Below are 72089 nucleotides of genomic sequence, written 5' to 3' on the forward strand. Positions count from 1 at the left end.
CTTACTAAAATGGTGGACGTTACGCTCCTTTGCGTACTACACCAATTCACAGCTTTCTGGGTGAAAGAGCTTGTTCTCGTCTCAGTTTTAAATGGCCTCCCCTTTATTCTTAGACTGTGGCCCCTGGTTCTGGACTCGCCCAACATTGGGAACATTTTTCCTGTATCTAGCTTGTCCAGTCCTTTTATAATTGTATACGTTTCTATAAGATCCCCTCTCATCCATCTAAACTCCAGTGAATACGAGTGCAGTCTTTCCAATCTTTCCTCATATGACAGTCCCGCCATCCCGGGGATTAAACTCGCGAACCTACGCTGCACTGCCTCAAGAGCAAGGATGTCCTTCCTCAAATTTGGTCAGGAAAAAGGGCCATACTTCACTGACAACTTTGGACGGACGCCACGGCTTTGAACCGTGTTCTGTAACATCAAACAGCGAGGGAAGTCTTTGCTGGAAAACGCTGGGCAGATCAGGCTGCCTGAGTGGGGGTGGCACGTTGACACTGACTCTCCCCCCCCTCAGGTCCTGCCCGACCTGCAGAGTGTTTCAAGCCTCTGCACTGGTCCACCTTTGCGATAAAGCTGCACGTGGCTTCAATGGGATGAAGGAGGCACCACTGGAAGATTTGAGAAAGCAGTGTAAAGACCACACATTCAGCATCATGTGAGAAGGTCCTGCTTTTGTCGGCAGCGGCTGTACAATGGAGTGGACTTCCCGCCGTGACGGGGAGCATTCTGTTCAAGGAAAGAACCGCGGTGGCGTCTCCCGTGGCCCAAGTTTGGACCAGAGGTTGAGGTAGATCTTCCCCGCTCCACTTACATCCTCTCAAGTCACTCTTAACATACTCTTAACATAACATTGATACGTTCAGAATTAAACCTCAACCACCCCACCCCCCCACACCCTCCCCACCAGGACACCACCACTTCATTAAACAAGAGGCAATTTCAGATCATTCCACATCATTGGAGTACAATTTGTCGGAGAGCACGAAGGTGATCCCAGGACGGCGGTCAACCAAAGAGGGCATCGTAGTCAATGTACCACACCAGCTCACCGTTGGAGAGCTGGACACCCGTAACGGGCCATCGCTGAGGGCTCTCCTCTGCCTTGCTCATTTCGCTGACGATTGGGTGCTTGCCCTTGCCAGTTATCAAGATGGACACGTGTTTGGACCTGTTGATGGCGCCCAGGGACAGGGTCATCCTCTGGTGGGGCTTCAGGGGGCTCTCCGACAGCACCACCAGCCCCCTGCCCTCGCCCAACGCCGGGCTGTTGGGAAACAAGGAGGCGGTGTGCCCGTCCGAGCCCACCCCCAGCAGAACAAAGTCAAAGCTGGAGCCGTTGACCAGGCCCTTGATCTCGTTGGCGTAGAGCTCTGCCCCGTGGTCCTCCTCCACGCAGAGCCGGCGGTTCATGTGGACGGGCATGGGGTGGATGTTGAGGTAGGGGATCTTGAAGTGGTGCAGGAGGTGGTCGTGGAGGCTCCCGAAGTTGGACTTGGCGTCGTGCAGTGGGACGCAGCGCTCGTCCACCATCCAGAAGTGGGTCTGGCGCCAGGGGAAGGTGCAGTGGTGGGCGGCCAGCCTCTGGAACAGGCGGACCGGGCTGGAGCCCCCCGGCAGGGCCAGGTGGAAGGAGCCGCTCCGCCTCACTGCCTCCTCTGCGGCCCGCTGGAGGTCGGTGGCCAGCCGGGCCACCAGGTCCTCGGTGCTGGCCGACACCAGCCTGTGGCCGCGGTAGCTCGACCTCACCGCCTTGTAGTCGCTGGGCGCCTGAGGGCGGAGGTCGGGCGAGATGACCACCAGGGGCTCGGGCTCGTTGAAGGACACCGCCGCCCCCGCCACCGTGAAGTCCAGCAGGGCGGCGTTGTGAAGCCCCCCGGGGTAAATGCGTGGGGGGTCCCGGGACACCTCCCTCAGCAGCGGGCTCCACAGTCTCCAGGACGCCAGCAGATCCTCGGTGTTGATGAAGGAGTCTCGTCTCGCCCGCAGTATCTGCGGGATCAGTACCGCGTACGCGTCCTTCTGCATCACCGGCGTGTACACGTAGTAGTCGGACAAGGGAAGCCCAAAGACCTGGAGTTCCGGGAGCTCGATCATCTGCTTCCATTCCGCCGTGTTCATCACCGGCTTGAAGAGGTTCCTGCTGACCAGGATCGCTGGAAAGTTCAAGTCCCCGTGGCCCACGTAGAAGACAATCTGCTTCGGCTTGCACTGGCTGGACTCCGCCTTCCTCGTCCACTCGCTCTGCAGGCAGAAGGCTTTGTTCCGGAACAGGATGCGTGTGTACCCCACTCGCTCATCCAGGGCCTTTCCAGCGGACAGGATGAAGGGCACCCCGTCCCATCGCGGCCCGTCCAGGAAGATCCCCACCCCTGAAACACAGGCAAAGGCATCACACAGTGACACCATTCCCAAAAGGCTCACGTGCAAAACCCGTGTCGGGAGCACGGGAGGCGAATGCAGTGCCAGCAGTTATTCCGTGAGGACTGGAATACAAAAACAAGGGGATTGCAATGCTGAGGCTCCATAAGGCACTGGTCTGACCGCATCTGGGGCACTGCAAGCAGTTTTGGGTCCCATACCTGAGGAAGGATGTGCTGGCTCTGGAGAGGGTCCAGAGGAGGATCACGAGAACGATCCCAGGGATATTGGGTGAAGGAATGATGAGCATTTGGCGACACTGGGCCTGTACTCGCTGGAGTTTGGCAGGATGAGGGGGACCACTCGAAGGGCCGAATGGCCTACTCCTGCACCTATTGTCTATTGAAATTTATCGAATAGTGAAAGGTCTGGATAGAGTGGAGGTGGAGACATTTTCACTCCCCCTCCCACTCCCACACTGACCTTTCTGTCCTGGGCCTCCTCCATTGTCAGAGTGAGGCCCAGCGCAAATTGGAGGAGCAGCACCTCATATTTTGCTTGGGCAGCTGACACCCCAGCGGTATGAACATTGACTTCTCTAACTTCAAGTAACCCTTGCTTTCCCTCTCTCCCCATCCCTTCCCATTCCCAGTGCTCCCACCAGTCTTACTGTCTCCGACTACATTTTATCTGTTTGTTTTGTTGTTACCTTCTCCCAACTAACGACGATCTATTCTACATTTTCCTTGGTAGAATCCCCATCCCCATCCCCTTTTCCCTGTTTTCACGCCTTCACGCTTCCTTATCTATCAATCTCCCTCCCCCCCTGACGTCAGCCTGAAGAAGGGTGTCGACCCGAAGTCACCCAATCCTTCTCTCCAGTGATGCTGCCTGTCCAACTGTGTTACTCCAGCATTTTGTGTCTATCTTTGATGTGGAGAGGGGATGGATCTCAGGGTGATCAGCTGTGCATTCCCATCGCCTGGTTGCGACCGCCCATCTCCACACCAGCTGCAACCTACAGAGGTCAATTTACCCACCGAACCGCACCTCATTTGGGATGTGGGAGGAAACCAGAGCGCCCAGAGGAAACCCACGGGGTCACAGGGAGAACGTCCAAACTCTACACAAATGGCACTGGAGGTCGGGTTTGAGCTCGATCTCCCGGCTGCCAAAACACTTTAACCCCTGCTCCCATTCGCACAGTGACCTTTCTGCCCTGGGCCTCCTCCACTGTCAGAATGAAGCCAAACGCAAATTGGAGGAACAGCACCTCATATTTTGCTTTATTTTATGTCTATTACGGGGTGGCACAGCGGTAGAGTTGCTGCCTTACAGTGCCAGAGGCCCGGGTTTGGTCCTGACTATGAGTTTGTTCGTTCTCCCCCTGACCTGCGTCGGTTTTCTCGGGGATCTCCGGTTTCCTTTCTCAGTCCAAACAAGTGCAGGTTTGTAGGCTAATTGGCCTGGTATAATTGTAAATTATCCCTTGTGTGTGTAAGATAGCATTAGTGTGCGGGGATCGCTGGCCGGCCCGGACTCGGTGGGCTGAAGGGCCTGTTTCCGCACTGAATCTCTAAAACTAAGCTACTCTAAACTTTGGTGCAATCATAAGGTCATAAGTGATAGGAGCAGACTGAGGCCATTTGGCCCATCAAGTCTACTCCGCCATTCAATCATGGCTGATCTTTCTCTCCCTCCTAACCCCATTCTCCTGCCTTCTCACCATAACCCTTGACACCCGTACTAATCAAGAATCTATCTATCTCTGCCTTAAAAATATCCACTGACTTGGCCTCCACAGCCTTCCGTGGCAAAGAAATCCACAGATTCAACACCCTCTGACTAAAGAAATTCCTCCACATCTCCTTACTAAAGGAACGTCCTTTAATTCTGAGACTTTGACCTGCGGCCCTAGACTCTCCCACTAGTGGAAACATCTACTCTAACCAAGCATTTCACTAATCGGTAAATTTCAATGAGGTCCCCCCTCATCCTTCTAAACTCCAGCGAGTACAGGCCCATGGCGGGCAAACGCTCAATCCAGCATCAGCACCTCCCTGCACAGGTTAAAGTAGGGTTTAGATTGGTTCTTACCCAGTACCATCGACAAATCACATGACCAGGGGCAGCAGGAGTATCACCACCTGCAGGTTCACCCCCCACCCACCCCTAACCCCCCCACTCATCCACCGCCACCCCCCACCCACCCCTAACCCCCTCACTCACCCACCGCCACCCCCCACCCACCCCTAACCCCCCCCACTCATCCACCGCCACCCCCCACCCACCCCTAACCCCCCCCACTCACCCACCGCCACCCCCCACCCACCCCTAACCCCCCCACTCATCCACCGCCACCCCCCACCCACCCCTAACCCCCCCCACTCACCCACCGCCACCCCCCACCCACCCCTAACCCCCCCCACTCATCCACCGCCACCCCCCACCCACCCCTAACCCCCCCCACTCACCCACCGCCACCCCCCACCCACCCCTAACCCCCCCACTCATCCACCGCCACCCCCCACCCACCCCTAACCCCCCCCTCACCCACCGCCACCCCCCACCCACCCCTAACCCCCCCACTCACCCACCGCCACCCCCCACCCACCCCTAACCCCCCCTACTCATCCACCGCCACCCCCCACCCACCCCTAACCCCCCCTACTCATCCACCGCCACCCCCCCCTGAAGTTAAACACAAGCAACTTGGAAATATATATTCGTTCCCCATCATTGCTGGGTTTAAATCCTAGAATTCCCCACCTTCTCAATGGTGGCACCATGGCAGAGCCAGCAGAGATCCTCAAGGTAACCCACGCGGTCACAGGGAGAACGTGCAGACTCCACACGGGCAGCTCAAACCCCACCTCCAGTGCAGTTTGCGTGTAGTTTGAACGATCTCCCTGTGACCGCGTGGGTTTCCTCTGGGTGCTCTGGTTTTTTACCACAAGACGTGTGGATAGGTGGGCACCTTGACCTTTGTACGTTGCTGCTGCTGTGTAGGTGGGTAGATTGGCCTCCGTAAGTCGCACCTAACTCACACGTAGGTGCAAGTTGCATCTGTGTAGGTGGGCGGTCACATCTAGATGATGGGTACGTGGAGCTGAAGGGAAAACTGATTGCCTCTGTGAGCCAGAATTGGTTCAAAGGTCCGAATGGCTGCCATCGACTCCATCGGGTGGCGCCGTCAGTGATGGCAGCCGCCTTTAGTCTGTCCTTTTTGTCTTATTTTATTATTATTAGTATGTTTTAAAAGTTTGTGTTAATGTTCTCTGGTTTGTTTTGGGGGGTGGGGGAGGGGGGAGGGGAAAACTTTTTTTCAATCTCTTACCTTGCCGGAGATGCGATTGTTTTCCGGATCGTATCTCCGGTCGCTCTGCGGCCTAACATCGTGGAGCTGGAGGCCTTGCCTGGGACTGACTTTGAGCCCCACCGCGGGGCGTGGACTTGCCACCTGAGCGTGCGATCCCTTGCCTGGGATCGACGCTCCAACCGCGGACTGCGAACTTTAACATCAAGGAGCTCGCAGTCACGGATTGAGACCGAGGTCGGGAAGCTCCAAAGGCCGCACAACGTTCGACTAGCCCCGAACCGGGTCAGATCGCCCGGCGCGGGGGAGCTGAGATTCCCCCCAATGCAGGAGCTTGATCGCCCTGACGAGGAAGGCCTGCCGCTGGCTAGGGGAGTCAAGGTCGTCCCGTCAACGGAAGGTTAGAGGCCCCCGACCGCTGGAGGACAAAGAAGGGAGAGATGGAACTTTTTTTCGCCTTCCATCACAGTGAGGAATGTGGAGGAGTCACTGTTGTGGATGTGTTGTGTTTATGTTAAGATGAATTTTGTGTGTTCCTTTGCTTTTTATTGGTAAGACTGTGTGGCAAAATAAAATTCCTCGTATGTTGCAAAACCTACTTGGCTAATAAAGTATGATTATGATTATTATGATGTAAGAAAATAACTGCAGATGCTGGTACAGATCGAAGGTATTTATTCACAAAATGCTGGAGTAACTCAGCAGGTCAGGCAGCATCTCAGGAGAGAAGGAATGGGTGACGTTTCGGGTCGAGACCCTTCTTCAGACTGAAACATCACCCATTCCTTCTCTCCTGAGATGCTGCCTGACCTGCTGTGTTACTCCAGCATTTTGTGAATGATTATTATGATCATCAGGAAGTGTGCACATTAGGAATGCAGTAAAGCTTTGGCAGCTTTTGTGAAGTTATAAAAAAAGGAACGAGGAGAGGATGACATGACGCTGAGGGCAGTGTGGTGGAGGGGATGCGTACCGGCAAACGTCGGCACGTTGCTTCTGTAGTCGGCCGGCTTCTGCAACTCATGAACCACCTCGCTGTTGTAGGCTTGGTATTGGCCGAACACCGCGCTCCACTTGCTCAGCCGCTGCGTGCTGCCGTACACCTTCATTTTGTTCCTGTGGATCTCTTCGGCGTCGCTGATGTTGGCCGGCGTCTCCATGGCCACGAAGGTCAGTATCTCCGTCAGGTGGTTCTGGACCACGTCGCAGATGACGCCATACTGCTCGTAGAAGCTGGTGCGACCTGCAAGGGGAGCGACGCTGGACATTACTGACCCCGCGACAGACAGACAGACAGCCGGCCGTTTAAAAATAACCCCTTCCCAGCCCGGGCCGTCTGCTTTGCCACGTGGGGCTGGAACGTGCAGTAACAGGCCTGGGCCCAAGTTAGAATCGTTGGATACTGACGGGGGGAACATTTGGTTCAATGGGCCCGGGCCAACTCTTTAAATAGCTGACACACACAAAATGCTGGAGTAACTCAGCCAGACAGGCAGCATCTCTGGAGAGGAAGAACGGGTGATGCTTCAGGTCGAGACCCTTCTGAGGGGGCGCTGAGGGAGCTTCGGGTCAAGGCCCTCTGAGGGGGCGCTCGATACTGTTTATGTCTGTGTTGTTAGGTCTGTGTGCTATTGTATTTAGATTTTTAGATTTAGAGATACAGCGCGGAAACAGGCCCTTCGGCTCACCGAGTCCGCGCCGCCCAGCGATCCCCGCACATTGACACTATCCTACACACACTAGGGACAATTTTTACATTTACCCAGTCAATTAACCTACATACCTGCACGTCTTTGGAGTGTGGGAGGAAACCGAAGATCTCGGAGAAAACCCACGCAGGTCACGGGGAGAACGTACAAACTCCGCACAGACGGCGCCCGTAGTCAGGATTGAACCTGAGTCTCCGACGCTGCATTCACTGTAAGGTAGCAACTCTACCGCTGCGCCACCGTGCCGCCGTCTATGTTCTTTTTTAGTACCTGCACTGATGTACAGCACTTTGGTCAATGTGGGTTGTGTTTAAATGTGCTAATACAAATAAATTTGACTTGACTTGACTTCTGCATGGGAAGGCACTTCGTTTAATTCGGCATCATGTTTGGCACGGACATTGTGGGCCGAAGGGCCTGTTCCTGCGCTGTCGTGTTCTGTGTACTAGTTCATGTTTCACCCTCAAACAACATCACAGAAGCAGATATTGCAAGTTATTTACCACATTGGGTTTGCTGTGTGCATGTTGACATGGAGTTTCATACATTACAACTGTGACAAGGCTCCAAAGTGCAAAAGCTGCAAAGCCTGTTTTGTGTCCTTGGAAAAAAGAAATGCAGAGGTCTCTAAATGGTGCAGCTATGTGAACCTCAGCAGCTAATTTGAGTTTAGTTTAGAGACAGAGCGTGGAAACAGGCTCTTCGGTCCCACCGAGTCCGCGCCAACCAAACGATCGCCGTAAACTAGTTCTGTGTTATCCCAGTTTTGCATCCGACACACTCATCGCACTTTATGGAAGCCAATTAAACTCCAAATCCGCACGGTTTTCGAATGTGGGAGGAAACCGTCACACCTAGATGAAACCCACGTGGTCACAGGGAGAACGTACAAACTCCGTACAGACAGCAATCAGAGTCAAGATCCCACCCGGGTCTGTAAGGCAGCAACTCTACCGCTGAGCCCAGTGAGTGGCACAGCAAATAGTTCATTTGAGTTTGTGTTCAACAAATAGATTGGAATAGATACATACGGTGAACACAGGAGTAGAAAGGGTGAATGCACAGAGTCGTTTGCCCAGATTAGGGGAAATCAAGAACCAGAGGACATTGGTTTAAGGTGAGAGGGGAAAGATTTAATAAGAACCCGAGGGGCAACTTTTTCACAAAGAGAGTGGTGGGCACATGGAATGAGCTGCTGGCAGAGGTAGTTGAGGCAGGTACTCCATCCTCCTCACCCGACTTGAAACCACCTTTAACATCACCGGCACAGCCCTATCCTGGATCAAATCATACCTCTCCGACAGGCACCAGTTCATCTCCATTAATAACTGCAAATCCCCCACCGCTCCCCTCCCCCAAGGTGTTCCCCAAGGTTCAGTTCTTGGCCCCCTCCTCTTTATCCTGTACCTGTTCCCCCTTGGTCAATTAATCCGCCGTCATGGTCTCAAGTTCCACTGCTATGCCGATGATATCCAGCTCCTCATCTCCACCAAGTCAATCTCCACCACTACGCACTCTACCCTGACAAACTGCATCACTGAAATAAAATCTTGGCTTCAATTCAATTTTCTCAAACTCAAGTGCAACAAATCTGAAATCATCATCATTGGTCCAAAAACCCTCACCAAATCCACCCACAACTTCACCCTCAATATTGATGGTTTCCCAGTATCCACCTCACCTCACATCCGGAATCTTGGAATCATCCTTGATCAAACCCTCTCCTTCGACAAACACATCAAACACATCACCAAGACAGCCTTCTTCCACCTCAAAAACATCGCCCGTCTCCGTCCATCCCTCTCCTCCACAGCTGCTGAAACCCTCATCCACGCCTTCATCACCTCCCGTCTTGACTACTGCAACAGCCTCCTCTATGGTTCACCCTAAAAAATCATCAACAAACTCCAACACATCCAGAACTCCGCTGCCCGTCTACTCACCCACTCCCCGATCCGTGACCATATCACCCCCGTCCTTTACAAGCTCCACTGGCTCCCCATCCCCCAGAGAATCCAGTACAAAACCCTCCTCATGACCTACAAAGCCCTCCATAACCTGGCCCCATCCTACCTGACTGACCTCCTCCACAGACACACTCCAACCCGTAACCTCCGCTCTGCTGCTGCCAACCTCCTGTCCCCCTCCATCCGGACCAAACTCAGATCCTGGGGGGACAGGGCTTTCTCCATCGCTGCTCCCACCCTATGGAACTCACTACCCCAAACCGTCAGAGACTCCTCCTCACTCACCACATTCAAAACATCACTGAAGTCTCACCTGTTCAGCACTGCCTTCAACCACTGACCGTCACCTCACCTTCTTTCTCCTTTTCTCTTCGTTTACTTATTTATCTATTTATTTTATTTTATGTTTTAGTAAACCTTGTAAAGCGTCTTTGAGTGTTTAGAAAAGCGCTATATAAATGTAATGCATTATTATTATTATTATTATTACTTTAGTTTAGTATACTTTAGAGATACCGTGTGGAAACAGGCCCTTCGGCCACCGAGTCCGCACCATCCAGCCATCACCCCACACACTAGCACTATCCCACATACCAGGGACAATTTATCATTTTACCGAAGCCAATCAACCAACAAACCTGAAAGTCTTTGGAATGTGGGAGGAAACCAGAGCACCTGGAGAAAACCCACGTGGTCCCAGGGAGAACGTACAAACTCTGTGCAGGCAGCACCCGTGGTCAATATCGAACCCAGGTCTCTCAGTTCAGTTCAGTTTTGTTTATTGTCACGTGTACCGAGGTACAGTGAAAAGCTTTTGTTGCGTGCTAACCAGTCAGCAGAAAGACAACGCATGATTACAATCGAGCCATTAGCGTGTATAGATATACGTGATAAGGGAATAATGTTTAGTGCAAAGTAAAGCCGGCAAAGTCTGATGAAGAAAGCTGTGAAGGTTTGCAGGTTAATTGTCCTCTGCAAATTGTCCCTAGTGTGTGGGATAGAACTCGTGCACGGGGTGATTGCTGGATGGGCTCGGTGGGCCGAAGGGCCTGTTTCCACTCGACATCTCTAAAACCAAACTCAGAGAACTCTGCATCCAGCCTCATGGAACGTTAAACCACCGCAAAAATGAATGAAAGGGTTAAAGCAGCGGGAGACGGAACGTTCCCCAAGCTCTAAATTGCTCCTAAATTCAATGTGATTGGACCAGAAGTTAGGCCATTCGGCCCATCAAGTCTCCTCCGCCATTCAATCATGGCCGATCTATCTCTCCCTCCCAACCCCACTCTCCTGCCTTCTCCCCATAACCCCTGACACCCGCACTAATTAAGGCGGCAGGCTCTTCATTTCAAGCCCTGCTGAAAGACGGGGTATGCGGCAAGGTGGATTAAACAGTAATGCAGCAAGGCAGTAAACTCCTCAGGGCAAGGCACACTCCCCCAAGGGCCAGTGCAGAAACGGCAGCGTTTGCTGAATGACCAGTAGACTGCTGCAGTAACCTGGACCTCTGCCCTGCAGAACGCTCCACTAAGCTGCTCTGTGTCACGAAGCACACAGCTGCCTCGTGACTGAACGACTCCAGTGACACCTCCTGTGGTTTACAGCTTCTTCCACACTCAGTTTGAGGGGCGGGGGGGGGGGGGGGGGTGGGGGTTAGGCGTAGAGAGGATGGGTGGAAATAAAAGCAGCAGATATTTCCCGAGAACACGGGTGGAATATTGGGCCGCGCTACGCTGACTGCCAGCAGCCTCGTCAGGAGACATCAGCTGCCCTCTCGTGTTCTGAATCTGTGACGTGCTCTGAATCTGTGACGTACAGACTGATAGACCTGCCTTACATTACACATGGAGTATGACCCCTTCCCCAATCCGAGGCCAGGCTCTCTGACAGGACATCTGAGACCACATTCATTAGAATGCCAATTCCTGGCCATAACACTACAAGACACGGGAGCAGAATAAGCCCATTCAGCCCATTGAGTCTAGACTTTAGACTTTACTTTAGAGATATAGCATGAAAACAGGCACTTCTGCCCTCCGTGTCCGTGTCTTTTTCTTTTCACTTTTAATTTCACTTTTAGTTTTTGTGTACCTTGTGAGTTGTGACGGTCGACAGACCAATCTCCCTCCGGGGATGAATAAAGTTTTATCGTATCGTATCTTATCTTATGAGGGGGCAATGTTAATTTGCTGAGGAGATTCACTGGAATCATTCAAGAAAATAAATTGGGTTTTGTTAATGGTTTGAAGGTGCGACAAAGTAATTTCTTGGTGTTTTGTGACTCACAATTATTTCTGAAATGATTTGTTTTGCAGCACAACACTGAGGTAGGAATATTTATTGAGCCAAGACCAAAGCCATTAACCTTTGGGGGTCCTGTTATGTATGTCCACTTCTTGCAAAAGCACAAGCAAATTATTTATTGGGAGGGGGGGGAAAGGTTGAGTGAATTATTTCACTGTTCATGGGAGAACACGAGACCAAGATAGACTCAAAAAGCTGGAGTAACTCAGCGGGTCAGGCAGCATCTTTGGAGAAAAGGAATAGGTGAAGTTTCGGGGTCGAGACCCTTCTTCAGAGCAGGATATTGGGCCCAGTACCAGATTGATGCGTAACCAGCAGCCTTTGCTCACGAGGGATAAGTCTCGCTTAGTTTCGTTTTTAGTTTAGAGATACAGCATGGAAACAGGCCCTTCGGTCCAACTAGCCCACGCCGACCAGCGATCCTACACACTAGGGACAATTTATCATTCCACCTGCCAATTAACCCACAAACATGCCCGTCTTTGGAATGTGCGAGGAAATCGGAGCATCCGGAGAAAACCTACGCAGTCACAGGGAGAACGTACAAACTTCGTACAGACAGCACCCGAGGTCAGGATCGAACTCGGGACCCTGGCGTTGTGAGGCAGCAACTCCACTCATGCTTTATAAATGAGATGAAGAGGAATTTATTTAGTCAGAGGGCGGTGAATCTGTGCAATTCTTTGCCACAGAAGGCTGTGGAGGCCTAATCATTGGATGGTTTTAAGGCAGAGATTGATAGATTCTTGGTTAATACGGGTGTCAGAGATAATGAGAAGGCAGGGGAATGGAGTTGAGAGGGATAGATAGGATCGGCCATGATTGAAAGACGGAGTAGACTTGATGGGCCGAATAGCCTAATTCTGCTCCTATAACCTATGAGCTGCTGTTGCCATCATGTTCAGCAGAGACATTGTGGGCCGAAGGGCCTGCTCCTGTGCTGTACTGTTGAATATCCTGTGTGTTCTATGTGGGACATGCTGGAGAGCTCCAGGCTGCCGTTGATTGTGGAGATCAGGAGGGACAGGAACAAGAGGGATTCAGAAACTGGGGGAGTTTTAAAATTAGGCTTTGCTCAACCAGGAATCAGCGTCTGCCAGCAAGCAAACCTATTTCCCGCAGGCATGCATTCCTTATCAAGGTTGCGGAGATGAGTGCTATCAGCAAACTTGTTAAGTTGTGTCTTGTAATGGGAACATTTACTGGAAAGTTAAACACTTCAGTGCCGTTAACATGAAAGCTCACGCTGGGAAATAACAGAGAGGACAGGTGTTTCTGGGCTCCAAACTCAGTAATAGATGCAATCGAGGCAAGGGGGGTCCACTTCACCGGATCAACCAGCCAATATCATTCACTTCATTAGTTCATATGTTGCAGCAGCAGAATTAGGCTGTGCTCCCCAGAGCTGGTGACTCTGTGTGAGGTAGGAACACTGCTGTGCCCGCTCCAAATTCAGTCAGCAATCACCCAGTTACTTGACACAACCCAGGAAGTCGCACTGGAAAATCTAATCCACGAACGATGCTCGTGTGCAGTTTATTTTTAGAGATACAGCACGGAAACAGGCCCTTCGGCCCACCGAGTCAGTGCCAACCAGCGATCCCCGCACACTAGCACTATCCTACAGAGTGGTGCAGGGGAGAGGGGGGCTGGGGGGAGAGAGAGAGGGGGGCTGGGGGGAGAAGGGGGCTGGGGGAAGAGGGGGGCTGGGGGAGAGCGGTGCCGGGGTGTAGATGGGTAGGGTGGGAGCGTGGGGGCAGAAAGGGAGGGGGGCATTGGCGGGTGGGGGGGCAGGGTGAGAGAGGGGCGCTGGGGAGAGAGGGGCGCGGTGGAGAGGGGCCGCGGGGGAGAGAGGGGCGCGGGGGAGAGAGAGGGAGCTGGGGGGAAGGGAGGCTGGGTGTGAGGGAGGCTGGGTGTGAGGGAGGATGGGGGAGAGGGGGCGTGGTGGAGAGAGGGGGCTGGGGGAGAGCAGGGAGGGCATGTAGAAGGGCAGGGGGAGAGCATGGGGTCGGAAAGGGAGGGGGCATTGGTGGGTGGGGGGGGCAGGGTGAGAGAGGGGCGCTGGGGAGAGAGGGGCGCTGGGGAGAGAGGGGCAGGGTGAGAGAGGGGCGCGGGGGAGAGAAGGGCGCAGGGAGAGAGGGGCGCGGGGGAGAGAGGGGCAGGGTGAGAGAGGGGCAGGGTGAGAGAGGGGCGCGGGGGAGAGAGGGGCGCGGGGGAGAGAGGGGCGCGGGGGAGAGAGGGGTGAAGGTTTGTAGGTTAATTGGCTTGGTGTAAATGTAAATTGTCCCTTGTGTGTGTAGGATGGTGTTGACGAGTGGGGACCGCAGAGCCTGTTTCCACACTGTATCTCTGAACTAAACTAAACTGAAGCAAGCAACTCCCCTCCCAACTCCCCAAAACCTGTCTCCCACCGACAAAGCTCTAGACAGCAGCGTGATGGAATACTCTCCATTTGTCCAGATGTTCAACAATATTCAAGAGCCTTGATTACCAAACAGGACACAGTGGTTCTCTTAATTGGTACCCATTCACATTCATCCACTCACCCCACCCCTTACACAGTGTGGCAGCAGTTTGCACCGTCTACAGGATGCCCTGGAGCAAGGCATTGAAACTCTTGAGAAGGCACCTTCCAAATCCGTAAGAAGGACTAGGGCAGTCAGAGCACGGGGGCCCTGCGGGCCAGACACCATCCCCACTTAGAAACGTGTCGCTGTTCCTTCACTGTTGATGGGGCAAAGTCCTGGAACTCACTCACTCCTAGTGAGACCGCACCTGGAGTACTGTGTGCAGTTGTACAGGGCCCTAGTGAGACCGCACCTGGAGTACTGTGTGCAGTTTTGGTCTCCAAATTTGAGGAAGGATATTCTTGCTATTGAGGGCGTGCAGTGTAGGTTAACTAGGTTAATTCCCGGAATGGCGGGACTAGCATATGTTGAATGACTGGAGCGACTAGGCTTGTATACACTGGAATTTAGAAGGATGAGAGGAGATCTTATTGAAACGTACAAGATTATTAAGGGGTTGGACACGTTAGAGGCAGGAATCATGTTCCCAATGTTGGGGGAGTCCAGAACCAGGGGCCACAGTTTAAGAATAAGGGGTAGGCCATTTAGAACTGAGATGAGGAAAAACTTTTTCAGTCAGAGAGTTGTGAATCTGTGGAATTCTCTGCCTCAGAAGGCAGTGGAGGCCAATTCTCTGAATGCATTCAAGAGAGAGCTGGATAGAGCTCTTAAGGATAGCGGAGTCAGGGGGTATGGGAAGAAGGCAGGAACAGGGTACTGATTGAGAATGATCAGCCAAGATCCCATTGAATGGCGGTGCTGGCTTGAAGGGCCGAATGGCCTCCTCCTGCACCTATTGTCTATTGTCACTCACAAACAACACAAGGATTGCAGCGATTCAAGAAGGCAGCTCACCTGCACCTTCTCAAGACCATCTGGGGATGAGTAACTCAATGCTGGCACAGCCTGCGATGCTCATACCCCTTGAATGAACGTTTTAAATAAAGAGTGCATTCACCGATACCACAATTTAAGCACGCAAATTCACAGATGAAGACGTTCTCTGGCCAGTTTAGTTTTTACATCAACACAAACAGAGTACCTCTGCAGTAAATCCTGGCAAAGCTCCGCAGTGCGGGTTCAGAATTCTCTCTCTGAGCTCCCATGAAAGCCGCAGAGCAGTCCGGACCGGAGCAGGCCTGAGTGGGGTCTCGCGGATCGACAGAGCCCGCGGCTGACTTCTTCTAATTAGCTTAATTAATCAGTGTGCAACTTTTTGCACTGACGAGTTATGAATTCCTTCTCAATGATTTTTAATCTAAATCTGTGCCAAATTTCAAGTAGGTATCAGAGATGGGTCACGAAAGTTAAATCTAGATGTTCGGCCTACAAAGATCTTGGAGAAAACCTACGCAGGTCACGGGGAAAACGTACAGACCCTGTACAGTTCCCGGAGGGGGGAGGAGGGAGAATAAGGGGGGTTGAGGGGGATGGAGGTGGGGGAAGGGAAGGGGGGGGATGGGGGGATGGAGGGTGGGGGGAGGGGAGGGGGGAGGAGAGGGTGCTGCACCAATGCAGGAGAGGTTTGGGCCCAACTTGTCCACTTGGTCTAGTATGTTATAAATACTGGTAGATATGGGATGTGGGTCACAACATGAAACAAAAAGGCACCTCGGCTCATGGTCTATCTGGGCAACAGAACCAGGGGGAAAACCAGCCTTGTTTGTCGGGGGAACATATTTCACCATCCCCTGCCAGAAATCCCACTGCAATCACCGGCACTGCGGAGCAAGGATATGCGGTCGGTGTTAATTACAATCTGTGCCGCAGAGAGGAAATCAGCACAGAAAGAATTCTCACAGAACTTTCAGATGAACTAATTCTCAAAAGCCCCGATGCAATCCCAGCCTTCAAAGGAGTGCGATCGTTGAATGAATTGAACAACCAGACATCCACAGCACTTAATTCAAGTCCCTGGGAGCTGTTGTGCAACGTTCATTTCCAGGATTCAGGTCGGATTTAAAAGCAGTTTCCTTGTCTGAATGTGATGGCAGATGAACCACGCAATGTTCAATCAAACCTCCACATTCAATCCACGGACAACCCATTTAACTCACCAGCAGAAAATTAACTGGTGCTTCAGATAATCTTCACATCATCCCATCAGACCCTCGGTGCATCCAGACACTTTATTCTTCGCAGGATAGGGGTCTCGACCCAAAACATTAACACTACCCTACACACACAAAGGTAATGTGCGGGGATCGCTGATCGGTGCCGACTCGATGGGCCGAAGGGCCTGTTTTAGCGTTGTGTCTCCAAAAAAAAAAAAATTTAAAACTATCCATGTTCTCCAGAGATGCTGCCTGACCGACCCGCTGAGTTACTCCAGCACTTTGTGCCTTTCTTTGCTCCAGGGTAACAATGGGAGACTGAATGTGAAACAAGTGTGCTCAGCACAAACAGGGCCTTAAACATCCGAATCATTTCCACTTCATGCCTCTAACGTTTGATGTGCTTTGCCTCTGTGCTGCAAGTCTCCCGACCTCTATCCAGGTCAGAGAGTCAGAGTCGCAGAGTCACACAGCGTGGAAACAGGCCCTTCCGCCCAGCTTGCACACGCCGACCAACACGTCCCGTGCACACTGGTCCCACCTGCCTGCGTCTGAAGAAGGGTCTCGACCCGAAACGTCACCCATTCCTTCTCTCCCGAGATGCTGCCTGACCTGCTGAGTTACTCCAGCATTTTGTGAATAAATCGATTTGCACCAGCATCTGCAGTTATTTTCTTATGCGTTTGGCCCATGTCCCTCTAAACCTATCCTGTCCATGTACCTGTCTAAATGGTTCTTCAATGTTGCGATAGTCCCTGCCAGGCACTTCAAAGAGACGATCAAAGAGAAAAATCAAACAAAAATCTCAAAATGCAAGGTTTGGATGTTTGAGGTGACAAGGCCAAGAAGGGAAGCGTGCAATGAAGGGAGATTGCCTGTGGTTATCGTTTTGCCGACTACTGTCTGGACAGACATTTGGTGTGTGGCACGGTGGCGCCGCTGGTGGAGTCGCTGTCTCACGGCGCCAGAGACCCGGGTTCGATCCTCACTTTGGGTGCTGTCTGTGTGGAGTTTGTACGTCCTCCCTGAGACCGGGCTGGGTTTCCTACAAGTGCTCTGGTTTCCTCCCACGTCCCAAGACCTGTGGGTTTGCAGGTTAATGAGCACCTGCAGGTAACCTGCAGGTAACCTGCATGCAGTAAATTGCCCCCAAGGGTGCAGGGAGTGGATGTGAAAGTTGAATAACAAAGAACTAGTGTGAACGATGAATAGTGTGGACTTTGTTCCATTCTGTATCTCTAATCGAAACCAAAGGTACATGGATAGGAAGGGGTTTGAGGTTTAAGGGCCAAACAAAGGCAAATGGGACGCGTGTAGATGGGACATCTTGGTCGGCGTGGGCGACGTGGGCCAAAGGGCCTGTTTCCTTGCTGGACGTCTCCATCTGTCACCACCCCTCATGGAAGGGCCACTAACCAGGAAACAAATGAACACTGGGGCGATTTACCCCACCAGCTGCCCCCAATCATGAAGTCATGCAGCATGGAAGCAGGCCCTTCCACCCAAAGGCCATCTGTGAGGCAGCAACACTACCTGCTGCGCCACTGTGCCGCTCCGACCCCCCCCCAATTCCGAACCATCGTACTCGGGTGTCTGTGGTGGGACTTGAGCCTGCAACCATCAGCTCAGAGGTAAACAAGTGGGCATCACCAAAGATACTAGAGGAGCAAGATGAACCACTCCGTTGAAACCGCCTATACTGAAGTGTAGTACGCAAAGGAGCGTAATGTCCGCCATTTTAGTAAGCAAAACCCGCCTCTCGCAGTGTAATCACTATGCCTCTCGAAGTGTAATCAGTGTTTTGGGGGAACGGTATGTGTGATGAAACCATAAAAATGCACCATATATCTCATCTATCAATTCACAGATTTTTGTTATTTTTCTTTTTAAATGTTTCTGCAAGTTTCTGCCTACTAAAATGGCGCCGTGACATATTAGGGTTTTTAGGGCCGAGTGGTCTATCTTGCTCTGCTCTGTCATCTTTGGGCATCGCCGAGCCGTGGAGCCGGGCACGAGTCTGGCGGTGGAGGCATCCACACTGGCAGCGGCTCGGCTGATGGGAGCAGTGCTGATGCTGCTCGCTGGGCACTGATGTTCCACACTCCTCCACTGGGGTTGTGCCATTCCAGTCAGCAGTCTGCACTCCTTCCCTATTGCCAATGTATGAAAGATTAATTAAGTTAATCAATACTGCGGATCCACCACTGCTCGGTGATTAAAGGCAGAAAGCAAGACTCAGCTCCTCGAACCAGCCAGGCTGAACTACAGACATAAAAAGCTGGAGTAACAGGCACCAGCTCCGGACAGAAGGAATGGGTGACGTTTCTGAAGAAGGGTCTCGTCCCGAAACGTCACCCATTCGTTCTCTCCAGAGATGCTGGCTGTCCCGCTGAGTTACTCCAGCATTTTGTGTCTACCTTCGGTTTAAACCAGCATCTGCAGTTCCGTCTTACACAAGCTAAACGATGACAGAATGCGCCCAGTAATGGGAACTCTGAGAGACTCCACCAGCTCTGCTGCTTCAGCAGGAAGCACGGCTGGCCTGGATTTCAAGGGCACAACAGATAAAAAATGTTCCGAGCAGATTTTGCACTGGAGCAGACACGAAAAATGTACAAACACTGGCCCCGACCTGAAACGCCATCGATCCGTGTTCTCCAGAGATGTTGCCTGACCCACCGAATTATTCCAGCACTTTATGTCTTTTCTTGTAAACCAGCACCTGCAGTTCCTTGCTTCCACAATAAAATGCTTTCCTCCATTCGGAAAGCCCGTAGCTTTACGGACACACAATGTTTTTCAATGATATCCTGACTCATTAGACTTGCCAGTACCAGGCTTGCGTTTAAACGAACGTTTAAACCCAAGCTGGTAACATTTAACATTTAAACCCTCGAACATCATCGCAAGTCGACCTCTACAGGGGCGGCACGGTGGGCGCAGCGGTAGTGTTGCTGCCTCCCAGCGCCAGAGACCCGGCTTCAATCCCGACTACGGGTGCTGTCTGTACGGATTTTGTACGTTCCCTCCGTGACCGCGTTGGTTTTCTCCGGGATCTCCGGTTTCCTCCCACACTCCAACAACGTACGGGTTTGTAGGTTAATCAGCTTCTGTAAATTGTAAATTGTCCCTAGTGTGTAGGATAGTGTTAGTGCATGGGGCGAGTCTTGGTCGGCACGGACTCAGTGGGCCAAAGGGCCTGTTTCCGCGCTGCATCTCTTAAGTCTAAAGTAAAGATAGATGGTTGGCACATTCCCAAACAGTGCACCATCTCTCAACAAAGAGCTGGTCATAGGAAGTGCACAGTTGATCAGTTTAAACACCGTGTTTAAGCTGATCGGCCGTGCACCTCCTGTAATCATTCCCATGACTTACTCTGGTACTGTGTGCGGCTCTCAATTTTCCTAACACCGGTGTCATGCTCCGAAACATTACGGGGTGGTATTTCAGTCGCCTTGTGTGTCCCGTGACCGCAAACTGCTGTCAGTTACAGGACTCCGCCTGCCCATTTGTGTTCAGACTCCGCCTAAACTGTGTTTAGTTTTCGAGACACAGCGTGGAAACAGGCCCTTCGGCCCATCGAGTCTACACCAACCATGCGATCTCCGCACATTAATGCTATCCTGCACACTAGGGACAAATTTACATTTATACCAAGCCAATTAACCTAAAAATCTGTGTCTCTTTTGGAGTGTGGGAGGAAACAGCAGATTGACAGGAAACTGGAGCTCATTCCTACACACACTAATAAGAGGTTTGTGGGTGGTTTAGGTGGACTTAGAGGCAGAATAGTAATGGACCGATAACACTTCACCACATGCATGTCAGACATGAACCCACAATACAGTCCAGCTGCTGTTAGTAATAAGCCAAACCCTACAACTCCTGTGTAATTAAAGGAAAGTTGGAAGAATAGGCTCTACAACACTGATGGGTTTTGTTATCAGCGCATGTATGAAACACACAACTTTGTTTTTGTATTAAAAGAACAATTTCCTTAAACATTTCACACACTGACATCAAAAATTATATAATGCCAAGGCAAAAACAAAAACAGGAGGTGCTTAATCCAATCTTCTCACCTCACCCATGCCTCCCTCCCCCCAATGAAACAGAAGTGTGAAGACGCATACCTCTAGAATAAATCGGCATCTGCAGTTCCTTCCCACCCGAAATAAACCTCATTCCTTCTCTCCAGAGATCCTGCCTGTCCCGCTGAGTTACTCCGGCTTTTTGTGTCTATCTTCGGTTTAAATCAGCATCTGAAGTTCCTTCCTACACGTGGCCGATCTACCTTTCCCTCCAAACCCCATTCTCCTCATAACCCCTGACACCCGTACCACTCAAGAATCTATCCATCGCTGCCTTAAAAAATACCCACTGACTTGGCCTCCACAGCCTCCTGTGATGTTTCGGGTCGAGGCCCTTCTTCAGTGTGACCCACTGAGTTACTCCAGCACTTTGCGTCCATCTTTGGAATAAGCCAGCATCTGCAGGTCCTTGTTTGTACATGGTGAATTAAAAGGATGACTAACGGATGTCCAGTTAAGTGCCTGATAACTCCCCGGAACCATCCAACCGATTACAATTTGACAGGTTTAAACACCAAACTGCAGATGTCTATTGTATGAGTGAATCTGCACCATACAACCACTAAATCACACAAACTACCTCCAACCCTGTTTATTTATGGCCTGATTTGTTGTTAAAGCACCTTGCACATTTGTTGACTGGGACGTTACAAGGACAGCAAAAATAATTTCCTCAGGACCTGCCTGTCGTCTGAACACAGAGGACACAAAGGCAAACCATTAAAGCAGTGAAATGCTCTGCAGTGCAATGTCGCTGAAGCAGAGCTCATTATATGCACTGTGAAAATAATGACACGGTTATTCACCAATTTAGAATAATACGGCAAATAGGAAAAAAAACGCCAATTGCAACGATTTATTCTGATGCACCAATTTAACTCCTGTTCATTTATCAATAATGGTATTGACTAATCTAGTTACACTCTCGCAAGACAGGAAAAAGAAAAGACCATCCAGCCCCTCAAGCTCGCTCCACCATACAAGACGACAGCTAGTCTGAGATCGTATTCTATGTCTCTCCCCCCTTATTATCATATTATATCATATCATATATATACAGCCGGAAACAGGCCTTTTCGGCCCTCCAAGTCCGTGCCGCCCAGTGATCCCCGTACATTAACACTATCCTACACCCACTAGGGAAAATTTTTACATTTACCCAGCCAATTAACCTACATACCTGTACGTCTTTGGAGTGTGGGAGGAAACCGAAGATCTCGGAGAAAACCCACGCAGGTCACGGGGAGAACGTACAAACTCCTTACAGTGCAGCACCCGTAGTCAGGATCAAACCTGAGTCTCCGGCGCTGCATTCGCTGTAAAGCAGCAACTCTACCGCTGCGCTACCGTGCCGCCCGTCTACAGTCATTAGTAATCTCCCTACCTCAAGTTTAGAATTGACAAATGGCCTGACATTAGGACAGCACAGTGATGGAGCTGGTGCCTCTCGGCGCCAGAATCTCAAGTTCAAACCCAATCTCGGGTGCTGTGTGTGCGGAGTTAAGTCCGTTCTCTCTGTGACCTTGTGGGTTTCCTTCGGGTTTAGATTTTAGATTTAGAGATACAGCGCGGAAACAGGCCCTTCGGCCCACCGGGTCCGCGCCGACCAGCGATCCCCGCACATTAACACTATCCTACACACACTAGGGACATTTTTTTAAATTTTCTTTACATTTGCCAATTAACCTACGAACCTGTACGTCTTTGGAGTGTGGGAGGAAACCGAAGATCTCGGAGAAAACCCACGCAGGTCACGGGGAGAACGTACAAACTCCGTACAGACGGCGCCCGTAGTCAGGGTCGAACCTGAGTCTCCAGGGGGCTGCATTCGCTGTAAGACAGCAACTCTACCGCTGCGCCACCGTGCCGCCCCTTTCTTCCCACATCCCAAAGACGCCTGGGATTGTTAGTTAATAGTCCTCTGTAAATTGCCCCCCAGTGTGCAGGGAGTGGATGAGAACGTGAGATAATATAGAACCACTGTGAACGGGTGATCGAAGGTCGGCGTGGATTCGGTGGGCAAGTGGGCCTGTTTACTGTGCTGTATAAAACACCAATTAATGTTTAGATTGGTTGAGAGACACAGCATGGAACCAGGCCCTTCGGCCCACCACTTCTATGCTGGCCATCAAGTACCTACTTTTACGAATCTCAGCACTTGGTCCAATGCCTTGCATTGTTGAAGATTCCAGAGTCCGTTCAGATATTTCCTTGATGTGGTGAAACACCTGCATCCACCATCAACTCCGGCAGTGCGTTCCAAACCTCAACCACCCTCTGGGTGAAACAATTCTTCCCCAGATCCCTGTCAAACCTCCTACTTCTCCCCTTAAACCTGTGCCCTCTGGTCTCGGGCATCTAGGCCACGCGGAGAAGTTTCTTCCTCGTGATGCCACCTATGCCTCTTGTACTTTTGTCACCTCAATCACCCCCCCCCCCCCCCCTCCCCCCCCTTCCTCAGCATCCTCTGCTCCAAACTTTGCAGATTAGAGTTTGGTCAAAGGAATATTTCCAAATTTCTGTCATTTATGAATTCATTTTTTTAGGATCTGAGGGTCTCTGACATTTATTTATGGTCCCTGGACCCGCGTGGCCTGGTAGCGTACGCAAGGACAGCTCTTTAGCAGGTCTGGAGTCACATTATCAGCAGACTAAGTAAGGAAGGCCCTCGATGTCGGGTGTAGTCGGGCGAACCAGCTGGGATTTACAACAATTTGACAGCTTTTGATTAACGACTAATTTTTTTTCTCCAAATTCCAGATTATGAATTTTAATTCCCCAGCTGCCAGGGTGGGGTTTGAACGCCAATCTCCAGACTGCTGGTAGAGCCGCTGCCTCACCGCGCCAGAGACCCAGGTTCAATCCTCACCTCGGATGCTGTCTGTGTGGAGTTTGCACTTTCTCCCTGGGTTTCCTCAGCGTGCTCCAGTTTCCTCCCAAATCCCAAAGATGTACGGGCTTGGAGGTTAAATGGTCTCTGTAGATTGTCCCTGGTGTGCAGGGAAGTGGATGAGAAAGTGGGAGGACATAGAACTAGTGTGAACGGGCGATCAATGGAAGGCGTGGACTCGGTGGGCCGAAGGGCCTGTTTCCACGCTGTGTCTCTAACCTCAACTAAACTCATTCCTGTCAGTAAAAGAAAATAACTGCAGATGCTGGTACAAATCGAAGGTATTTATTCACAAAATGTTGGAGTAAGCAGGTCAGGCAGCATCTCAGGAGAGAAGGAATGGGTGACGTTTCGGATCGAGACCCTTCTTCAGACTGATGTCAGGGGGGCGGGACAAAGGAAGGATATAGGTGGAGACAGGAAGATAGAGGGAGATCTGGGAAGGAGGAGGGGAAGAGAGGGACAGAGGAACTATCTAAAGTTTGAGAAGTCAATATTCATACCACTGGGCTGCAAGCTGCCCAGGCGAAATATGAGGTGCTGTTCCTCCAATTTCCGGTGGGCCTCACTATGGCACTGGAGGAGGCCCATGACAGAAAGGTCAGACTGGGAATGGGAGGGGGAGTTGAAGTGCTCGGCCACCGGGAGATCAGTTTGGCCAATGCGGACCGAGCGCAGGTGTTGAGCGAAGCGATCGGCGAGCCTGCGCTTGGTTTCGCCGATGTAAATAAGTTGACATCTAGAGCAGCGGATGCAATAGATGAGGTTGGAGGAGGTGCAGGTGAACCTTTGTCTCACCTGTAAAGACTGTTTGGGTCCTTGGATGGAGTTCTCTGTGATCCGCAGGTAATGTTCAAACTGTTGACTCGTTCCATGCTTTGGATGTTGGCGACTGCCCATCAACAGAGGCTAACAGAGTGTGTCGTTCTGTTTAGTTTTTTTTTTTAAATTCAGACTGAGGAAGGGTCTCGACCCGAAACGCCACCCATTCCTTCTCTCCTGAGATGCTGCCTGACCCGCTGAGTTACTCCAGCATTTTGTGAAATAAATACCTTATGAAGAGGGGAGTTGTCCACTCCAAACTCTCCGGCCCCTCATTAATTACTACCCGTCACCCCGAAAATACCAGTCTATTCCCATTCTGTTTCCTATCAGTCAACCACGCCAACACTTTAACATAGAACATGGAACTGCACAGCACAGGAACAGGCCCTTCGGCCCACAAAGTCAATGCTCGACACGATACCAAGTTAAACTAACCTCCTCTGCCTGCACGTGATCCATATCTCTCCACTCCCTGTACATTCATGTGCCTATTTAAAAGCCTCTTAAATGCCACTATCGCATCTGCCTCTATCACCACCTGTGGCCATACGTTCAAGGCCCCCACCACTCTCTGTCTAAAAAAAAAAAACTTGCCCCACATATCCCCTTTAAATTTTGCCCCTCTCGCCTTAAAGCTGTGCCCTCTGAAAATTGACTTTTGACATTTATTTCTGCCCTGGGAAAAAGGTTCTGACTGTCTACCCTATCTATGCCCCTAATAGTTTTATATGCTGCTATCAGGTCTCCCCTCAATCTCTGGCATTCCACAGAAAACAATCCAAGTTTGCCCAACTCTCCCTCGAACCCAGGCAACATTCCGATAAGCTTATATCCGAAATACAACCATGCACTTTAACTTTGCCGATTGACTTTTTCTCATGGGACGTTATCAAAGGCTTTCGGTGAATTCACGCACACCACATCCACTGGTTCTCCCTTATTTTTTGAATTATTTTCCAAGGGCTTTATCATCTCGTTTGTAATAACCTCTCGGATGTTCCCCACCACTGAGGTTACGGGTAAATGGTCTTTTACAAATAATAGGACTGTTCGTGCCTCCCACAGTTTCTTAGGAACTACTCCATAATTTATAGAAACGTGGAAGGTGAAAAACAATGCATCCAATATTTCCATGACTATCGCCTTTAAGATAAGGCGCAAATAAGGCTGCGACTCGCCTTAGGCTCGGGCCGCTGCGGACCGTCCGGCGCGGCCTGCAACCACAACAACCTGACCGCGGGAGAGGACAGCAGGAGAAGGGAAAAGACATTGTGGCCTTCCATCACAGTGAGGAGAGGACTGGAGGAGACTCACTGTGATGGATGTTTTCTTGATGGATGTTTCTTTTGTGTGTTTTGGGGGTTGTGTAATTTTAATGCCTATTTTGATGCTTTTGTTGGACTGTGGGTGACTGAATTTCGTCCAATTTGGATGACAATAAAGCTATCTTGAATCTTGAAATTATCAGAATCATTATCAGAATTTTGGTTCTCAATGCCATTAATTCCTCCAGCATTCATTTCGTACCAAAACTATCTTTCTTTAGTTCCTTGTTTACCACGGGTGTCAGGGGTTATGGGGAGCAGGCAGGAGAATGGGGTTGAGAGAGGGAGATAGATCAGCCGCGATCGAATGGCGGAGTAAACTTGATGGGCCGAACGGCCTAATTCTGCTCCTATCACTTATCAACTTATGAACATAAAACAGCATGATGCTCATTTGCAGCAACATCTTCCCTACCTTTCGCATCCACCGTCTCTTTCATGACTATTTCCACTCTCTCGATGTGATGCTGGTTCCAGATAGGATCCAGGAAACGGTGGTTATCATTACGGAACGGCAAGATGTAGGCGATCGCCTGGAAAAAAAAGGGATACTGAATGAAAACCTCCCGGCATTGATATTTTTCCCATCAATTGCTTTACAGCAGCACCGATTTCTGCTCGATCTGGTGAATGGGGAACAACATCTGGTTTTCAATCATGATTTCACTGAAGTGTCACGGAATGATACATTAACATGAGATAGACACAAAATGCTGGAGTAACTCAGCAGGACAGGCAGCATCTCTGGAGAGATGTTTATCCGTGTCTACCTTCGGTTTAAACCCTGCATCTGCAGTTCCTCCCGATACATTAACATTGGCAGCAGTAATACAACCCAGAAGCAAATTAACTCGCTGCGTTACACAATACCCCTTGCATGCTGCCAAGGGTTGCACTTACACTGTGAAACCACAGTGCCACCTGACTGCAAGGCTGGCCTAATTGCAATATTGCAAAGCTCGGGGGAATTGCTCATGACTTTGCCAATATCTTTCCTTCAAAAAAAATATTATTACAAAAATGTAGTCAGTGCACCATTCTTCGTGGGAGCTTGGGTTATAAGGTATGGAAACAGCCTCTTCGGCCCATCCGCTCTGCTGCTGCCAATCTCCTATCCCCCCCACATCCGGACCAGACTCAGATCCTGGGGGGACAGGGCTTTCTCCATCGCTGCTCCCACCCTATGGAACTCACTACCTCAAACCGTCAGAGACTCCTCCACACTCACCACATTCAAAACATCACTGAAGCGGGCGGCACGGTAGCGCAGCGGTAGAGTTGCTGCTTTATAGCGAATGCAGCGCCGGAGACTCAGGTTCGATCCTGAGTACGGGTGCTGCACTGTAAGGAGTTTGTACGTTCTCCCCGTGACCTGCGTGGGTTTTCTCCGAGATCTTCGGTTTCCTCCCACACTCCAAAGACGTACAGGTATGTAGGTTAATTGGCTGGGTAAATGTAAAAATTGTCCCTAGTGGGTGTAGGATAGTGTTGGTGTACGGGGATCGCTGGGCGGCACGGACTTGGAGGGCCGAAAAGGCCTGTTTCCGGCTGTATATATATGATATGATATGATATGAAGTCTCACCTGTTCAGTACTGCCTTCAACCACTGAAGGTCACCTCACCTTCTGTCTCCTTTCTCTGTTCGTTTACTTATTTATCTATTTATTCACTTCCCTATGTTCTCTAAATCCCTGTAAAGCGTCTTTGAGTATATGAAAAGCGCTATATAAATGTAATGTATTATTATTATTATTATTATATCCATGCCGACTATCAAGTATGTACCTACACTAATCTCATTTATCAGCATTTGGTCCACACTACCTGGTCTCCGATCTCCTTGGAGATTCAAGTACTCATGTGGATGATTGTTGAACGTAGTACCCGTCTACACCACCTTCTCAGGCAATGAGTTCCAGCTTCCACCATCCTTCAAGTGAAAAGCATTTCTTCCTCAGATTCCCTATAAACCTCACCTTAAACCCGCGCCCTCTGGTCTGAGACACCTCTGGCATGGTGGTTACGTTTCTTACTATCTTCCCAAACTATGCATCTCGTACCTCAGTCTAATCCCCGCCTGAGCCTCCGCTACTCAATGGGAAACAAACAGAGCTAATCCAACCTCTCCTCATAATTAACACAGTCCATTCTTGGAGTCATAGAGTCATACAGCATGGAAACAGGCCCTTCGGTCCAACTTGCCCACGTTTGGCCCATATCCCTCTAAACCTTTCCTACCTGTGTGCCCTGTCCAAATGCCTTTTATCCTGGTCATCAGAAAATCTGTTTTTCTCTTAAAAAATAAAATTTGTCGGCAATTAAGGGCAGCACAGCAGCAGAATTGCTGCCTTACAGAGTCAGAGACCTGGGTTTGATCATGACTAGAGGTGCTGTCTGTACGGAGTTTGTACGTTCTCCCTGTGACCGCGTGGCAATACCACCAATGACCTGCCCGGCCCATCACGGGTACTGACCTCCCCACCGTCGAAGAGATCGACAGGAGGAGCGGCCTCAGAAAGGCAGCCAGACACCCACACTACCCTGGCCACACTCTCCTTTCACTGCTCCCAGAGGGGAGAAAGTATAGGAGTCTGAAAACCATCACCACCAGATTTGGGAATAGCTTTTTCCCCCGACACTGCACACTACACACGCTAACCTCAGCTATGAACTTCTATGGACTGTGCAGGAAGGTAACTGCAGATGCTGGTTTACATCGAAGATAGACACAAAATGCGGGACTATTCTCTGGACAATTGGACAGTTCTATTGACTGTTGTTGGTTGCGCTAAGGACCATGGGTTTTTCTTTTTGCATTAATATTGTGGTTAAAAATGTGTTGGATTTTTAATTTATTACACATTATCGGTGTGTATTGTATTCAAGGCCTGCTATGCTGCTGCAGGCAAGAATGTTATTGTTCTGTTGTTGGGACAGGTGACAATTAAACACTCTTGACTCTCAAAACTATCTCAAGCTGACAACAGCACATCACCACACTCAATGGACGCACGCCTTAATTAAACCAAAAGATCACAAGACCTTGAGAAAAAGGAACAGAATTAGCCTAATTCCACCGTTCGATCATGGCTGATCTACTTTTCCCTCTCAACCCCACTCTCCGGACTTCTGGTAATCTTTGACATCAGTCTTTCCCATCTCCCTGAAGCAATCATGCAAAGCTCCAGAAAAATACACCGATCCTGTCTGCCCGGTAGTTGATTCCTGGAACTACCAAGCTCCTCCTTGCCCTTTTGGAGAAGTCTAAATCCTGAGGCTGCAGCTCTGTGTAACAAATCTTGTGTGTTCCACGGCTTCAGAACGTGTAATTCCAATCCAATGGTCTCCTCGCTGCTAACCCTACCCTGGAGGAGGCCCATGACAGAAAGGTCAGACTGGAAGTGGGAGGGGAAGTTGAAGTGCTGAGCCACCGGGAGATCAGGTTGGTTAAGGCGGACTGAGCGAAGGTGTTGAGCGAAACGATCGCCGAGCCTGCATTTGGTCTCGCCGATGTAGAGAAGTTGACATCTGGAACAGCGGATACAATAGATGAGGTTGGAGGAGGTGCAGGTGAACCTCTGCCTCACCTGGAAAGATTTTGTCGCCTACTAGGGTATACATGATTACAATCACAGTGTACAGATATATGATGAATGGAGTAACATTTAGTGCAAGATAAAATCCAATAAAGTCCAATTAAAGATCGTACGAGGGTATCCAGTGAGGTAGATGGTAGGTCAGGACCTCTCTGTTGTTATTCCACTCCATACACACTAGGGGCAATTTACAGAGGACGATCAACCCACAAACCCGCAGGTCTTTGGGATGTGGTGGGAGACTGGAGCACCTGGAGGAAACCACACACCGGGTTACGGGGAAAACGTACAAACTGCACACACATACAGCACCTGAGGTCAGGATGGAACCCGGGTCTCTGGCGCTGCGAGGCAGCAGCTCTACCTGCCGCCCTGAAGAGTAGCCAGGTTATGAATTCAGTTGCTGTAATGAATGAAGATAGACACAAAATGCTGGAGTAACTCAGTGGGACAGGCAGCATCTTTGGAGAGAAGGAACGGGTGACTTCTGAAGAAGGGTCTCGGCCCAAAACGTCACACTCTCCTGCTATCTGAAGATGCTACCTGACCCGCCGAGTTACTCCAAAGGTTTTGCGTCTATCTTCGGTGTAAACCAGCACCTGCAGTTCCTTCCTTCGCAGTGAATGAGTGAGGCTGGCAGCTCGCTCACAATAGGCCGCACTCACCTGCTTGCCAAGGTAGTGGTCAATCCGATACATCTCCTCCTCACGGAGAAACCTCTGCAGCTCCTCAGCGAGCGTCTGGGCCGACTCCAGGTCGTGTCCGAAGGGCTTTTCCAGGACGACCCGCAGCCAGGCCCCTTCCCTGGGCCGGCAGGTGGCGTTGACCTTGGTCGCGATGTCGACGTAGGCGAAGGCGGGAACGCAGAGGTAAAACAGGCGGCCCTCTTCCTCCAGGCCCTCCTGGCCGAGCAGCTCCTCTATCCTCTTGTCGAGCTCGGCGTAGTCCTCCAGGGCGTCCATTTGGTGATAGCGGGACAGCTTGATGAACTGGTCCTTCAGCATGGCGCACTTGACGGAGGGCACGTTGGGCAGGCACGACAGGCCTTTGACTATCTCGTACATGGCCGGAGAGCCTTCAGCGGCAGCGAGGCGAGTGCCGCCGTAGAAGCTGAAGCTGTGCCGCCCAGCGTCCACCTGCTCCAGGTACGTCTGGAACAGACCTTGCCACAGGTACTTCTTGGCCAGGTCCCCCGTGGCCCCCACCAGGACGACGGAGATGTGGGTCTTGCATTCCGCGGTGAAAATGTGCAGCAGTCCTGCGAGGAGCAGCCCGTAGAGAACTGGTCTGGCGGTCATCGCTCTCCCCGAGATGCCCCCAGCTTCCTCCACGCACCTTCAAATACAAAAAGACACCCTAATTTGAGATTCCACGTGCATCGAAATTTCTCCACCATTCTCAGCATTGAATGGCAACCTGACCGCGGGAGAGGACGGCAGGAGAAGGGAAAAGACATTGTGGCCTTCCATCACAGTGAGGAGAGGACTGGAGGAGACTCACTGTGATGTATGTTTCTTTGATGGATGTTTCTTTTTTTGTGTGTTTTTGGGGTTGTGTAATTTTAATGCCTATTTAATGCTTTTATTGTTGGACTGTGGGTGACTGAATTTCGTCCAATATTGGATGACAAATAAAGCTATCTTGAATCTTGAATCTTGAAAGATCTGCGTTTCCATTGAGCCTTTGGGCTTCCATTCCATAATGTTTAGTTTAGTGTATTATTGTTACGTGTACCAAAGTTCAATGAACAGCTCTTTTGTTGCATGCGATACAGTCAGCGAAAATACACTGCATGATTACAGCATACATGATTATTCTTAAGGCAGAGATTAGTAATGGTGTCAGGGTGTTATGGGGAGAGGGCAGGAGAATGGGGTTGAGAGGGAAAGACCAGACCAGCCATGATTGAATGGCGGAGTAGACGTGATGGGCTCCACGGCCTAATTCTGCTCCTAGAACTTATGAACAATCAGGCCGTCCACAGTATTCAGACACAGGATAAAGGGTGGAACGGTTAGTGCAAGATAAAGTCCAGTGACGTCCGATAAAAGATAGTCCGAGGGTCTCCGTTGATATAGAGGGTGGGTCAGGACAGATCCCTAGTTGGTGATAGGATGGTTTAATTGCCTTATGCAGCTGGGAAGAAACTGCCCCTGAATCTGCAGGTGTGCGTTTACACACTTCTGTGCCTCTTGCCCGATGGAAGAGGAGGGAAGAGGGAGTGAGACTTGCCATTAATTTTGCTGGTGGCCTTCACGTCAAGCTTATTGTCCAGTCACAAGTGTGGTGAGATTATTAAGGGGTTGGACACGTTAGAGGCAGGAAACATGTCCCCAATGTTGGGGGAGTCCAGAACCAGGGGCCACAGTTTAAGAATAAGGGGTAGGCCATTTAGAACTGAGATGAGGAAAAGCTTTTTCAGTCAGAGAGTTGTGAATCTGTGGAACTCTCTGCCTCAGAAGGCAGTGGAGGCCAATTCTCTGAATGCATTCAAGAGAGAGCTGGATAGAGCTCTTAAGGATAGCGGAGTCAGGGGGTATGGGGAGAAGGCAGGAACGGGGTACTGATTGAGAATGATCAGCCATGATCACATTGAATGGCGGTGCTGGCTCAAAGGGCCGAATGGCCTCCTCCTGCACCTATTGTCTATTGTCTATTGGGACAGGTACTTACTTATAGCAGCTGCATCGCAGGCACATCGTCCCAGATACATGGACACACAATGCTGGAATCACTCAGTGGGACAGGCAGCAGCTCTGGAGAGAAGGAATGGGTGACGTTTCGGGTCGAGGTCAGGGGAGTGGGCAGGACAGAGATAGAATGCAGTCGGAGACAGTAAGACTGGTGGGAGACCTGGGAAGGGGGAGGGGATGGAGAGAGAGGGCAAGCAAGGGCTATTTGAAGATATAGAAGTCAATGTTCATATCGCTGGGGTGTAAGCTACCCAAACGAAATAGGAGGTGCTGTTCCTCCAATTTGTGCTGGGCCTCACTCTGACAATGGAGGAGGCCCAGGCCAGAAAGGTCAGATTGGGAATGGGAGGGGGAGTTAAAGTGCTGAGCAACCGGGAGATCAGGTAGGTTAAGGTGGACTGAGAGGAGGTGTTCAGCGAAACGATCGTCGAGCCTGTGCTTGGTCTCGCCGATATACAGGAGTTAACACCTGGAACAACGGATCCAGTAGATGAGGTTGGAGGAGGTGCAAGTGAACCTCTACCTCACCTGAAAAGACTGTCGGGGTCCTTGGATGGAATCGAGGGGGGGAGGTAAAGGGACAGGTGTTGCATCTCCTGCGGTTGCAGGGGAAAGAACCCGGGGAGGGGGTGGATGGGAAGGGACGAGTGGACCAGGGAATCGCGGAGGGAACGGTCTCTGCGGAAAGCAGAAAGGGGTGGAGATGGGAAGATGTGGCCAGTGGTGGGATCCCGTTGGAAGGTTTACCCGAGTCTCAGATATGTTTTGCATATATCACTCACAAAAATATAGAGTTACAGATGCAGCATGGAAAGGTGCCCTTCGGCCCACCAAGTGATGCCCACCATCCATCACCCATTAGTTCTAGTTCTATGCTATCCCACTTTCGCATCCACTCCCTACACACGCGGGGGCAATTCTACAGAGGGCCAATTAACCTACAAACCCACATGTCTTTGGGATGTGGGAGGAAACTGGAGCGCCTGGAGGAAACCCACACGGTCACAGGGAGAACGTGAAAACTCCACATGGACAGCGGTCCCCAGTGGAGGCCTCTCTATAAGAGGGTCCTCCCGCTTTACATCGTGGACCTGGGGTGGAGAGTGTTGCATTATGCTGTGGCCTGTAACAGGTACTTGAGCCGGTTCACGGTCTCGTCTGCCGCCTGTCACTTCTGCGGCGAGGAGGAGACCGTGTACCATTTGTATACAGAGTGCGTGAGGTTACAGCCCCTGTTCCAGTATCTGAAGGGGCTGCTCCTTAAGTTCTGGCTCCATTTTAGCCCTACGCTTTTAATTTTTGGGCACCCGGTACAGAGGGGGGAGGGTCAGGAGGGAGGAGGGGGTCTCCCTGTCGGTCTGCTCCTGGGCCTGGCCAAGATGGCCATCCGCGGGTCCAGGCAGCGGGTAGTCGATGGCCTCACAGAGGTCGGCTGCCTACCCCTGTTCCGGGGTTACGTCCGTGCCCGCGTGTCCCTGGAGAGGGAACACGCACACGCGGTGTCCACAGGGACTCTGGAGGCCTTCCGGGAACGCTGGTCGCCGCGGGGAGGTCGAATGTATTGTTGACAGAGATGGCGGGATTTTAACGTGATAATTGTTTCTTTTGTAAACTGCCGATACAGGCGGCTTTTGTTTGATCACATTTTGCTTAGTATGTTTGTATGTTTTTCTTTGGAATAAAACTTTTATATTAATTTAAAAAAAAGAAGGTCAGGATCGAACCCGGGCCTTTTGCGCTGAGAAGCAGCAGCTGTGCCACTCTTCAATTTCTTAAAAGAATACTGTGCAAGATAACGGGACATTACTGTAGAACGTATGAAGAAGGGTCTCGACCCGAAACGTCACCCTCTCTCCTGAGATGCTGCCTGACCTGCTGAATTACTTCAGCATTTTGTGAAATAAATACCTTCGTTCTGTGCATGATAACGGGACATTACGGTAAAACGCATACTTGCCCCATCTACCACGTGCACCTGCAAATTGTACAGTGGCCCATTAACCTACAAGCCGCACATCTCAGGGATGTGGCATGAAACCAAAGGACCGCATGGTCGTAGGGAGAGCGTGCAAATTCCACACAAACAGCACCGGAGATCAGTATCAAACCGGGATCTGTGGTGCCGTGAGGCATTGGGGCACGATTAGAACAAGGATGATTAGGAAGGATTGGATTCGGAACATAGAACAGCGCAGCACAGAAACAGGCCTTGCAGCCCACAATGACTGTGCCAAACACCATGCCAAGTTAAATTAATCTAAATCTGGCGGCATGTGAACCATATCCATCCACTCTTTGCACTCTTAGATGCCACCATTGCATCCGTCCCCACCACCAACCCCGACATCGCGTTTCAGGCACCAAACACCGCCTGTGGGAAAAAAAACTCAGCAGAACATGTAGGGAGGGAGTGAATAAAAAAGAAAACTAATCATCAAAAGTGGCTAGTTGGCTGGAAACCCTCTCTTGATGTATTAAAACACAAAATGCTGGAGTAACTCAGCAGGTCAGGCAGCATCTCAGGAGAGAAGGAATGGGTGGCGTTTCGGGTCGAGAAACACATGTACTTATGTTGCATTTATCAACAGTGCATTATTGAAGCTTGGTGCAGCCAACGCCAAGGCTCTGTGGGGGAGCACCAGGGTCTTTCCACTGCTGGACATTGAGGGGCTCAACCGATGGGGACCCCCCTCAAACAAAGGAAGAGATATCATCCCATGGGCCCACATCAGTGGCAGTCGTGTTTTGTTTAAAAATAAGTGCAAACATTACCGAGCATGGCACTAATCAACACTGAGAACGTATGAAGAGTATTTTTTGCACGGTTATTGTTTGGTATATATTTTTTATTTTTAAGAAAATAAATCTATTCCTGCCAGTGTAAGATGCAAGGGTCCTTGTCATGGTTTATCCCCGACAGCTCTGGAACGAGGGAGTCTGATTTACGGGCTGTTCCCAGGGACACATTTGGAGACAATAGACAATAGGTGCAGGAGTAGGCCATTCGGCCCTTCAATGTGATCATGGCTGATCATTCTCAATCAGTACCCCGTTCCTGCCTTCTCCCCATACCCCCTGACTCCGCTATCCTTAATAGCTCTATCTAGCTCTCTCTTGAATGCATTCAGAGAATTGGCCTCCACTGCCTTCGGAGGCAGAAAATTCCACAGATTCACAACTCTCTGACTGAAAACGTTTTTCCTCACCTCCGTTCTAAATGGCCTACCACTTATTCTTAAACTGTGGCCCCTGGTTCTGGACTCCCCCAACAATGGGAACATGTTTCCTGCCTCTAACGTGTCCAACCCCATAATAATCTTATACGTTTCGATAAGATCTCCTCTCATCCTTCTAAATTCCAGTGTATAACTCGGCCAGGTGACTCGGTGGAAGATGCTCTTTGGTCTGCCTGAACTTTGTTGGTCCCCCAGCGGAGCGAGGTGCCCGTCAGGGTATGATGCCGACTGGCCCGCTGCAGACTGCGGGAGTACGTGCTGAGGAACGCACTGAAGCTCGGTGCAGCCAACGCCAAGGCTCTGTGGGGGAGGACCACAGTCTAGGGTCCTTCCACTGCTGGACATTGGGGGGGGGGGGGGGGGGGGGGGGCAGAGTCCGGTGCAGACACCCCTCAAACAAGGGAAGGGACATCACCCCAGGGGCCACATGAGTGGCAAGGGTGTTTTCTCTATAGATCTGAACACTACTGAGTAGGACACTGATGAATGTAGACACTGGGAATGCGTGAAGAGTTCACACTGTTTTTGTTTTATTTCTTCTTTTTTTTTAATTAAAAAATGACATCCTCCTTAAGCAAGAAGCAACAGAAAACTGATGGAAGATTTGGCACACTGCTCAAGATAAGGATAAATTCAGCCGGCATAGTTGCAAGGAAAGGTGATATATTAATCTCCCAGGCCCCAGGCATATGTTGTGATTAAATTATGAAGGTGAACCCTTAATGAAGGATTTAAAAAATATATACATGAAAGAATAGGGGTAGCTTAGTGGCATAGCTGGTAGAGCTGCTGCCTCACAGCGCCAGAGACTCAGGTTCGATGTTGCCCTTGGGTGCTGCCGGTGTGGAGTTTGCATGTTCTGCTTGTGATCGTGTGGGTTTCCTCCGGGTGCTCCGGTTTCCTCCCACCTCCAAAAGATGTGCGGGTTTGTAGGCTAATTAGCCTCTGAGTTAATTGCCCCCTGGTATGTAGGGAGTGGATGGGAAAGTGGGATAACCTGGAACTGGTGTGAACAGGTGATCGATGGAATCGGTGGGCCGAAGGATCTTTTACCATGCTCTATCCTTCAATCAGTTAATTCTAACAATAGTTCGGCAAAGCAGATTTTATCTGGTTAAAGAATGAAAAATACTCTTTCTGGAGCAAAATGTCATCTGTCCATTTCTCCACAGATGCTGCCTGACCCGCTGAGTTACTCCAGCACTTTGCGTTTTGCTCAAGATCCCAGCATCTATGTCTGCTGCAAAAGACAACTGCTTGGTTTGGACATGAGAAAGAAGGGAAGCAAAATTTAGGAAGCATCAAGGTTGATACGTGGGGATCCAGAGAGCGGGTAGAGTGGTCAATGTGGGGAGCCAGCCCACAGTTTATGTAAGAAAATAACTGCAGATGCGGGTACAAATCGAAGGTATTTATTCACAAAATGCTGGTGTAACTCAGCAGGTCAGGCAGCATCTCAGGAGAGAAAGAATGGGCGACATTTCGGGTCGAGACCCTTCTTCAGACTGATGTCAGGGGGGCGGGACAAAGGAATGATATAGGTGGAGACAGGAAGATAGTGGGAGATCTGGGAAGGGGAGGGGAAGAGAGGGACAGAGGAGCTATCTAACGTTGGAGAAGTCGATGTTCATACCACTGGGCTGCAAGCTGCCCAGGCGAAATATGAGGTGCTGTTCCTCCAATTTCCGGTGGGCCTCACGATGGCACTGGAGGAGGCCCATGACAGAAAGGTCAGTCTGGGAATGGGAGGGGGAGTTGAAGTGCTCAGCCACCGGGAGATCAGATTGGTTAACGTGGACCGAGCGCAGGTGTTGAGCGAAGCGACCGCCGAACCCACAGTTTAGATCATTAGCTGGTGTGAGCTGCACCAGAACATGTCTCTGTGAACAGGCAATGTGACAGCTCCACCTGCAGGTGGGAGGGTGTTTCAGTCCAAGAGCCGACATCCCAAGGTGCTCACAATCCCTCACCTGCCTTTTCCATTCTTTTTATCCACCCAATCCTGGTTTTTTTCTACTTCTCTCTGCCCCCTTTGGGTTGGAGTGCGTGTGCGTGTGTGTGTGTGTTCCCTCTCTTACTGTGTTGTTACTCGAACACAACAGCACAAGAACGTTCCATTCGGCCCATCATACCAGTCACGATACCACTTTTAAAACTAATCTCCGCCTGCACGTGATCCACACCTCTCCTTAAATATTCGCAATGATCCACCCTCCACATCCAAAGATTTAACCCCCCCTCCCCTCCCATGAATACATGTATCTACACAGCTTAGTTTAAAATGTACGTGATATTTCTGCAAATTCGGATAATCCAGCACACATGGGGTTTTCAGATTTTTGAGGTCTTTTGAACGTCGCTCTAATTAATGCCACAGTACACTTTTCGTTCTTTTTTTTCTTTGATATTATTCAAAATTGCAATAAAATTCCCACGAAACCCACGAATATCCGGAGAATGCAGGGAAAGATGTCTTTGAGGGAGGTGCCGAACCACTGGGTTTTTGCCAAATAGCTGGATTAATTAGAGCTTTTACTGTAGTCAGCTTTACACGGCATCTCACTGGTACATGTGACAATAATAAACGAAACTGAATGCATGATCCCCCCAATTCAGTGTATGTAGTCCCCATATAGCAAAAGGGAATCCAATTCTGGTAAAGTTATTCTTGGGTGTTAACTGTAGATCAATCTTGCCTTTGTGTCAAAGGATGCGAGTTCAACTCTTAGAACGTATAGTACACTGATCAGTTACAGAACAAATCAGGCCCTTCAGCCCACAATGTCTGTGCCCAACATGATGACTATCCAAACTTCAAATAACCCCTGCAATCCCCCTCCCCCTACCCTGGTATTCCTACTAGTTCCACTGTTCGCATCCCCATATCCCTTCGTTATTATTTCCCCAGCCAACAATGGGCCATTATGGGTTCCACCCTTCCTTCGTCATCTGTTTCCGGCCCCGATTTGTTCAAGCTTTTCAATAGACAATAGGTGCAGGAGTAGGCCATTCGGCCCTTCAAGCCAGCACCGCCATTCAATGTGATCATGGCTGATCATTCTCAATCAGTACCCTGTTCCTGCCTTCTCCCCATTCCCCCTGACTCCGCTATCCTTAAGAGCTCTATCTAGCTCTCTCTTGAATGCATTCAGAGAATTGGCCTCCACTGCCTTCTGAGGCAGTGAATTCCACAGATTTATAACTCTCAGACTGAAAGTTTTTCCTCATCTCCGTTCTAAATGGCCTACCCCTTATTCTTAAACTGTGACGCCTGGTTCTGGACTCCCCCAAAATTGGGAACATATTTCCTGCCTCTAACGTGTCCAACCCCTTAATAATCTTATATGTTTCGATAAGATCCCCTCTCATGCTTCTAAATTCCAGTGTATACAAGCGAATTGGCCTCCACTGCCTTCTGAGGCAGTGAATTCCACAGATAGCCTTTCAACATATAACAGTCCCGCCATTCCGGCAATTAACCTAGTAAACCTACGCTGCACGCCCTCAATAGCAAGAATATCCTTCCTCAAATTTGGAGACCAAAACTGCACACAGTACTCCAGGTGCGGTCTCACTGGGGCTCTGTACAACTGCAGAAGGACCTCTTTGCTCCTATACTCAACTCCTCTTGTTATGAAGGCCAACATTCCATTGGCTTTCTTCACTGCCTGCTGTACCTGCACGCTTCCTTTCAGTGACTGATACACTAGGGCACCCAGATCTCGTTGTACGTCCCCTTTTCCTAACTTGACACCATTCAGATAATAATCTGCCTTCCTATTCTTACCACCAAAGTGGCACAAAGGTAGAGCTGATGCCTCACGGCTCCATGGACCCAGGTTCGATCCTGACCTCGGTGTGGAGTTTGCATGTTCTCCCTGTGACCGCATGCAGTTCCTTCTTACACATTGCTTTAAAAATACGTGTTATCCCAGGCCATTGTTTATCCCTAAACGAACATCATTAAAACACCCTATTTGAGCGTAAATCACACAAGGGGGCATTTGGGGTACCTATTGACTTCCACTTTCTTATCGTATAACAGCGACGACAGCCCAAAGGTGAGGGCTGAGTTATAAGGCTCCTTGGGGCCTATCATGGCCGTAAACACAAATCCAATGTTACCTATACAACACATTGGGCAGTAGAGTTCTACTTTTGTGTATCTGCTTGGGTTTGATGCTGGAGGGCTTGGGGCTGCCAGCCAGAAGGTTTACAGACGTTCATCAGCTTACGCTGGGGTCCCGTTCCGAGAAACCCATCGCAAACCGAAAGTGTTGTAAGTCGAAATGCATTTAATACACGCGATCACGTGGCCAGAAGTGGGCGGCGGCTCGCTACGGGTCACTGCCGTTTGCTCCACCGCAAAGTCGAAACATCGCAGGTCGAAGCATCGTAAGCCGCGGAGCACCTGTACTGCTGCTGCCTCAGTGGTAGACCAATTCTAAACCAGTACGGTGGCACAGCGGTAGAGCTGTTGCCTTGCAGCGCCAGAGACCCCGGTTCGGTCCTGAAGAAGGGTGCTTGTCCGTACCCTTCCCCACTTGGCCCATTGTTGGCTGGGGAAGGGAGTTTGTACGTTCTCCCCGTGACCTGCGTGGATTTTCTCCGAGATCTTCGGTTTCCTCCCACACTCCAGAGACGTGCAGGTTTGTAGGTTAATTGGGTTGGTATAAATGTAAATTGTCCCTTGTGTGTGTGGACTCGGTGGGCCGAAGGGCCAGTTTCCGCGTTGTATTTCGAAACAGAACTAAACAATCAATAAATTGATGAGTAAATGGGCAGATGCAAAATGCTGGAGTAACTCAGCGGGTCAGGCAGCATCTCGGGAGAGAAAGAATGGGTGACGTTTCGGGTCGAGACCCTTCTTCAGACTAAGTCTGAGTCTGAAGAAGGCTCTCGACCTGAAACATCACACATTCTTTCTCTCCCGAGATGCTGCCTGACCCGCTGAGTTACTCCAGCATTTTGTATCTACCTTTGATTTAAACCAGCATCTGCAGTTTTTTTCCTACAAATGGAGATGGGAAGTAACGATGGATTCCTTCTCTCCTAACATCACCCTCCAAAGCATTTCTTTAGACTTTAGACTTTAATCATACAGCATGGAAATAGAGCCTTTGGCCCACTGAGTACATGCCGACCAGTGATCAACCTATACATTCGTTCTATCCTACACATACTAAGGACAATTTTACAGAAGCCAGTTAACCTACTAACCTGTACATCTTTGGAGTGTGGGAGGAAACCGGAGCACCCAGAGAAGCCTCATGTGGTCACAGGGAGAACGTACAATCTCCGTACAGGCAACAGGATCGAACCCGGGTCTCTGGCACTGTTAGACAGCAACTCTACTGCTGCGTCACTGCGCCGTTCTCTCTTGTACAATCTGTGAAACCAACCTGCCCAACTCAGCATCAGTACCAGCACCGAAGATAGACACAATGTGCTGGAGGAACTCACCGGGTCAGGCAGCAACTCTGGTAATATGGAATAGGTGACGTTTTGAATCGAGACCCTTCTTCAGACGGGGAGTCAGGGGTGAGGGAAACTAGAGGTATGAAAAGGTACACAGAAAAAAAAATGAATGAAAGACATGAAAAGAACAAATCAAAGCCTGCAATAATGCTCAAGGAAAGGTGGAGCCCACAATGGTGCATTGTGGGCTGTGAGGAAGGTGATAACGAGTTTTGCAGACAATGAAGCAAAGCAGGATGGCAGCGAAACTAGCAGGTCCTCCACTAGGGTGGGGGAGAGACGGAGAGAGAGGGAACGCAAGTGTTACTTGAAATGAGAGAAATCAATAGGGCGGCACGGTAGCGCAGCGGTAGAGTTGCTGCTTTACAGCGAATGCAGCGCCGGAGACTCAGGTTCGATCCTGACTACGGGTGCTGCACTGTAAGGAGTTTGTACGTTCTCCCCGTGACCTGCGTGGGTTTTCTCCGAGATCTTCGGTTTCCTCCCACACTCCAAAGACGTACAGGTATGTAGGTTAATTGGCTGGGTAGATGTAAAAAATTGTCCCTAGTGGGTGTAGGATAGTGTTAATGTACGGGGATCACTGGGCGGCACGGACTTGGAGGGCCGAAAAGGCCTGTTTCCGGCTGTATATATATGATATGATGATATGATAATATTCATACCTCTGAGTTATCAGCTGCTGAGGTGAACCCACAACTGTCTGCACTTCAGTAAGGGCTCCTCGACACTGGGGGACTGGCACAGCAAACTCATCCCCTGTACAGTGAAAACATTATAATGGTAATGTGGTGGAAGTATTTTAAATCCGAGTGTGGCACAGTGACACTCAAACCCAACAGTGTGACTCAAGCAGACGAAGGCTGCAACAAACACAACAAAACAGATGCAATAGTGATGTTTCAGAGGCTTTTACACAGGCCTCTCTTCGCAGAGTGTGGTTTCGCAAAGAGATTCTGGAGAAGGTTGCCAGCGTCCTTGTCACGGTTTATTCCGACAGCTCCGTGACAGACGACTCTCTGATTTACGGGCTGTTCCCAGGGACAAATTCGGAGACGGACGTCGAGTGCTGCTGGAAGATCATCAACTCGGTGGAAGACGCTCTCTCTGGTCTGCCCGAACTTTGTTGGTCTCCCAGCAGAGCGAGATGCCCATCGGGGAATGTTGCCCACTGGCCCGCTCCAGACTGCGGGAGTACGTGCTGAGGGATGCACTGAAGCTCGGTGCAGCCAACGCCAAGGCTCTGTGGGGGAGGACCACAGTCTAGGGTCCTTCCACTGCTGGTCCTTGGGGGGGAAGAGTCTGCCCCTCATATAAGGGAAGGGATTTCACACCAGGGGGCCACATGAGTGGCAAGGGTGTGGGGGAAAAATTGTATGATTTGTGTAAACACTATTGAATGTATCTTTAGCCTCCGAGAAAGTCGGAAGAATTTTTTTGCACAGTTCCTGTATTGTACATATTTTTTACTTGAATAAAGTTTATTTAGATTTTTTTTTTTTAAAGGCACTGAACAGTCTATCAACCACAATGGAGGCCTTCGGACTATCTTTGATCGGACTTTATTGGACTTTATCTTGCACTAAACGTTATTCCCTTTAGTTTAGTGGTACAGCGCAGAAGCAGGCCCTTTCGGCCCACGCTGACCATTAACACTATCCTATAAGAAGATAACTGCAGATGCTGGTACAAATCGAAGGTATTTATTCACAAAATGCTGGAGTAACTCAGCAGGTCAGGCAGCATCTCGTGAGAAGGAATGGGTGACGTTTCGGGTCGAGACCCTTCTTCAGACTGAAGAAGACTTAACACTATCCTATCCCCGCACACTAACACTATCCTATACCCACTAGGGACAATTTTTTAACCTACATACCTGTACGTCTTTGGAGTGTGGGAGGAAACCGAAGATCTTGGAGAAAAACCCACGCAGGTAACGGGGAGAACATACAAACTCCCTACCGACAGCGGCCGTAGTCGGGATCGAACCGGGGTCTCCGGCGCTGCATTTGGTGTAAAGCAGCAACTCTACCGCTGCGCCACCGTGCCGCCCTTTGTCATGTATCTGCACACTGTGGACGGCTCGATTGTACTCATCTATTGTCTTTGCGCTGACGGGTTAGTAGGGAACAAAGGCTTTTCACTGTACCTCGGCACACGTGACAATATACTAAACTCAAGCAGGAAATTGTGGGATAGGGATCATGTGGAGGTGACTTTGATTTGGCATCATGACTGGCACAGACGTCCTTGAGTGGAGGTCGTGTTCAAATCATTTGTCCCAGAATCAGCCGGATAATCAGCCGAACATAGAAAGGCAAAGGAGCACTGATGCAAATTCTTCCACACATCCTGGTGTCAGATCCGTCCTCAGGATTACACGTGAATTCTCAAGTTACGCATATTAATTAACCAAAATCAAGAACTGATTAAATAAACTCGTGCACAAAAAACAAGTTCCTGGAGGAGCTCAGCAGGCCAGGCAGCATCTGTGGAGGGAATGGACTGAAGGGTCTCGGACTGAAGGGTCTCGACCCGAAACGTCACCTCTCCATGTTCTGCAGCGATGCTGCCTGACCCACTGAGTTACCCCTCCAGAGCGTTGTGTCCTTCTGTGTATTAACCAGCATCTGCAGCTCTTTGTTTCTACATACTGACAGACAACGTAGTCAGGATCGAACCTGAGTCTCCGGCGCTGCATTCGCTGTAAGGCAGCAACTCTACCGCTGCGCCACCGTGCCGCACAATTGTTATTAGACACAAAAGGGAATAGGTGACGTTTCGGGTCGAGACCCTTCTTCAGACTGAATTCTATGTCTGAAGAAGGGTCTCGACCCGAAATGTCACCCATCATGATCTCCGGAGATGCTGCCTGTCCCGCTGAGTTACTCCACCATTTTGTGTCTACCGCGGGTGTAAACCAGCATCTGCGGCTCCTTCCTGTACTGCGGTTGTTATTGATCCAGGCTGCCCTGACCTTGGTTTCTTTATCATGCTAAATGGGCTGAAGGAGTCTCAGGCTTCAGATCGGATTCTAAGTGGTGCTGGTGTCTCGTTTTCAAGAGGATGGAATAACAACAAAATGGATCGAGTATCCGGGTGTAACCCTGGCTCCTTCTGGAGGATAGTTGAAAGGGTTTATCATTGAGGTTAGAAAACCAGTTTCTGACGGCAGTGATGAAATCCAAGCAGACGAAGCACCTGCGAAACCCTCCCTGGTTTACGCCCCACCCTCATTCCCATTCACACCGAGCCTCGAAAACGCAGAAGCTTCTATCATGGGCCAACAGCAAGTGTTCCACTGACCCTCTCCCACACCTTCACCACACTGCACCATTACCAAAGGACACATGGACCTCAAACCTCGAGATACCCCCGTCACCCTCTGCCTAGCCCTCTACAAGAGGACAGTGAGCTGCACGGAACAACTGGCCAGGCGAGTCCCTACTACCTGGAAGTTTAGTTTAGAGATACAGCGCGGAAACAGGCCCTTTCGGCCCACTGGGTCCGCGCCGACCAGCGATCTCCGCACATTAACACTGTCCCACACCCGCCAGGGACAATTTTTACATTTACCAAGCCAATGAACCCACACACCTGTACGTCCTTGGAGGGCAAGGATCTCGGAGAAAACCCACACAGGTCACGGGGAGAACGTGCAAACTCCGTACAGACAGCACCCGTAGTCGGTATCGAACCCAGGTCTCCGGCGCTGCATTCGCTGTAAGGCAGCAACTCTATCGCTGTGCCACCGTGCCACCCTTAGTAGTTGGCACAGCAAAGATCCACACGTGAAAGGCCCTGTGGGCATTTAACGGTAGATATTTAAAGGTTGTTGCTGCTGGAGTACGAGGTTGGGGTGGTCTAATCTATGGGAGCATTGACCTTGGACAGGGATGCTGGTTCAACGTGGACATGAGGAGGAACTTGTATTAAGGAGATGGTTTAGGTTTACTATTGTCACGGTGGTGCAGCGGTAGAGTTGCTGCCTTACAGTGCCCGAGACCCGGGTTCCATCCTGACAACGGGTTCAATCCTGAAAACGGGTGCTGCCTGTACGGAGTGTGCACGTTCTCCCTGTGACCGCGTGGGCTATATCTGGGTGCTCTTGTTTCCTCCCACACTTCAAGACGTACAGGTTTGTATCGAAATTGGCTTCGGTAAAAATTGTAAATTGTCCCTCGTGTGTAGGATAGCGCTAGGGTACAGGGGTGGGCCGAAGGGCCTGTTTCACGCTGTATCTCTAAAGTCAAAAGTGTACCGAGGCACAGTGAAAAACTTTGTTTCGCATGCTCTTGAAACCAATCAGATGATAACAAACATAAATACAATCACGTCAAACTCAATAGGTAGATCACAGGGAAAGACGCAGAGGGCAGAACACAGTTCTCAGCATTGTAGCGCACCGGTTCACAGACAAAGTCCAATGTCCGCAGTGGGGTAGAGGTAAATCTGACCGAACGCTTGCTTATGGAAGGACCGTTCAGAAGACATAGAAACATAGGAACATAGAAAATAGGTGCTGGAGTAGGCCATTCGGCCCTTCGAGCCTGCAGCGCCATTCAATATGATCATGGCTGATCATCCAGCTCAGTAACCTGTACCTGCCTTCTCTTCATACCCCATGATCCCTTTAGCCACAAGTGCCACATCTAACTCCCTCCTAAATATAGCCAATGAACTGGCCTCAACTACCTTCTGTGGCAGAGAATTCCACAGACTCACCACTCTCTGTGTGAAGAAATGTTTTCTCATCTCGGTCCTAAAAGACTTCCCCCTTATCCTTAAGCTGTGACCCCTGGTTCTGGACTTCCCCAACATCGGGAACAATCTTCCCGCATCTAGCCTCTCCAACCCCTTAAGAATTTTATATGTTTCTATATGATCACCCCTCAGTCTTCTAAATTCCAGCGAGTATAAGCCTAGTCTATCCAGTCTTTCTTCATATGAAAGTCCTGCCATCCCAGGGATCAATCTGGTGAACCTTCTCTGTACTCCCTCTAAGGCTAGAATGTCTTTCCTCAGATTAGGAGACCAAAACTGTACACAATACTCCAGGTGCGGTCTCACCAAGGCCTTGTACAACTGCAGCAGAACCTCCCTGCTCCTATACTCAAATCCTCTTGCTATGAATGCTAACATACCATTCGCTTTCTTCACTGCCTGCTGCACCTGCACGCTTGCTTTCAATGACTGGTGCACCATGACACCCAGGTCACGTTGCATCTCCCCTTTTCCTAATTGGCCACCATTCAGGTAATACTCTGCTTTCCTGTTCTTGCCGCCAAAGTGGATAACCTCACATTATATTGCATCTGCCATGCATTTGCCCACTCGCCTAATCTATCCAAGTCACTCTGCAGCCTCCTAACATCCTCCTCACAGCTAACACTGCCACCCAGCTTCGTGTAATCCGCAAACTTAGAGATGTTGCATTCAATTCCCTCGACCAAATCATGAATATATATTGTAAATAACTGGGGTCCCAGCGCTGAGCCTTGCGGTACCAGATAACAGAAGGGAAGAAGAAGCTGTTCCTGAGTCTGGTGATCCACACTTTCAAGCTCCTGAACCTTCTTTACTTTAGTTTAGATATACAGCGTGGAAACAGGCCCTTCGGCCCACCGTGTCCGCACCGACCAGCGATCCCCGCACATTGACACTATCCTACACACACTAGGGACAATTTTACATTTATACCAAGCCAATTAACCTACAAACCCGTACGTCTTCGGAGTGTGGGAGGAAACCGAAGATGTCGGAGAAAACACACGCGGTCACGGGGAGAACATGCAAACTCCGTACAGATAGCGTCCGCAGTCGGGATTGAACCTGGGTCTCAGGCACACTGTAAGGCAGCAACTTTATCGCTGTGCCCTTCTGCCTGATGGGAGAGGGCGGGGAGGAGGAATGACCAGGTGGGGCTTGAATCTCCATCCCACACTGCGCTGGAGGCAGTGGCAAAGCTGAGGCATTTTGGACAATTGGCAGGAAGAGTGTACAGACCAAAGGTCAGGTCTTCCATGGTGAAGTGAGGTGAATAGGGCAACTCATGCCCAGCTTGAGATCAGCCAGAAACCAGCTTCAACGACATAAACTGCTGCCAGGTTTTGTCAGTGGGAGACAGAATGCAGGCAAGGAGCGTACTCCTACACAATCCGCAAGGCCTATCGCGTGAGAAATGGGGGCAAGTCTGGTGCCTTGAAAAAGAGCTTCACTGTGTTTTGTGCGTCTGACACTAAAGCACCATTAAACACCCCTGAACATTGAAATCTCACACCTCCCAAAATCTGTTCAAGTCTCACCTTCAATTTTATTTTACCCCATTTCTTTGGAAAGAGTTCTCCAGTCTTTCCAGGTGAAGTAAAGCTAAATAAATGCAACAACATTGCCAAATTGCAGGAACAATGTGCACTGAAAATTGATACAAATTAAATATATTTTATAAAGTTTCTAATGTCCTGACTGTCCCATTGAAAGGATTATTTTATATCATCCAGGGAGGTGTTATAAGTAGAACTGAGAAATAAGAGTAACTCAGCGAGACAGGCAGGATCTCTGGAGAGAAAGAATGGGTGACATTTCAGGTCTCTTCGAGACCCTTCTTCAGGTCTCGACCCAAAATGTCACCTGTTCCTTCTATCCAGTGATGCTGCCTGTCCCGCTGAGTTACTCCAGTATTTTGTGTCTATCATCGGTGTAAGCCAGCATCTGCAGTTGCTTCCTACACAATAAGAAGAGGATGATCACTGTGATGGAATTGTACAAGAAAATAACTGCAGATGCTGGTACAAATCGAAGGTATTTATTCACAAAATGCTGGAGTAACTCAGCAGGTCAGGCAGCATCTCAGGAGAGAAGGAATGGGTGACGTTTCGGGTCGAGACCCTTCTTCAGACTGAAGAAGACTTAACACTATCCTATCCCCGCACACTAACACTATCCTATACCCACTAGGGACAATTTTTTAACCTACATACCTGTAGGTCTTTGGAGTGTGGGAGGAAACCGAAGATCTTGGAGAAAAACCCACGCAGGTAACGGGGAGAACGTACAAACTCCCTACAGACAGCGCCCGTAGTCGGGATCGAACCGGGGTCTCCGGCGCTGCATTCGGTGTAAAGCAGCAACTCTACCGCTGCGCCACCGTGCCGCCCTTTGTCATGTATCTGCAGGAATGGGTGACGTTTCGGGTCGAGACCCTTCTTCAGACTGATGTCAGGGGGGCGGGACAAAGGAAGGATATAGGTGGAGACAGGAAGATTGAGGGAGATCTGGGAAGGAGGAGGGGAAGAGAGGGACAGAGGAACGTTCTAAAGTTGGAGAAGTCGATGTTCATACCACTGGGCTGCAAGCTGCCCAGGCGAAATATGAGGCGCTGTTCCTCCAATTTCCGGTGGGCCTCACTATGGCACTGGAGGAGGCCCATGACAGAAAGATCAGACTGGGAGTGGGAGGGGGAGTTAAAGTGCTCAGCCACCGGGAGATCAGTTTGGTCAATGCGGTCCGAGCGCAGGTGTTGAGCGAAGCGATCGCCGAGCCTGCTGTTGGTTTCGCCGATGTAAAGAAGTTGACATCTAGAACAGCGGATGTAATAGATGAGTTTGGAGTAGATGCAGGTGAACCTTTCGGTCGGCCCCCCCTTTTGTACGTGGGCATTAGAGATTTGGGTTTGTTATTGTCACGTGTACTGAGGTGCAGTGAAAAGCTTTGTTTTGCATGCTATACAATCAGGTCATACTCAAGTACACTAGATAGAGCGAAAGGGAAGACACAGAGTGCAGAGTTCTCAGCATGATAGCCCATCAGTTCTGTAGGTAAAGCCTAATCTCCTCAATGGGGTAGAGGTGAATTACAGACAGAGAAATTGAGAATGTGGAACAAGGTGGAAGAGACAAGCTGGGAGAAAATGTAGTCAGGACGTGGGAGAAGATGTAGTCAAGATCCATTCCCGCCACAGATGCTGCCTGACCCTTCATTGTGTTTTATTCAAGTATCCAGCATCTGCAGTTGCTTTTGTCTCCATCGCCCACTAATTTTTTTTACACTAAACCTATTTTATTCTCCTTCCCTCCACCACTGCCTGCACACACACACACACGTTGGTCTATCTTTGGGACGTGAGAGGAAATCGGAGGGGCCGGAGAGAGAGAGTAACAAACTCCACACACACACACACACATGTTATGTACACACAGACACACACATACATGTAATGTACACACAGCGTCCGAGGTCAGGATCGAACCCGAGTCTCCAAGGCAGCACCGTGCAAGCAGCAGCAGCAGCAACGAACAATGGTGGAAAATCATTGCAAAAAAAAACGCCAAACAGATGCATTTTGTGTGTGTGTGGAGACAAAGAAAGACACAGTTGGCACATTTGTGGGCGGTTTTGGTTGAGAGGCACCGCCCGCAATGTAAATACTACCCGGCTCCGGGTTTCGGACGTCCCAGGAGACTCAGGTCGGGGACAAACTGTTTCCAGCCCCTCGTATTATGAACCCCCCGTGGAAGCCACCACTGTCCTTCAGGGAAAGAGAGCGGTCTGCAGTCAAGGACAGAGCTACTGTACTGTAGCCGGGCTCTGGGGAGAAGGTGGCTACAGCGGGCGCGTCAGCTGATACATTCGCAGTTGATACATTGCAGCGGATACAATGTATCTCGTTACACGTGGACTCCTCTCCTCTCTCCTCTCCACCCTCTCCTCCCCTCCACCCTCTCCTCTCCTCCCCTCCACCCTCTCCTCCCCTCCACCCTCTCCTCCCCCTCCCCTCCACCCTCTCCTCCCCCTCCCCTCCACCCTCTCCTCCACCCTCTCCTCCCCCTCCCCTCCACCCTCTCCTCCCCCTCCCCTCCACCCTCTCCTCCCCCTCCCCTCCACCCTCTCCTCCCCCTCCCCTCCACCCTCTCCTCCCCCTCCCCTCCACCCTCTCCTCCACCCTCTCCTCCCCCTCCCCTCCACCCTCTCCTCCCCCTCCCCTCCACCCTCTCCTCTCCTCCCCTCCACCCTCTCCTCTCCTCCCCTCCACCCGCCTGCACCATGTACACAAGCCAACCCCTACCCCTACCCCACCCACTGAAACACAACTGAAACGCTCACCAACCTGCCAAGCTTCAACACAAACACTTCCGCGATCAGCCTTCGCCGGCAGAGACTAAATGTCGAGACGAGCATCATCTGACCACTGCTTCCGGAGAAGGTTAGAGCCTGCCTCCTGCCTCCTGCCTCCTGCCTCCTGCCTCCTGCCTCCTGCCTCCTGCCTCCTGCCTCCTGCCTCCTGCCTCCTGCCTCCTGCCTCCTGCCTCCTGCCTCCTGCCTCCTGCCTCCTCTCTCACTCACTCACTCACTCAGGGCTTGACACTGTTTATGTATGTGCTGTTATGTTTGTGTCTTAGTACCCGCACTGATGTGCAGCACTTTGGTCAACGTGGGTTGTTTTTAAATGTGCTATACAAATAAACTTGACTTGACTTGACACACTGAGCTGGCGTTTTTCTGTTCACCCAGATTTCTTGCAGAGGCTACCACGCTGCTTTTGTGGGCCGGCCAATGATTTCGTGATGATTTGGCCGTGTTAAGATTGAAATGAAGAATAAATTGCGTGTGGTGATTCTTTTGAATTCTCTGCCCCAAAGATGTGCTCGGCAGAGTGGTGCAAGTGACAGAGTTGCAGCCTCACAGCGCCCGGGACCCAGGTTCGATCCTGATCCTGACCCTGTCCCTGGCTGCTGTCAGTGTGGAGTTTGCACGTTCTCCCTGTGACCGTGTGGGTTTGCTGCGGGTTTGTGGGTTAATTGGCCCTCGGTAAATTGTCCCTGGTGTGCAGGGAGCAGGTGAGAAAGTGGGATAACAGGGAACTAGTATGAGCAGGTGATGGTTGGTCGGCGTGGACTCAGTGGGCTGAAGGTCCTGTTTCCATGCTGTGTGCCTTCAACTAAAAAACTAAGTGTGGAGGCTCAGTCACTGATTATATTTAAAACTAAAGATGATGGACTGCGTGATATTAGAAATTAAAATCTAGAATGTGGTGCGTCTAATTGAGCCACCGCCTCTCAGTGTCACACAGCGTGGAAACTGCAGGCCCTTCGGCCCAACGCCCACGCCCACCAACATGTACCATCTTCACTAGTCCCACCTGCCTGCGTTTGGATCATATCTCTTTCAACCTATCCTGTCCATGTACCTGTCCAAATGTTTTTTTTGTGTGATAGATTTTTTAGATTTTAGAGATACAGCGCAGAAACAGGCCCTTTGGCCCACCGAGTCCGTGCCGCCCAGCGATCCCCGCACATTAACATTATCCTACACACACTAGGGACAATTTTTTACATTTACCCAGTCAATTAACCCACATACCTGTACATCTTTGGAGTGTGGGAGGAAACCGAAGATCTCGGAGAAAACCCACGCAGGTCATCCAATAGACAATAGACAATAGGTGCAGGAGGAGGCCATTCGGCCCTTCGTGCCAGCACCGCCATTCAATGTGATCATGGCTGATCATTCTCAATCAGTACCCCGTTCCTGCCTTCTCCCCATACCCCCTGACTCCGCTATCCTTAAGAGCTCTATCCAGCTCTCCCTTGTGCAACAAAAAAGCTCTCAGCTCCAGGAAGCTTGGTCGGTTCCTGATCTCGGATGCTGTCTGTGTTGAGTTTGCACGTTCTCCCTGTGACTGTGTGGGTTTCCTCTGGGCGTTCTGGTTTCCTCCCACCTGGCAAAGTTGGCCAAAGTGAATTGGCTGATGTAAATTGCCACTGGAATGTAGCCGATCGGTGCAATCTGGGGACATTAATGGGGGATAATGGGGAGAATAAAGAGGGATTCGTGTAGCATTAGTATAAATGAGTGGCGGACAGTCAGCCCAGACTCAATGAGCACACGAAGAGCCTGTTCGTTCATCCCTTGACCCAAGATGAGGAAAATTACACTGAGATGGAAAATCATATGTGTGATTCTGAGAAAATTCTTAAAGTGATCCGGTAAAGTTAATACTCTTAGAATAAACAGTATTTCTGGAAAAACTGTGAGAAAACAATGACTTAGAAGAAATGTAGAAATATTGAACTGCAGATAAGTTTAGTTTATTGTCACGTATACCAAGGTACAGTGAAAATAATTTGTTGCATGCTAACCAGTCAGTGGAAAGACAATACCTGATTAGAGACAATAGACAATAGGTGCAGGAGTAGGCCATTCGGCCCTTCGAGCTAGCACCACCATTCAATGTGATCATGGCTGATCATTCTCAATCAGTACCCCGTTCCTGCCCTCTCCCCATACCCCCTGACTCCGCTATCTTTAAGAGCTCTAACTGGCTCTCTCTTGAAAGCATCCAGAGAATTGGCCTCCACTGCCTTCTGAGGTAAATTCCACAGATTTACAACTCTCTGACTGAAAAGGTATTTCCTCATCTCCGTTGTAAATGGCCTACCCCTTATTCATAAACTGTAGTCCCTGGTTCTGGACTCCCCCAACATCGGGAACATGTTTCCTGCCTCTAACGTGTCCAATCCCTTAATAATCTTATATGTTTCAATAAGATCCCCTCTCATCCTTCTAAATTCCAGTGTATACAAGCCTAGTCGCTCCAGTCTTTCAACATATGACAGTCCCGCCATTCCGGGAATTAACCCAGTGAACCTACGCTGCACGCCCTCAATAGCAAGAATATCCTTCCTCAAATTTGGAGACCAAAACTGCACACAGTACTCCAGGTGCAGTCTCACTAGGGCCCTGTACAACTGCAGAAGGACCTCTTTGCTCCTATACTCAACTCCTCTTGTTATGAAGGCCAACGTTCCATTGGCTTTCTTCACTACCTGCATGCTTCCTTTCAGTGACTGATGCACTAGGACACTCAGATCTCGTTCTACGTCCCCTTTTCCTAACTTGACACCATTCAGATAATTACAATCGAGCCATCCACTGTGTACAGATACAAGATAAAGGGAATAATGTGAATATTGCTTAGTGCAAGGTGAAGTCCGATCAAAGATAGTCCAATGGTCTCCAATGAGGTAGATAATAGCTCAGGACTGCTCTCTGGATGTTGGTAGGATGGTTCAGTTGCCTGATAACAGCTGGGAGAGAAATTGCCCCTGAATCTGGAGGTGTGCATTTTCACACTTCTGTACCTCTTGCCTGATAGGAGTGGGGAGAAGAGGGAGTGGCCGGGGTGCAACTTGTCCTTGATTATACTGGTGGCCTTGCCGAGGCATCGTGAAGTGTAGATGGAGTCAATGGAAGGGAGGTTGGTTTGTGTGATGGTCTGGGCTGCGTCCGCAATTCTCTGCAATTTCCTGCAGTCGCTAGCTTACACCAAGTCCTGGAGTAGCTCAGCGGATCAGGCAACATCTCTGAAGAGTCTGGATGGGTAACGTTTCAGATCGGGACCGTTTTTCAGTCAAGGTTTTCCTGGGTACTCTGATCCTGGAGTCTGAGAATAAGTCGGTGCGATTTTGGAGTTATATTAATTTTACACTGGGCTAATTATAGCACATTATCTTTTTTTTTTGCTGCATCATCTCGAATCGTGCCCTTTATAAGGTTACTGAATCAAATGGAAGCAGGCAATAACACATTACTGCACACTAGACCATAGAGCTGTCAAATACAGAGTGCTGTGTGATGAAGTTGTGCAGTTCATGAAATCTGCACTCCCAGACGTGGTCCCTCAGTCCGAATATTCCATGAATATGAAAAGCCACAGCAGGAAAAGATCTCGTTGCGATTCATAAAATTGAAACCTCATCTAATTTACTTAGGGAGCTCATTGCCTGCATAGTAATTGGTTAACTTCAATTCCAGTCCGGCTTGTTCTGGAAAAAAAAAAGCACTTGTAGAGTGAGACTTGTTCTGAGTGGTTTAATTCATTGTGTGGGGGATAGGAAAGGTGTTGAGGGACATGTGCAGAACGCAGGAAAATGGGACTAGCTTAGATGGGGCATCATGGACAAGTTAGGCAGAAGGGCCTGTTTCCGTGCTGTATGACTCGATGGGTTGGTGACCGATCAGCAGTGGCTATTCCACAATCTAATAACGTCATGGCTGATGGTAACCAAACTCAATATCTGAAGAAGGGTCCCAGCCCGAAATATCACCTATCTGTATGCTCCGCAGATGCTGCCTGACCTGCTGAGTTAATCGAGTACTTTGTGTTTTACTCAAGATTCCTGCATCTGCAGTTCCTTGTGTCTCAATATTTTTGCCCAGTATCTGTTAATGTCTTAGATCATGAAAAGTTTATCAGTCGTGATTTCAAAGAATAACAACTCTATGTCTACTGCCAACTGTAGGTGTGCATCTGATACTTCATTGTGTCAAAGTGTGCTTGGAAATGGAGTCAACTTGGTGGACCGTCTAATCAGTTTCGATGTAAAATAAAGAGTGAACCGAATTTGTTGATGAGTTTGCAAATAGACACAAAGTGGTGGAATAACTCAGCGGATTGGGCAGCATCACTGGAGAAAAGGGACAGGTGACGTTTGGGGTCAGAACCCTTCTTCAGACTGAAAAATAGAGAAGGCCAGAACAAAACGGGGCCAGCAACAGATGACCTGTTGTGCAGGAATGCAACCTGACCTGCTGAGTTACTCCATCACTTTGTGTCTTTTTTTTGTAAACTAGCATCTGTAGTTCCTTGTTTCTCTCATTGATTCATTGTATGGATCACAATTACTCTGCAAATTGGTTCTGTGTGCATCTGAATCTGGTGAAAGGCTCTGGGTGTACACTGTGGTGTGCACTGCACATCTGGGACACCCCTGGGACCCTAGTTTATCATCCATAGACCATTCGCACTAGAAGCAGCTTCACAATGTCCATTACAAAGGTTGAGGTTACGGAGTACTTCGAGGTTCATGATAAAATAGGGCAAAGTCAGCATAGGGCTGCCAGTGATTAGCGGAGTTCCACAAGGCTTAGTGCTGGGGCCACTACTCTTCACCTTGTATATTAACGATTTGGACGAGGGGATTGAAGGCTTTGTGGCCAAGTTTGCAGATGATATGAAGATAGGTGGAGGGGCAGGTATTGTAGATAATGCAGGGACTCTGCAGAAGGGCTTGGACAGAAAGGTTGGGAGAGTGGGCAGAGAAGTGGCAGATGGAATACAGCGTAGCAAAAGTGCGGAGTCATACATTTTGGTAGTCGGAATAAAAGCGTCGACTATTTACTAAATAGGGAGAGAATCCAGAAATTGGAGGTGCAAAGGGACTTGGGAGCGCTGGTGCAGGATTCCCAAAAGGTTAATCTGCAAGTCGAATCGGCAGTAAGGAAGGTAAATGCAATGCTAGCATTTATTTCAAGAGGATGAGAATACAAAAACATGGATGTAATGCTGAGGCCCTGTTGGGCGCTGGGCAGGCCGCATTTGGATTATTGTGAGCAATTGTGGCAGCACCTGTTGTGGCGGTCACGGTGGCTCAGCGGTAGAGTTGCTGCCTTACAGCGAATGCAGCGCCGGAGACCCGGGTTCAATCCCGACTACGGGTGCTGTCTGTACAGAGTTTGTACGTTCTCCCCGTGACCTGCGTGGGTTTTCTCCAAGATCTTTGGTTTCCTCCCACACTCCAAAGACAGACAAGTTTGTAGGTTCATTGGCTCTGTAAATATTAAAATTGTCCCTAGTGGGTATAGGACAGTGTTAGTAAACGGGGATCGCTGGTCGGCGCGGACCCGGTGGGCTGAAGGGCCTGTTCCCGCGCTGTATCTCTAAACAATTATCCAAAGTGTGAGTAAACATGCGATGAGCGTTTGACAGCACTGGGCCTGTACTCGCTGGAGTTTAGAAAGATGAGGGGACACCTCATTGAAACTTATTGAATAGTGAAAGGCACGGATCGAATGGATGTGGAGAGGATGCTTTCTCTCGACCAGAGGTCATAACCTCAGACGTTCCTTAAGGAAGGAGATGAGGAGGAAGGCTGTCAATGGATATTTTTAAGGCAGAGATAGATAGATTTTTGATTATTACGGGTGTCAGGTGTTATGGGGAGAAGACGGGAGAATGGGGTTAGGAGGAAGAGATAGATCAGCCATGATTGAATGGCGGAGTAGACTTGATGGGCCGAATGGCCTGATTCTTCTCCTATCACGTTTGAACATTAACTTGTGAATGTACTGTGAGCTCACAGCACCAGAGCCCCGTGTTCGATCCTGGCCTCGGGCACTGTCTGTGTGGAGTTTACGTTTGTCAATGTGACCGCGTGGGTTTCCTCTGGGTGCTCCAGTTTCCTCCCACATGCCAAAGACGAGCGGCTGTGTAGGTTAACCGGACCTCTGTAAATTGCCCCTTAGTGTGTAGGGAGTGGGTGTAAAAGTGGGATAACATAGAACGCGTGTGAACGGGTGATCTTTGCTCGGTTTGGACTCGATGGACCATAGGCCCACTTTCCTTGCTGTATCTCCAAACTAAAACTAAACTAAAGGAGAACAGCTGAAAGAGAGCAAACAATGAGCTGCTGGAGTTCGAGGACTTAATCGTTGTAGGAAAGTCGCTGTTCCTGTGAAGCATAGGAGACCTAAATGTAAACGAGACAATTTTATTGTATGACCTTGGCAAGCCCAATAATCCGGGTAATGAATATTTTGTCATTATAAATAAAAACTCTGCTCCAGAGGCTTCGGAAGCTGTGGTATTAGAAATGAAACACAGGTAGGGCGGTGGAGCAAGAGGGATATGGGGCATGGACACAGGCCCTTTGGCCCACTGAGTGCACCCCCACATCATCCATCCTTCTTTGTACTAATTTTTCCCTCGCCATTTTATTCTCCCATCCCATCCCTCGGATTCTACCACTCACCCAGTTGGGGCAATAGACAATAGACAATAGACAATAGGTGCAGGAGGAGGCCATTCGGCCCTTCGAGCCAGCACCGCCATTCAATGTGATCATGGATGATCATTCTCAATCAGTACCCCGTTCCTGCCTTCTCCCCATACCCCCTGACTCCGCTATCCTTAAAAGCTCTATCTAGCTCTCTCTTGAATATATTCAGAGAATTGGCCTCCACTGCCTTCTGAGGCAGAGAATTCCACAGATTCACAACTCTCTGACTAAAAAGGTTTTTCCTCATCTCTGTTCTAAATGGCCTACCCCTTATTCTTAAACTGTGACCCCTGGTTCTGGACTCCCCCAACATTGGGAACATGTTTCCTGCCTCTAACATGTCCAACCCCTTAATAATCTTATACGTTTCGATAAGATCCCCTCTCATCCTTCTAAATTCCAGTGTATACAAACATAGTCGCTCCAGTCTTTCAACATATGACAGTCCCGCCATTCCAGGAATTAACCTAGTAAACCTACGCTGCACGCCCTCAATAGCAAGAATATCCTTCCTCAAATTTGGAGACCAAAACTGCACACAGTACTCCAGGTGCGGTCTCACTAGGGCCCTGTACAACTGCAGAAGGACCTCTTTGCTCCTATACTCAACTCCTCTTGTTATGAAGGCCAACATTCCATTGGCTTTCTTCACTGCCTGCTGTACCTGCATGCTTCCTTTCAGTGACTGATGCACTAACGGGCAATTTACAACGGGCAATTAATCGACAGACCTGCAAGCGCGAAGAAATCTGAGCAGCCAGGTCTGGTTTCATCCCACGTGAGAGAACGTGCAAAATCCACACAAACGTTTAGCACCCAAGGTCAGGATTTAAGCTGGGTCTTTGGCGCTATGAGCTAGTGGCTTTACTAGTGCTAATATAATACTGGTGTTAACATAATGCTGGACTTTATCTCGCCTTGCACTAAATGTTATTCCTTTCACCATGTGTCTGTACACTGTGGATCGCTCGATTGTAATCTTGCATTGTCTTTCCACTGACTCAGCAAAAGTTGTTCAGCTTAGGTGCCAATAAACAAAACTAAACTAAATAATTAATTTAATCCAAAACCACAAGAATTTGAATACAAAAGGAGGAAGGTTTAAAGGAGATGATCAGGTCTTGTTAACACAGTGGGTGGTGGGTGCCTGGAACACACTGCCCCAGGTGGAGGTGGAGTCAGATTCGATCGTGCCATTTAAGAGGCACATGGATATGCTGGGAATGAAGGGGTGTGGATCATGTGTCGGCAGAGGAGATTAATTTAACTTGGCATCATGTTTGACATGGACCTGGTGGGCTGAAGGACCTGTTCTTGTGCTGTACTGTTCCATGCTCTAAAGAGAGAAGTGAAATGATTCACAAATCTGACTGCCAGCAGCGAACAATCCCAACACGTATTGTGAAAAGTTGAACTGTAGGCTCACTTTGGCTAACAAGGAAATCCCCAGAACCAAAGGTAACTGGGATGGAGTTTAGAAAGAAATTGGTTGAGTTAGTTAGATTAGTTTAGTTTATTGTCACATGTACCGAGGTACAGTGAAAAGCTTTGGTCGCTGACAGATCTGAAAACCAGTCAGCGGAAAGACAATACATGATTACAATCGAGCCAAGACACAAAATGCTGGAGTAACTCAGTGGGACAGGCGGCATCTCTGGAGAGAAGGAATGGGTGATGTTTCGGGTCGAGACCCTTCTTCAGATTCCTTTTAATACAAGTACAAAAGGAAGTTATTTCCCATACATTACAATCGAGCCATTCACTGCGTACAGGTACGTGATAAGGCAAGATAAAGCCAGTAAAGTCCGATCAACGATAGTTCGAGGGTCACCATGAGGTAGTGGTTCAGAACTGCTCTCTGGTTGTGGTAGGATGGTTCAGCTGGGAAGAAACTGTCCCTGAATCTGGAGGTGTACGTTTTCACTGAACTGACACTTCCACCCACCCAGGGAAATATCCCACCAGTCTGCAGATATCAAATGAAACCAATGATTCAGTGATACGTTATTGTCACATGTAAATAGGTACAGTGAGATTCTTTGTTTTTGCATACAATCTGGTAAAATCGTACGGCGGCATGGTGGCGCAGCGGTAGAGTTACTGCTTACAGCGCTCGAAGCCCCGGAGACCCGGGTTCGATCCCGACTGCGGGTGCTGTCTGTACGGAGCTTGTACGTTCTCCCAGTGACCGGGTGAGTTTTCTCCAAGATCTTCGGTTTCCTCCCACACTCTCGGATGGAGTGAAAGTGGAGAGGATGTTTCCACTACTGGGAGTGTCTAGGACTGGAGGTCATCGCCTCAGAATTAAAGGAAGATGAGGAGAAATCTCTTCAGTCAGAGGGTGGTGAATCTGTGGGATTCTTTGCCACAGAAGGCTGTGGAGGCCAGGTCAGTGGGTATTTTTAAGGCAGAGATAGATAGATAGATTCTTGATTAATACGGGTGTCAGGGGTTATGGGGAGAAGGCAGGAGAATGGGGTTGGGAGGGAGAGATAGATCAGCCATGATTGAATGACAGAGTAGATTTGATGGGCCGAATGGCCTAATTCTACTTGTATTCCTTATGACCTTATGACTCCATAGATGTACCTGTTTGAAGGTAAATTGGCTTGGTATAAGTGTAAATTGTCCATGTGTGTAGGGTAGTGTTAATGTGCAGGGATCGCTGGTCGGCACGGACTCGATGGGCCGAAGGGCCTGGTTCTGCACTACATCTCTGAACTAAACTAAACTAAACTAAACTTCACCTGGGCAGTGCACTAAGAGTCGCCTCGTTTCTGGCGCCAACAAAGTTTCAAAAGTTCTTAGTGCGGTCTTATCTTATCACTGTAGTGAACCAGGCCTGCAATGAAATATGCAGAGAGCTGACTGGAGATAGGAAGAGGGAGTGGTGGGGTTTAAGTGGACAAAAGATTTTAAAAGTATATTGATGGGGTGCAATATGTGACAGTGGAGCGGTGTTAGTCGGGTATGAATGATTTACACATTCAATGGGCCCTTCCTGCATGTTCCAAAATGCTTTATGTCCACATTTTGGAGGCGCAGTCAGTCACTCTTATGGTGTAGGAAATATTGCAGAAGGCATATTGATCAGATAATGCGAGGCTCACTGAGGGATTTAGACAGGGCAGGGAACCAGGATAGCTCCTCCAAAATAGTGCCTTTAGACTTTAGGGATACAGCACAGAAACAAGCCCTTCGGCCCATCGAGTCCGCGCTGGCCGGCAATCATTCCGTACACTAGCACTATCCAACACGCTAAGGACAATTTTTACACTTTACCGAAGCCAGTTAACCTGCAAACCTGTACGTCTTTGGCATGTGGGAGGAAACCGGAGCACCCGGATGAAGCACATGGGGTCGGTCACAGGGAGAACGTGCAAACTCCATACAGACAGTAGCAATAGTCAGGATCGAACTCGTGTCTCTGCCATTGTAAGGCAGCAACTCTACTGTTGTGCCACTGTGCCAAGGCATCTTTTATGCCAGATGACAGAGAAAAAAGGGCCTCACTTCAACATCTCCCCGAAACACAGTGAATTCTTAAGTTAAGCAAAGCGTGTTTAAGATGTGTTGTGCTTATGCCTCAGTACTGGGAAGGAAATAGTTAATCATTCAGGAACACCACCTCAACAAAAGCAGATTGAATAAGACCTGTGGACTGTGCAAAAATAGTCCATTAGTTCAAACCTTCTGAGGTAAAAAAAGTCCTGTCATCGAGTTATACAGGTCGGCAACAGATCCTTAGGTTGAGATTAGAGATACATTGCAGAAATAGGCTCATCGGCCCACAGAGAACGTGCCGAACAGCGATCCCCACACACTAACACTATTCTACACACATTGAGGACAATTTACAATTTTACCAAGCCAATTAGCCTACAAACCTGTACATGTTTGGAGTGTGGGAGAAAACTGGAGCACCCGGACAAAACCTACGCAGGTCACGGGGAGAACGTACAAACTCCATACAGACAGCACCCGTAGTCAGGATCGAACATGGGTCTCTGGTGCTGTAAGGCAGGAACTCTACCGCTGCGCCACCGACAAACCAGATTCACACCAACCATCAAGCACCTATTTACAGTAATCCTACACTAATTGTTGTCAAATGTAAGCATCTGAAGGATCAGGCAGCATGCCCGGGGGAACAAAGGTGGACGGTGGAGGACAGGGACATGGGTTTGCTGGTCGACCCACCACGTCTAAGGGTAGGCGATGACAGGAGGCCCACAACAGCCTGGGGCTCGCCTGGAACGGGCACCGCTCATAACAACTAGACAATGGGCTGCACTTTGACTCTTGCTATTGAGGGCGTGCAGCGTAGATTTACTAGGTTAATTCCCGGAATGGCGGGACTGTCGTATGTTGAAAGACTGGAGCGACTAGGCTTGTATACACTGGAATTTAGAAGGATGAGAGGAGATCTTATCGAAATGTATACGATTAATAAGGGGTTGGACATGTTAGAGGCAGGAAACATGTTCCCAATGTTGGGGGAGTCCAGAACCAGGGGCCACAGTTTAAGAATAAGGGGTAGGCCATTTAGAACTGAGATGAGGAAAAACGTTTTCAGTCAGAGAGTTGTGAATCTGTGGAATTCTCTGCCTCAGAAGGCAGTGGAGGCCAATTCTCTGAATGCATTCAAGAGAGAGCTAGATAGAGCTCTTAAGGATAGCGGAGTCAGGGGGTATGGGGAGCAGGAATGGGGTACTGGTTGAGAATGATCAGCCATGATCACATTGAATGGTGGTGCTAGCTTGAAGGGCCGAATGGCCTCCTCCTGCACCTATTGTCTATTGTCTAATGGCGCTGAAACATGACGCCTCTCGCACGCGGGATCAGTGGACTATTTCTGTAACACTTTGCAAATTGGGATGTTTAGGTGTGGCAATACTCTACTGGAATGTTTGTAAGAAAATAATTTCACTGTGAGTTTGCATGTTGCACATGTGACAATAAAAGCACAATTGGAGAACATGGTCTGGTGACGTTTTGGGTCGGGACCCTTCCTCGGACTGATTTTCGGTGGGGGGTGGGGGGAAGAATGCTGGAGCAGGACAAAGATGGCAGGTAAGAGGTGGAGGAATCCACTGAGTTACTCCAGCACTTTGTGTCTTCTTTTAAAGCATTTAAAGCATAGGCATATAGGAATTCCATAACTCTGTGGAAACGATTACACCATGCACATTCACCCAGTTAAAAGAATAAACTGCAGCTTTCCACAAATTTAATTTACTCTCATGTAAAAGAACAACAGAAAATGTTGTAAACCCTCAGCAGTGTGCGTGGAGACATCGACAGGGTTAACATTTCAAGTCAGTGAGGTTCCCTCAGGTTACTAACCCCTGAAACATTAAGCAAAATACAAAGTACTGGGGTAATTTAGCAAGTTGGGCCTCATGTGATGGACATTTATAAGGCAGAGATAGACAGATTCTTGATTAGTGCGGGTGTCAGGGGTTATGGGGAGAAGGCAGGAGAATGAGTTGAGAAGGAGAGATAGATCAGCCATGATTGAATGGCGGATTACACTTGATGGGCCGAATGGCCTAAATCTGCCCCTAACACTTCTGAACGTATGTCTGAAGGAAATAGATGGACTACATTTCCATTTCCCTCCATAGACGCTGCCTGGCCCGCTGAGTTCCTCCAGCACTTTGTGTTTTGTTGAAGATTCGAGCATCTGCAGTTCCTTCAGTCTGGTGAAGTTTTAACTCTGTTTCTCTCTTCACGTGCACTGCCTGACCTGCTGAATATTTATAGCACTTCATGGGTTTTAAAAAAAAATTCAAACAGGCAGCAATATTTTACCATCTTTACCCCAAGCATGACCCAGATTTAATGGCCAGGGAACGTGATGCTGACACAGAACCGAACTGAGAAACAAAGTTCATGGCTTTATTCCTGTAGATTATCTGCTGTTCCAACAGGATACACAGTCTGCATCACCCTGGGTTATTACATTGCACCGTGCCTCTCAGTGTTACTGTCTGATTGTGTGTCTGGGTCAATGACACAACACATACCTCTGAATAAGGAGATTGTGTACTTCAGCTTGACCGTCAGACTGGAGCACAGGACAGCATTGTTGAACACAGATGAGGCTGCAAATAATCTCTGAAGATGTTCTTCATGCTTACATGGGCATCCTATACGGTAATCAGCAATAAGTTCACACAAGTATAAAGCTGCAGCTGTAGAAATGAATATAATCCCTCGAGTATAAACAAGGAAGTGCAGATGCTGGTTTATACCAAAGTTGGACACAGAGTGCTGGAGCACCTTTAGTTTTAGCTTTAGAGATACAGCTTTAGAGGAAACAGGTCCTTCAGCCCACTGAGTCCGCACCCACCGGCGATCCGACACACACTAACACGATCCGACACACACTCGGGACAATTTACAATTTTTACCAAGCCAATTCATCGACAAACCTGTGCATCTTTGGAGTGTGGGAGGAAACCGGAGCACCCGGAGAAAACCCATGCAGGTCACGGGGAGAACATACAGACAGCGCCCGCAATCAGGATCGAAACCTGAGTCTCTGGTGCTGTAAGGTAGCAGCTCGACCGCTGCGCCACCGTGCCGCCATCTCTGGAGAAAAAGAGTCCCGACGCGAAACGCTGACCATCCATTTTCCCCAGAGATGCTGCCTGACCCACTGATTCACTCCAGCACTGCGTGTCCATCTTTAACATAATACTTCTGTTTGATTCATTGAACGCCATTCAACTCGAAACAGACCAGCAATGGAACAACTTCCTTTTATTACTTAATTACTAACATATCAAGAGTCAAGAGTGTTTAATTGTCACATGTACCGACAAAGGGACAATGAAATTCTTGCTTGCAGCAGTTTAACCAGCCTGCAAACACAATATACATAGATAATCTGCGATAAACATGAACAATAAATACTATCACAATACAGATGGAGGGACAGTGGCGGTAGAGTTGCTGCCTTACAGCGCCAGAGACCTGGGTTCCATCCTGACTACGGGTGCTGTCTGTACGGGGTTTGTACGCTCTCCCCGTGACTGAGTAGGTTTTCTCCGAGTTTTCCAGTTTCCCCCCACATTCCAAAAACGTGCAAGTTTGTAGGTGTATTGGCTTCTGTAAATTGTTAATTGTCCCTAACATGTAGAATACTGCAGGTGTACAGGTGATCGATCGCTGGTCGGCGTGGACCCGGTGGGCCAAAGGGCCTGTTTCCACGCTGTATCTCTAAGGTCTAAGGTCTTTATTTTACTAAATTGCATTCTCTGCTTAAGGAGCATCTGTATTGTTGCGATACCAACCACGGACATTCCATATAATCTGCGGTAATCGCCAACTAGTCGGGTTGCGAATGCAAATGACCTAGAGAGACATAACAAAAGTGGAATAACCTTTGTGAAGTGGATATCTGCCGTGACCTTGCTCCGGTGAGTTTTGTTGTTCCGCACTTTGCTAATTTTGCGTTGTTTATCATTGGCTTTTGGTCACCCAGCTGAGTGCGACGGTTGTTTTTACTGATGTGCTTGGTCGGCTTACAGGTAGTAAATTGCGTCAATGTCCCAAGGGTCATTTATTGTTCACGGGGAGGAGATTCCGTTTCTATGTTGAAAGCTTTATCACCCTTCCAATGTGATGTGCATCGAACATCCTGCAACGTGGACACTGACTCCTGATCCCCACAGAAACTGAGAGCAGCCATTATTCTCGTCTCTTCGTCTCAGATTTCCAACAACTGCAGTACTTTGTGGACTGGTTCAGACCGGGCAATGACTGGGGCATTTGGGGCTGGACGGAGGTGAAGAGGTTGTGTTGCTGCCTCACAGCGCCAGAGACCACAGGTTCAATCCTGACTGTGGGCGCTGTCTGTACGGAGCTTGTACGTACGTTCTCCCTGAAGGGCCTCGACCCGAAATGTCACCCATTCCTTCTCTCCAGAGATGCTGCCTGTCCCGCTGAGCTACTCCAGCATTTTGTGTCTCCCTGTGACAATAGACAATAGGTGAAGGAGGCCGCCATTCGGCCCTTCGAGCCAGCACCGCCATTCAATGTGATCATGGCTGATCATTCTCAATCAGTACCCCGTTCCTGCCTTCTCCCCATACCCCCTGACTCCGCTATCCTTAAGAGCTCTATCTAGCTCTCTCTTGAATGCATTCAGAGAATTGGCCTCCACTGCCTCCTGAGGCAGAGAATTCCACAGATTCACAACTCTCTGACTGAAAAAGTTTTTCCTCATCTCAGTTCTAAATGGCCTACCCCATATTCTTAAACTGTGGCCCCTTGTTCTGGACTCCCCCTGTTTCCTGCCTCTAACGTGTCCAACCCCTTAATAATCTTATATGTTTCGATAAGATCTCCATGTTGGTTTCCTCCAGTGTTCTGGTTTCCTCCCACACTCTAAAGACGTGCAGGTTTGTAGATTAATTGGTGTCAGTAGGTTGTAAAATTGTACCTCGAGTGTCAGGTAGTGGGTGACATTATCCTTGCATGGACTGTTTTGTCCATCTCAACTGTAGAGGGAGAACATGCTATCGATTCAAACAGTATTAAAACAGGCCCTTCGGCCCAACCTGCCCGCACCAACCATCACACTCCATCTACACGAGTCCCGCCTGCCTGCGTTTCACCCATATCCCTCTGAGCCTGTCCTACACATGTACCTGTCTAAATGTTTCTTAAATGTGCACTTGGAACTGCCTCAACTACCCCCTCCAGCAGCTCGTTCACCCTTTGTGTAAAAAAAGTTGCCCCTCAAGTTCCTATTAAATGTTTGCCCCCTCACAATACAATACAATACAATACAATATATCTTTATTGTCATTGTACAGGGGTACAACGAGATTGGGAATGCGCCTCCCATACGATGCAATAAATTAATTAGCTTGTCAGTATTAATTGAAACAACCCAATGAAACAAATTAGAACAGTTTTAAAACAGAATAAAGTGCAAGTAGATCTGTGCCGGTTCACTGTGCGATGTGACCATCCGGCTCAGCAGGACCGGTTCATAGCAGCTATGGCCCTGGGGATGAAGCTGTTCCTGAGTCTGGAGGTGCGGGTGTAGAAGGCCTTGTATCGGGTGTGAAGAGTCTTTGTGGATGCTGGTAGTTTTTCTGAGGCATTGTGTGTTGTAGATGCCCTCCAAGGCTGGTAGCTGTGTTCCGATGGTCCTCTGAGCTCTATGGACTACCCGTTGAAGAGCTTTCCTCTCTGCCGTGCAGCTGAGGTAGCACACAGGGATGCCATGTGTTAGGATGCTCTCTATGGTGCAGCGGTAGAAGGTCGTCAGCAGCTGTTGGGGTAGACCAGACTTTTTCAGTGTTCTTAGGTAGAACAGTCGTGGCAGAGAATTCCACAGACTCACCACTCTCTGTGTGAAGAAATGTTTTCTCATCTCAGTCCTAAAAGACTTCCCCCTTATCCTTAAGCTGTGACCCCTGGTTCTGGACTTCCCCAACATCGGGAACAATCTTCCCGCATCTAGCCTCTCCAACCCCTTAAGAATTTTATATGTTTCTATAAGATCCCCCCTCAGTCTTCTAAATTCCAGCGAGTATAAGCCTAAGGTAGCAGAGGGGGTGTAGGAAAGGTGAACTTACTTCATCTACAAACAGAAGGGGTGCTGGATGACATCAGGAATTGGAGACCCATCTCGCTGCTAAATGTGGACTGTAGGTTCCTGTCCAGGGACTATCGCCAACTGGGTCAAGATTGCTCTGGGACAGGTGATCCACCCAAACCAAACCAAAGCTGTACCTGGCAGGAAAATCCCAGGTAGCCTGCCGCCACTCAGAGATATCATTGTCTCGGTGCAGGACAGAGATGTGAACACCTGCCTGGTCAGCTTGGACCAGGAGAATGCCTTCGACAGGATATCGCACGCGTACGTGATGGACGTGATCTCCAAATTGGGCTTTGGGGAGGGAATCGGGAACTGGATCCAACTGCTCCACACTGATATCTGTAGCGTAGTCTACATCAATGTGTGGGAGACGGATAGCTTCCTCATCAAGTCTGGGGTCAGGCAGGGTTGCCCTCTCTCCACTGTCCTGTTTGTGCGCTGCCTCGACCCCTTTATTGGTTGAGACGGGAAGGACAAGAGCAGAAGATGGGTGACGTTGCCAGGCAGTGGGGGCACTCGGGTCAAAACCTCCCTGCACACGGACGATGTCGCCGTCTTCTGGGTCTCCAGGGTCGGTCCGCGTCTGCGACCAGTTTGTGTCGGCCACGGGGGCCAGGGTGAACCGCAGGAAGAGCGAGGCCATGCTGTTTGGCGACTGGCCTGGCCGATCTCACCATCACGTTTGACTATCCGAAGGTGCTGGGGATCTGGTTCAGATGGGGCCTGGGAGTGGCTGGAGCCGACAGTCAAGTGAATGCAAACAATGGATCTGTGGAAATGGCTTTCCCTCTCGTTAACGGGGAAAACTGTGGTCATCGGGCGTGAGGTGCTTTCGGGGTTGCTGTACTTGGCTCGTGTGGCCCGTTCCCCACTCATCTGTCCCGGCGATTACCCAGATTAAGTGTAGATGGGTAAAGCAGTTGGCATGGACATGGTGGGCCGAAGGGCCTGTTTCTATCCTTGCATCTTACTCCCAGTCCGTCTCGGGCAGTCCTGGGCAATTGAGAAATAATTGGAGTGCAGTGGGGAAAGGCAAGTAAAGCGGGTCAGCAGAGACTGTGTGTGCTGAGGAGCAAAGAGATCCTTCTGCAGTTGTACAGGGCCCTAGTGAGACCGCACCTGGAGTACTGTGTGCAGTTTTGGTCTCCAAATTTGAGGAAGGATATTCTTGCTGTTGAGGGCGTGCAGCGTAGGTTCACTAGGTTAATTCCCGGAATGGCGGGACTGTCGTATGTTGAAAGACTGGAGCGACTAGGCTTGTATACACTGGAATTTAGAAGGATGAGAGGGGATCTTATCGAAACATATAAGATTATTAAGGGGTTGGACACGTTAGAGGCAGGAAACATGTTCCCAATGTTGGGGGAGTCCAGAAGCAGAGGCCACAGTTTTAGAATAAGGGGTAGGCCATTTAGAACGGAGATGAGGAAAAGCTTTTTCAGTCAGAGAGTTGTGATCGGGCGGCACGGTGGCGCAGCGGTAGAGTTGCTGCTTTACAGCGAATGCAGCGCCGGAGACTCAGGTTCAATCCTGACTACGGGTGCTGCACTGTAAGGAGTTTGTACGTTCTCCCCGTGACCTGCTTGGGTTTACTCCGAGATCTTCGGTTTCCTCCCACACTCCAAAGACGTACAGGTATGTAGGTTAATTGGCTGGGTAAATGTAAAAATTGTCCCTAGTGGGTGTAGGATAGTGTTAATGTACGGGGATCACTGGGCGGCACGGACTTGGAGGGCCGAAAAGGCCTGTTTCCGGCTGTATGTATATGATATGATATGATATGAATCTGTGGAATTCTCTGCCTCAGAAGGCAGCAGAGGCCAATTCTCTGAATGCATTCAAGAGAGAGCTAGATAGAGCTCTTAAGGATAGCGGAGTCAGGGGGTATGGGGAGAAGGCAGGAACGGGGTACTGATTGAGAATGATCAGCCATGATCACATTGAATGGCAGTGCTGGCTCGACGGGCCGAATGGCCTACTCCTGCACCTGTTGTCTATAAATGGCCTCTTTCTGTGTTGCTTCTACTGTGTCCAGCATCCCTGTGGCCAAAGGGAGCTGTGAAAACCAACCAAGAACAGGCCAAGCTATGTTTGATCCTCAGTGGTGTGGGGAGCTGTGGAATGGGTGTACCAGAGTTGGAGGCAGCACCGCTGGGCTCATCACTGCAATGGGAGGGTTGACCTAGAAGTCAATGTTCATACCACTGGGGTGTAAGCTGCCCAAGCGAAATATCAGGTGCTGTTCCTCCAATTTGCGCTGAGCGTAGGTGTTCAGCGAAACGATCGCCGAGCCTGCGCTTGGTCTCGTCGATGTACAGAAGTTGACACCTGGAACAGCGGATACAGTCGATGAGGTTGGAGGAGGTGCAGGTGAACCTTTGCTTCATCCGAAAAGACTGTCGGGGTCCTTGGATGGAGTCGAGGGGGGAGGTAAAGGGACAGGTGTTGCATCTCCTACGGTTGCTGGGGAAAGTATCTGGGGAGGGGGTCCACCCCTTTCTGCTTTCCGCAGAGACCGTTCCCTCCGCAACTCCCTGGTCAACTCGTCTCTTCCCACCCAAAATACCCGCTCCCCACCTTTCTGTCCTGGGCCTCCTCCATTGTCAGAGTGAGGCCCAGCGCAAATTGGAGGAACAGCACCTCATATTTTGCTTGGGTTGTTTACACCCCAGCGGTATGAACATTGACTTCTCTAACTTCAAATAGCCCTTGCTTTCCCTCTCTCTCCATCCCCTCCCCCTTCCCAGTTCTCTCACCAGTCTTACTGTCTCCGACTACATTATATCTCTGTCCCATCCTCTCCCCTGACTTCAGTCTGAAGAAGGGTCTCTACCCGAAACGTCACCCATTCCTTCTCTCCAGAAATGCTGCCTGACCCGCTGCGTTACTCCAGCATTTTGTGTCTACCATTCCCTTATCATGTATTTATACATTGTCAATGGATTGATTGTAATCATGTATTGTCTTTCTGCTGACTGGTTAGCACGCAGCAAAAAAGCTTTTCACTGTACAATAAACTAAACTGAAACTGAAACTAATCTTACCCAACTCTGAGATTTCTGCACTTCTCTAATGCCCCTAATCCCCATTATTCTGCCACGGACAAGTAGGCCATAAACTATCAAAGCAATAAGTCCCTCTTTAAATCTATCTGCTGTTCTCTCCCATCCTATGAAATATCTTTGAAAGCATCTGATTGATCGTCTCTGTATCTCTCCTGTGATATGGTATCAATTATTTATCTGATAAAGCTTCAATCAAAAAGGTTTTGGTTTAGTTTGGAGATACAGCATGTAAACAGGCCCTTCGGCCCACCAAGTTCACGCTAGTCATCGATCACCCGTTCACACTAGTGTGGGTTTAGGTTTATTATTGCCACATGTACTGGGGTACAGTGCAAGGCTTTGTTTTGCATGCTATCCAAACAGATCAGATAACCTATACGTAAAGACAATCAAGTCAAACTCAAATACAATAGATTGAGCAGAAGGGAAGGTACAGGGTGCAGAATATAGTTCTCAGCATTGTAGCGCATCAGTTCCATAGACAAAGTTCAATGTCCTCAATGGAGAGAGGTGAATCAGACAGTACCCCAGCTTATGGAAGCTCAGTGTCATCCCACTTTCTCACACATTAGGGGCAATTTGCAGAGGCCAATTAACCTACAAACCTACACATCTTTGGGATGGAGGAGGAAACTGGAACACCCGGAGGAAACCAGCACAGTCACAAAAAGAGTGTGCAAACTCCACACTGACAGCACCTGAGGTCAGGATTGAACCTGAGTCTCTGGCGCGGTGAGGCAGCAGCTCTATCCTATGTGCTGTGCTTTGGGGAGATGAGAAAAGAAATAAGAGAGTTTAGGGCATTCATGACCTCATTGAACGGCCTAATCCTGTTACTATTTCTTACGTTCAAAAGATCTGTATTTAATTTACTCACACGATTTGAGAATTTCTCTCCACTGAAACTATCCTTGAAGTGGGGGACTTACATGATCATTTCAGGGGGGAGGTTATGAATCGACCTGATGCTCGAAGTCGACAGACCAGATGACAAAGGCACATTTCCCTCTCTGTGTTGATACAGTTGCGTCTTTCTGATAATCAATTGTGGATTACCAGATTGATCCCTGGGATGGCAGGACTTTCATATGAAGAAAGACTGGATAGACTAGGCTTATACTCGCTGGAATTTTGAAGACTGAGGGGGGATCTTATTGAAACAAATAAAATTCTTAAGGGGTTGGAGAGGCTAGATGCGGGAAGATTGTTCCCGATGTTGGGGGAGTCCAGAACCAGGGGTCACAGCTTAAGGATAAGGGGGAAGTCTTATAGGACTGAGATGAGAAAACATTTCTTCACACAGAGAATGGTGAGTCTGTGGAATTCTCTGCCACAGAAGGTAGTTGAGGCCAGTTCATTGGCTATATTTAAGAGGGAGTTAGATGTGGCCCTTGTGGCTAAAGGGATCAGGGGGTATGGAGAGAAGGCAGGTACAGGTTACTGAGCTGGATGATCAGCCATGATCATATTGAATGGCGGTGCAGACTCGAAGGGCCGAATGGCCTATTCCTGCACCTATTTTCTATGTTTCTATGGATCCAAAACTGTTCTTCCAAACAATTCTTTCAAGATTCTTCCTTGATCTGACTTTGCTGGCTCGACCTTGCACCAAACGTTATTCCCTTGTCATGTACCTACACTGTAAATGGCTCGATTGTAATCGTGTATTGTCTTCGTGCTGTCTGCATGGCATGCACCAAAGGTTTTCACTGTACCTCGGTACATGTGACAATAAGCTAAACTGAAAGGGGCTCATTCAATAGACAATAGACAATAGGTGCAGGAGGAGGCCATTCGGCCCTTCGAGCCAGCACCGCCATTCAATGTGATCATGGCTGATCATTCTCAATCAGTACCCCGTTCCTGCCTTCTCCCCATACCCCCTGACTCCGCTATCCTTAAGAGCTCTAACTTGCTCTCTCTTGAATGTATTCAGAGAATTGGCCTCCACTGCCTTCTGAGGCAGAGAATTCCACAGATTCATAACTCTCTGACTGAAAAAGTTTTTCCTCATCTCCGTTCTAAATGACCTACCCCTTATTCTTAAACTGTGGCCCCTGGTTCTGGACTCCCCCAACATTGGGAACATGTTTCCTGCCTCTAACGTGTCCAACCCCTTAATAATCTTATACGTTTCGATAAGATCCCCTCTCATCCTTCTAAATTCCAGTGTATACAAGCCTAGTCCATTCTGCCCCCCCCCCCCCCCTCACTCTGATTCCCCTGCCAATCCCATACCCTTGGGGCAACTTACACTTCACCCACTAACCCACCCGCCTTTGGGATGTTGGCAAAATCGGAACACTCAGGGAAACCCACGCAGGCACACGGAGAATGTGCAAACTCCACCCAACAGCACCGAAGGTTGGGATCGAGCCGAGGTGGCTGGAACAGTGAGGAAGCAACACCACCATGTCCAACCATGTTCCTGACTGAATTAAAGTCCCTGTTTCAAATTCCTGTCAGCAGTTAATTTGGACAGATCTCAGTGCCGTAACCACTAACATACACCAATGTTTGTCGGACAATAAATTAATTGAGAAGGTTTCATTGGGGATTTTTTATGGCCACCGTGCCGCCCATACTTGGCTAATAAAGTATGAGTATAGGTCATGTTAATGCCTTGCAAGCAGTTGGGAGAAGGTTTACTAGCTTAATACATGGAATGGCTGAGTTATCACAAGGAAAGACCCGAAACATCACCCATCCCTTCTCTCCAGAGATGCTGCCTGACCCGCTGAGTTACTCCAGCATTTGGTGTTGACCATAAGGAAAGACTCAACTTGTACCAGCTGCAAAGTGAGAGGGGACTTCATTGAGACATGTAAGGTCTTGAAGGATGCTGGCAGGATGGATGTGGTTGAGACGTTCCCTCTTGTGGGAGAATCTAGAACTAGGGGACACTGTTTAAAAATAAGGGGTCACCCATTTAATTCACAGACGGGGTAATTTCAACCTTTTGCTCGCTGGAACTTCCTTCCTCAAAGGGCAATGGTAATAGAGCCTTTGAATATTTTTAAAGAAGACTAGACCAAGTGGACCCGTTGGGCCTAAACCTCTCCTGCATTGGTGCAGCACCCTGTCCTCCCCCCCCCTCCCCTCTCTCCTCAACCCCCCCCTGCCCTCTCCCTTCTCCCCCCTTCCCCC

At 49.4% G+C, this 72089-nt stretch overlaps 1 protein-coding gene across 3 annotated transcripts; it reads right to left on the reverse strand.

Annotated features, from left to right (window-relative positions):
• Nucleotides 1–926: 926 nt before the first annotated feature.
• h6pd (hexose-6-phosphate dehydrogenase (glucose 1-dehydrogenase)) lies at nucleotides 927–49562 on the reverse strand. Of its 3 annotated transcripts, XM_078425065.1 has the most exons (7): nucleotides 49526–49553; nucleotides 41085–41178; nucleotides 40405–40492; nucleotides 29678–30347; nucleotides 25830–25947; nucleotides 6656–6925; nucleotides 927–2377 (listed from the first exon to the last, which is right to left on the reverse strand). In XM_078425065.1, exons 4-7 carry the CDS (start codon nucleotides 30308–30310, stop codon nucleotides 1014–1016), a joined length of 2385 nt encoding a protein of 794 aa, XP_078281191.1. In that variant the 5' UTR covers nucleotides 30311–30347; nucleotides 40405–40492; nucleotides 41085–41178; nucleotides 49526–49553; the 3' UTR covers nucleotides 927–1013. The 3 variants fall into 3 exon arrangements, with proteins under 3 accessions (XP_078281191.1, XP_078281190.1, XP_078281192.1); XM_078425064.1 differs by lacking the exon at nucleotides 41085–41178 and having other exon boundaries at nucleotides 49526–49562; XM_078425066.1 differs by lacking the exons at nucleotides 40405–40492; nucleotides 41085–41178 and having other exon boundaries at nucleotides 49526–49560.
• Between the last annotated feature and the right edge of the window lie 22527 nt (nucleotides 49563–72089).

The sequence above is a fragment of the Rhinoraja longicauda genome, chromosome 30 (assembly GCF_053455715.1).
Source record: "Rhinoraja longicauda isolate Sanriku21f chromosome 30, sRhiLon1.1, whole genome shotgun sequence".
Classification (NCBI taxonomy): domain Eukaryota; kingdom Metazoa; phylum Chordata; class Chondrichthyes; order Rajiformes; family Arhynchobatidae; genus Rhinoraja; species Rhinoraja longicauda.

Coding starts and splice junctions, on each gene's coding strand:
- h6pd (XM_078425064.1), bottom strand. CDS start 30,310: ATGACCGCCAGACCAGTTCTCTACGGGCTGCTCCTCGCAGGACTGCTG. Junction 25,948..29,677: donor ACCACTACCTTGGCAAGCAG/GTGAGTGCGGCC, acceptor TTTTTTTTCCAG/GCGATCGCCTACATCTTGCC. Junction 2,378..6,655: donor CAACGTGCCGACGTTTGCCG/GTACGCATCCCC, acceptor CCTGTGTTTCAG/GGGTGGGGATCTTCCTGGAC.